This window comes from Tachypleus tridentatus, chromosome 3 (genome assembly GCF_004210375.1).
Source record: "Tachypleus tridentatus isolate NWPU-2018 chromosome 3, ASM421037v1, whole genome shotgun sequence".
Taxonomy (NCBI): Eukaryota; Metazoa; Arthropoda; class Merostomata; order Xiphosura; family Limulidae; genus Tachypleus; species Tachypleus tridentatus.
Window position 1 is genome coordinate 39,025,537 of NC_134827.1, and position 72,089 is coordinate 39,097,625.

Below are 72,089 nucleotides of genomic sequence, written 5' to 3' on the forward strand. Positions count from 1 at the left end.
TTGTCTTTAAAAGAAAAGTTCTAAATTACTTGAGTTTCATCACGATCACTGTGCGACTGAATTTTAAAAGTAAACGATAAAAACTGCATCTTTTGGCTCGTTAAAGACAAAACTAGATGTTTCGGTAGACGAATTTCGGTAACACGGTTACTATCCGCGTGCAATATTTAGAAGGGCAAATAATGCCCTACATACGTGACATTTATCAGGTTAATCATTCCTCTGTATATATACAATCTAAAAAATATTTGAAATTTTATATATTTATATAAACAGAGAAAAATACAGTAAACAGAACAAAAGATGTTTTAAACAAAACAGATAACACTGTCTAATGGAACCAATCATAAACTAAATGAAAACAACTGACAAATTACAAATACTACGGCTGATTAATAATGGCCAACACTGCTAGTGTCAACACTACCTTTCCAAACAAATCTTTGATTATTTCCTGTGAACACAAATTTATGATATTAAATGAAGAGACAAATTACAATAAAAAATTAAGCTTTGAAATACACACATCAACACACATTTCTAACTGCTATTATTTTCAAAATATAAAATATACACGTTATATACCATCTTTAATTGTTTAAAAACTTACCCCTTCAAGTTCCCCCAAACACGACAAAGCAGCTTGAACAACATTCATTAAAAAAATACAGCCAATCACGATCAACCTGCTTCTTTCGTTCATTATATAATCCAGAAGTAGGGGTCAAAAAACTGAAATGTTACAAAATAGTCATAAGTTTACAAATGTTAGAATTAACAAACAATCTGTGGGAATAAACATATACATACTGTTTGAGGTTTAAATTATAACAATACTCTTGATTGTTTATAAATGTAACTGTTAGATGTTTAAATTAATAACAATACTCTCGTTTGTTTACGTTTATAATTACTGGAGTTTTACATTGGTAACAATATTCTTGACTCTTAACGTCTATAATTATTTTACATCTCTAACAATATTCTTTATTGTTGATATGAATAACTGTTGGAGGTTTAAAATTATAACAATACTTTTGTTTATCTACGTCTATAATTATTGAAGTTTTACATTTTTAACAATATTCTTGAATGTTGATGCCTATAACTGTTGGAAGTATGAAATTAACAACAGTAATCTTGTTTGGTTACGTCTATAATGATTGTAGGTTTTACATTTGTAACAATACTCTTTATTGTTTATGTGTATTGTGTTGGAGGTATTAAACTATAACAATATTCTTAATTCTTTATGTTTGTAACAGTTGAATGTTTATATTAACAATAATTATCTGGATTGTTTATGTCTATAATTATTGGAGGTTTTATATTTATACCAACACTTTTCACTGTTTATGTTTATAAGTGTTGGAGGTTTCCAACTACAACAATACTTTTGATTGTTTATGTTTCTAACTGTTGGATGTTTAAATTAACAACAATACTTTTGACTGTTTATTTACCATGTGCGTTGTAAGAAGGCAAAGATTTTCCAGGAATCTAAAGATGAGAATCATGTTGTGAATAAGGCCCGGCATGGCCAAGTGGGTTATGGCGTTCGAGTCGTAATCCGACGGTCGCGAGTTCGAACCCCCGTCACATCAAACATGCTCGCTCTTTCAGCCGTGGAGGCGTTATAATGTGACGGTCAATCCAACTATTTGTTGGTAAAAGAGTAGCCCAAGAGTTGGCGGTGGGTGGTGATGACTAGCTGCCTTCCCTCTTGTCTTAAACTGCTAAATTAGGGACGGCTAGCGCAGATAACCCTCGAGTAGCTCTGCACGAAATTCAGAACAAACAAACAATCATATAGAGATCAGGTGTTAACCAGACTGGATCTTCATATAGAGATGAAAAATTAACCGAATATTCAAATCAGAAATATAACACCATCTTGATAGCAAGATCTCTTTTTACATATTTTCTAGCCTAAGAGCATTAGATATAATGTATCCAATTGGATAAATTATATCAAAAATGTGAAATATTTTCTGAATTTTCAGTTATCCAGAAATTACTTGACGGCATATCTTCAGCTGTGAAATGTGAGAGTATTCCAAAACAGCTACGCGTGTTACCCACAATAACACTAGTACTCACTGGTTCCAAACGAATCAATTTATTGGTTTGATCTCAAGGGAAACCCACAATATTGGACATTAGATTCCTCTTTCATTCAAACAGACTATGGTTTATCAATTATTATGGAGTGAGCTTTGCAGACAAAGCGTGATTATAATTAACTATATTTGCAACGAAACGGTAGTTCAAGCTCAACCCATTTCTAAACATTAATTCGGGGTCTTAGAGTTTTTCGAAAAGAGAAGTGTATAACAGTATTGTAACCACACAACATCCATTGCTGACGACAAGTTTCGTACAATACCAGAGGTCACAGAATAGAACTAAGACTACTATTATCGTATTATATCCACGTTTCGCTAGCAAAGAAGTTTATACACAATAACAATAACAGATATTATTCTAAAAATGACTTATACACATGGCGTTTCGCTCGGACCAGTGCAATGTTTCTCGTATCCCAACCACTCAGATGAACTTTGATAATAGACTTTGTAGTCACTGTATAGTTGAAATATCATTGTACAGTGTTTTTCTGGAAAAGTATAATAGACAGATCAAAGGTTGTAGTATTAAAAATACAGTAACCTCAATATTATAGTTTTATGACAAGTCTCATAGATTACAGTTAACTGATTGTTGCAAAAAGAGTTAGGTTAAGAATGCATCATCAACATTTTACTCAAAGGATAGGAAACAATGTAGGCGTTATAATATCCAGTAAACTGTTCACACCACATCACGAAAAGCCAGTAGCGCCTGTTTATTTGCATTATGTTGTGTGTAATGATTTAGTCTTAAGCAATTAGAATTTTCCAAAAACAAGCATTTTGTGGTAGGTGCAGCACGTTTGAAATTATAACAATTCTATTCAATAAATTTGTGCAGATATTCCTGAGTAATTGACTGCCATCTATCTTTGAGTACATCAAAAACATCATTTATAGATTTAATTCAGCCCATAAATTTTTCGGTCAGATTGATACCATGTGATTGACCTGGCCATTCTATAACCTCCATTCTCTTATAGCCCGGCATGGCCAGCTCGGTTAAAGCGTTCGATTTGTCATCTGAGGGTCGCGGGTTTGAATCCCCGTCACACCAAACATGCTCGCCCTTTCAGCCGTGGGAGCGTTATAATGTTTTGATTAATCCCACTATTCATTGGTAAAAGAGTAGCTCAAGAGTTGGCGGTGGGTGGTGATGACTAGCTGTCTTCCTTCTAGTCTTACACTGCTAAATTAGGGACGACTAGCACAGATAATCCTCGTGTATCATTGCGCGAAATTTAAAAACAAACAAACCATTCTCTTACTTCTAATACATGTTTTAACGACTCCACAGTTGCAGAGAAACTTGTTTGCTAATTTTATAGGTTAATTGGAATAAGAAGAACTAATAAACTACAGCATGTGCACAAAAAATTCGTGAGAAAATGTAACTAAAATTATGAAAAGTTCACTACTCACAAAAACCAGTGTTATAAATAAGAGTTGAGATTATATTTGGAGAGACCTTGTGGAGTGCTTTCTGAAAACATAGCTTTACATATTTTTCTGTTATCCAATAAAACATATAACAAATCAACAAGACTTTCTGGGGGGAGCTTTTTGTACTCCTTCCGATTGTAAATGTACAAAAAGTCCATAAAAGCTGTTAAACGGTAAATGTGAAACTTCAAATTTATATATATATCTTTCCAGATACCCAACAAACTTCATGTTATGTTTGATGGTAATCTATCAATATGGAGAGAAGTAGTGGTAAAAATGCAAAAACAACCATAAAAACAGCAAAACGAAAGAGTTGTATGTACCCCCTCATGGACCTAATGAACCTTCATACCAATTTCGCTGAAGATCCACATACACTCTCCAAAGTAGTTAGTTACAGGGACGTACAACAGACAGGAGTATTAAATGGTTAGGCCCAGCATGGTCAGATGGGTTAAGGCGTTCGATTGGTAATCTGAGGGTCGCGGGTTTGAATCCCCGTCGCACCAAACATGTTCGCCCTTTCAGGCGTGGGGGCGTTATAGCGTGACGGTCAATCCCACTATTTGTTGGTAAAAGAGTAGCCCAAGAGTTAGTGGTGGGCGATGATCACTAGCTGCCTTTTCTCTAGTCTTACACTGCTAAATTAGGGACGGCTAGCGCAGACAGCCCTCGAGTAGCTTTGCGAGAAATTAAAAAAAAAAGCAATTAAATGTTTAAATATAAAGTATTATATTAACAGTGACGTCTAATGTTGAAACTTCAAACACTTCAATAACGAATATTAAAGTGAAAAACAAAACAAAATATTTGTAAAATATCTCCTAAAGCAGTAAAATATTCATGGATAAAACTCTCATTAAACGAAACCAAGCTTGAGAAAAGAATAAAATTCCGATAAAACTGTTTGAGGTGTTTGATAACTTCACTTTACACCTATGCTTTCATTTAAACACATATATAGGTTAACGTAAATATATACTATTATGATGTATAAAAACTTCTCATGTAATTAACCTCAACTTGAAGATGGAATAAAACTACAATATTATTGTGTTTGTATTGTTATTTTATAACCATATTTTACTTTGCTGCTTCTGATTTATAATAATAATAAATAAAATAAACGAATACAATGCAGGTGGCACTCAGGTAATCGTTAGATTGTGTTAAAAATACATTGATGCTTTTTAGTCCTGGTGTTGAAATTAAATAAAACTCGTATGTATATAAACTTTTGACAACATTATATTTATTTAAGACCTGTTTTTACTAATGCTGTAAAGGTTGTGTTAAATTTAAGATTTTATTCTTTTGTGGACTCTGTTTTATTTAGGAAAGTAACCGAAAATTTATGAAACATGTCAAGTGTATTACCAGGATTTGAAATTCTTCATCATCAAGTGTCTTCCAGTTTGACAAGTAAAGAAGATGCCTTAGTTTCTGTAATTCATTGGATTCTAATTAGCGATGGGATGAAATGTCATGGTATAGGAGATGAGGTAACAACTTAATTTTCATGTTTATTTTAAATCGAAATTAACTACAAGCAGAATACTTTACCACAGTCTTTATTTAGTTTATGTGACTGGTATTACTATTACTAGACTTCATTGAAATCTGCTGTTAATTGTGGTCTGTGAAATATACTTGCAGATATACAAGTAACTAAATTTCACAAACTTAGAACAGCTCTTTGCTGATTACAACTTCTTTTGAAGAATTATAAACAGCAAAACACAACAGAATTTTACTCACTATGTTGTTCAATTATAATTTTATTTGAAGTTTCAAGCTATACATTATGATTTGGAACAGCTCATTCTAATAATGAAATTCAGTATTTCAATGGGTGCAAACAAGTAATGAAAAAATATATGTATGCATGTCAGTTTATTTTAATTGTTAAGGTAAATGCTATTGCAAATGATGTTGAGCTTTCTGTAGAGTTTCTTCTTGATTGTAGAAGTGGTTGTATTCAACATGATCTCCTAACCACTTCAGAAAATTAATATGATTTGAAACTGTTAACTTCTCTCAAACAGTTTTCTTAATTAATGCCATATAATTCGTTGAGAAAAAAACAAAAATCTGATGTCCTAGTTGTCGTTATCCATTGTGTTGTGGTCTAACACATTAACACTGGTCTCTGATTCATGGAAGTACTGAATGTATTTATTTCTTTTCCTTCCATGGGTTGAATTGTCAAGTAATTTAACTTTCATGAGTAACATCTGATGTTAATTTTTCTTTCTTTGTTAATACTTTTGTTTTGGTTTGTCAGCTTCTGGTGTTAACCAGTTAGCTTTTAGCTTAACATGTAAATTAAAGAAATATTGCACGTTACACTGTTTATTCCAGTATCATTGTTTGTAGGGTTAGCTCAATTTAGGTGACATATTTTCTTTATTGAAACATACTTGTATAGACACATGATATTCTGAGACATCTACTTATTATACCGTATCTTCAGTGTTTGACTTCATGAGAAACTCATGACTAGTGCTACTGATATCCTATCTGTTGAATGCTGTAACCTTTCTAGCTCAGAATGTCCACAGAGGAAGTCTAATAATGTTGGTCATTATTAGTCATTTGTTTATGTCTTCTTTTTTTATATAAAAATAAATACCCTTCATTTAGGTTTGAATTTTCATTTAAAGAATACATTTCGATTCTTCAGGATTTTCTTACTATAATAGTGTTTACAGAAAACACTGACTAAGTCAGTCAGATACCGTGTTCATCAAATATCTATATTACCTGACAGTACATAACTAAAAACTTACAAAAATAATCTCATACTCATAATATGACATTTACACAACTCTCAAGTAGTTGATCTTGGAAAGAGTGAGATTCTTTGATGACAGGTAAGCACGAGGCAGTCATCTGTGTGTCTGGAGGGGGCTCCATAACCCCTCAACTTGAGTTTTTAATTGATTAAAAAATATTTTTGACATAGTTGCATCAGATGCATGAGATTTATGTATCACAGTATGTAAATGTAACAGTCTCATGCTGAGTGCGTGACATTTGACAGGTCTGCATTTTGTTCTTATCAGAAATAGACAATTGCATTATTTGATTGGCTGAGTTTAGGTAGGAATCATAATTGTTTTCACATTGAACGTTGAGTTGGGTGTAGCCCTGTGGTTGGTGTGCTGAATGGAGGATCCATAGTTAGCATCACATTGTCACAGAATAACACTATACATCTTGGGAAAATGGATCCATAATAAAAGTACTCTATAATTGCCACTAATCAAATAAAGTAATCTAAGAATTGATGGTGCATGTTGTTAACTAGTGGTCAGATTGAACTAGTGAAATAAACAATCTAAGAATTGATGGTACATGTTAACTAGTGGTCAGATCCAACTAATGAAATAAAGTAATCTAAGAATTGATGGTGCATGTTGTTAACTAGTGGCCAGATCCAACTAATGAAATAAAGTAATCTAAGAATTCATGGTGCATGTTGTTAACTAGTGGTCAGATCCAACTAATGAAATAAAGTAATCTAAGAATTGATGGTGCATGTTGTTAACTAGTGGTCAGATCCAACTAATGAAATAAAGTAATCTAAGAATTGATGGTGCATGTTGTTAACTAGTGGTCAGATCCAACTAATGAAATAAAGTAATCTAAGAATTGATGGTGCATGTTGTTAACTAGTGGTCAGATCCAACTAATGAAATAAAGTAATCTAAGAATTGATGGTGCATGTTGTTAACTAGTGGTCAGATCCAACTAATGAAATAAAGTAATCTAAGAATTGATGGTGCATGTTGTTAACTAGTGGTCAGATCCAACTAATGAAATAAAGTAATCTAAGAATTGATGGTGCATGTTGTTAACTAGTGGTCAGATCCAACTAATGAAATAAAGTAATCTAAGAATTGATGGTGCATGTTGTTAACTAGTGGTCAGATCCAACTAATGAAATAAAGTAATCTAAGAATTGATGGTGCATGTTGTTAACTAGTGGTCAGATCCAACTAATGAAATAAAGTAATCTAAGAATTGATGGTGCATGTTGTTAACTAGTGGTCAGATCCAACTAATGAAATAAAGTAATCTAAGAATTGATGGTGCATGTTGTTAACTAGTGGTCAGATCCAACTAATGAAATAAAGTAATCTAAGAATTGATGGTGCATGTTGTTAACTAGTGGTCAGATCCAACTAATGAAATAAAGTAATCTAAGAATTGATGGTGCATGTTGTTAACTAGTGGTCAGATCCAACTAATGAAATAAAGTAATCTAAGAATTGATGGTGCATGTTGTTAACTAGTGGTCAGATCCAACTAATGAAATAAAGTAATCTAAGAATTGATGGTGCATGTTGTTAACTAGTGGTCAGATCCAACTAATGAAATAAAGTAATCTAAGAATTGATGGTGCATGTTGTTAACTAGTGGTCAGATCCAACTAATGAAATAAAGTAATCTAAGAATTGATGGTGCATGTTGTTAACTAGTGGTCAGATCCAACTAATGAAATAAAGTAATCTAAGAATTGATGGTGCATGTTGTTAACTAGTGGTCAGATCCAACTAATGAAATAAAGTAATCTAAGAATTGATGGTGCATGTTGTTAACTAGTGGTCAGATCCAACTAATGAAATAAAGTAATCTAAGAATTGATGGTGCATGTTGTTAACTAGTGGTCAGATCCAACTAATGAAATAAAGTAATCTAAGAATTGATGGTGCATGTTGTTAACTAGTGGTCAGATCCAACAAATGAAATAAAGTAATCTAAGAATTGATGGTGCATGTTGTTAACTAGTGGTCAGATCCAACAAATGAAATAAAGTAATCTAAGAATTGATGGTGCATGTTGTTAACTAGTGGTCAGATCCAACAAATGAAATAAAGTAATCTAAGAATTGATGGTGCATGTTGTTAACTAGTGGTCAGATCCAACTAATGAAATAAAGTAATCTAAGAATTGATGGTGCATGTTGTTAACTAGTGGTCAGATCCAACTAATGAAATAAAGTAATCTAAGAATTGATGGTGCATGTTGTTAACTAGTGGTCAGATCCAACTAATGAAATAAAGTAATCTAAGAATTGATGGTGCATGTTGTTAACTAGTGGTCAGATCCAACAAATGAAATAAAGTAATCTAAGAATTGATGGTGCATGTTGTTAACTAGTGGTCAGATCCAACAAATGAAATAAAGTAATCTAAGAATTGATGGTGCATGTTGTTAACTAGTGGTCAGATCCAACTAATGAAATAAAGTAATCTAAGAATTGATGGTGCATGTTGTTAACTAGTGGTCAGATCCAACAAATGAAATAAAGTAATCTAAGAATTGATGGTGCATGTTGTTAACTAGTGGTCAGATCCAACAAATGAAATAAAGTAATCTAAGAATTGATGGTGCATGTTGTTAACTAGTGGTCAGATCGAACTAGTGAAATAAACAATCTAAGAATTGATGGTGCATGTTGTTAACTAGTGGTCAGATCCAACTAATGAAATAGAGTAATCTAAGAATTGATGGTGCATGTTGTTAACTAGTGGTCAGATCCAACTAATGAAATAAAGTAATCTAAGAACTCATGGTACGTGTTGTTAACTAGTGGTCAGATCCAGCAAATGAAATAAAGTAATCTAAGAATTGATGGTGCATGTTGTTAACTAGTGGCCAGATCCAACTAATGAAATAAAGTAATCTAAGAATTCATGGTGCATGTTGCTAACTAGTGGTCAGATCCAACTAATGAAATAAAGTAATCTAAGAATTAATGGTGCATGTTGCTAACTAGTGGTCAGATCCAACTAATGAAATAAAGTAATCTAAGAATTGATGGTGCATGTTGTTAACTAGTGGTCAGATCCAACTAATGAAATAAAGTAATCTAAGGATTCATGGTGCATGTTGCTAACTAGTGGTCAGATCCAACTAATGAAATAAAGTAATCTAAGAATTAATGGTGCATGTTGCTAACTAGTGGTCAGATCCAACTAATGAAATAAAGTAATCTAAGAATTGATGGTGCATGTTGTTAACTAGTGGTCAGATCCAACTAATGAAATAAAGTAATCTAAGAACTCATGGTATGTGTTGTTAACTAGTGGTCAGTATTATAAGAATGTTTCTTGTTATATAATATACTTGTTGAGCATTTACATTACCAATGGCCAACTATGTTGTAAGAATGGTTCCTGATAAATAATATACACTTCAATAAACATATCTCTTGCCATAGAATTTCCACAGGATGAAGATGTTCATTTTCATGGTTACTCTAAGACAAGTATAACCATTTCCATGGTTGTTGAAACAAATTGGAGATAAATAAATCCTTAATATACTCAATGTTCCATCAAGGGTTAGATATCTACAGCTGTGTGAATTTTTACTGTAGGTTGTTTTAGTAATGATTTCTAATCTCCAGCATGCCCTTCTGCCCCTTAAATTCAAGTAGTAATTGTCCTGATTATCCTGTGATAACGATGGTCGTTTTCATTACTAACTTGTCACCATAGTATCCATATATTTGGTGACAGATTATTGATTCTACAATGACATTTAAAATAAGAATAAAAATGATTTGTGGTTGACTGTATATGCTGTCTAGACAGTAATTTTAAAATAATAACTCTGTTATATCTATGGTAGATGATGTTATGATAAAAATAATAAAATGGATATTATTTTAAATATATGGTTGAGCTGCAAATTGTGGTTAATATGTACAGTAGATCTAATTTTGTCTGTTATAAATAAATAAATTTAAACATGCTGTTAAATTTGCTACACAGAATGTTTTGTTAATCCATAGTGGCCAAGTCATGAAGATAATGTATCGGAACTCTTACCACCGAACTGGAACAGTAACCAAGAAGTGTATTTACTAAGATACAGGAATAAGTCCAGACTGGGATCTTTTTTGTTGAAGGTTATTAAGGTTGGTCCTTCGATTCTGATAAACCTTGTGGTAAGTTTGTTTGTACATTTTCAAGCTATTTCTTTACTATGTGAATATATCTCAATGGTTTAAATTCTGTGTGTAATTGGAGATACAACATATTGAAAGATATCATGATACTGTATTTTGAACATTGCATTCAGTTGCAGGTGAAAGTTCACTTGAGATTCCATCATAAACTGGTGTCCAAAATGGTAAATTTATTTTCATTGTTTTCTTTACATATGAAGCTTCAAAATCAAAGGATAAAATAGTATAGTATCTAGTGAATAATATATTACATATTTAAATGTGGAATTAAAGCTACAAAGTAACACACCAAGGGAGGGAATATGATAAGATAAAAAGGAAGAAAGTGAGTTGTGTCACTTAGAAATGTTACTGTTGAAGTATCTATAACACTACAATTCTGGAAACTGGTGAGTAGCACTCCAGCATATATGACTGTATGCTAGGTATTGTAGAATTTCAGTTTCTTTTGTCACAGAATCTCAGAAATCAAGATATGTTGATTCCTGTTAGGTATGGAACCTTTCAACTCCATGGCAAGATTGGTTTTTCTTTTTGGGTTCTTTACATATTTATTTTCTAAAAATATGTTCGGGTTCCACCTCTCACCACATCCCAGTTATTTGTTACTGTATGAGCTATGTGGCATAGCTAGCGACGACAAGGGGGTACATCGGTCCCCCTTCACGGCATAGGGGGTGGGAGGATGCCAAATTGATGTTACATAATTAGGAATTATGGCTTACATTTTGTCACAAGGGGGTGCGAAAAATGACTTCGTTTCCGGGCACTGAAAACCCTAGCTACACAACTGTATGTGGTGATTCATGTTTTTCTCAAAGTTGTAAAAACAATAATGAACTCAGAGTAAAATAAGTTTTGTTTAGATTGAAAAGTTATAAAAATATTTTCTATCTTGAATACAAACACCCATCTTAGGACACCTAACATGACCATATGATGAGAGTTTCTTGAATACAAACACCCCATCTTAGGACACCTAACATGACCATAAGGTGAGAGTTTCTTGAATACAAACACCCCATCTTAGGACACCTAACATGACCATGAGATGAGAGTTCCTTGAATACAAACACCCCATCTTAGAACACCTAACATGACCATAAGGTGAGAGTTTCTTGAATACAAACACCCCATCTTAGGACACCTAACATGACCATGAGGTGAGAGTTCCTTGAATACAAACACCCCATCTTAGGACACCTAACATGACCATGAGGTGAGAGTTCCTTGAATACAAACAACCCATCTTAGGACACCTAACATGACCATGAGATGAGAGTTCCTTGAATACAAACACCCCATCTTAGGACACCTAACATGACCATGAGGTGAGAGTTCCTTGAATACAAACACCCCATCTTAGGACACCTAACATGACCATGAGATGAGAGTTCCTTGAATACAAACACCCCATCTTAGGACACCTAACATGACCATGAGATGAGAGTTCCTTGAATACAAACACCCCATCTTAGGACACCTAACATGACCATGAGATGAGAGTTTCTTGAATACAAACACCCCATCTTAGGACACCTAACATGACCATAAGGTGAGAGTTTCTTGAATACAAACACCCCATCTTAGGACACCTAACATGACCATAAGGTGAGAGTTTCTTGAATACAAACACCCCATCTTAGGACACCTAACATGACCATAAGGTGAGAGTTTCTTGAATACAAACACCCCATCTTAGGACACCTAACATGACCATAAGGTGAGAGTTTCTTGAATACAAACACCCCATCTTAGGACACCTAACATGACCATAAGGTGAGAGTTTCTTGAATACAAACACCCCATCTTAGGACACCTAACATGACCATAAGGTGAGAGTTTCTTGAATACAAACACCCCATCTTAGGACACCTAACATGACCATAAGGTGAGAGTTTCTTGAATACAAACACCCCATCTTAGGACACCTGACATGACCATGAGATGAGAGTTTCTTGAATACAAACACCCCATCTTAGGACACCTAACATGACCATAAGGTGAGAGTTTTTTGAATACAAACACCCCATCTTAGGACACCTAACATGACCATAAGGTGAGAGTTCCTTGAATACAAACACCCCATCTTAGGACACCTAACATGACCATAAGGTGAGAGTTCCTTGAATACAAACACCCCATCTTAGGACACCTAACATGACCATAAGGTGAGAGTTCCTTGAATACAAACACCCCATCTTAGGACACCTAACATGACCATAAGGTGAGAGTTCCTTGAATACAAACACCCCATCTTAGGACACCTAACATGACCATAAGGTGAGAGTTCCTTGAATACAAACACCCCATCTTAGGACACCTAACATGACCATGAGATGAGAGTTCCTTGAATTAAACACCCATCTTAGGACACCTAACATGACCATGAGATGAGAGTTCCTTGAATACAAACACCCCATCTTAGGATATTTAACATGACCATGAGATGAGAGTTCCTTATTAACCAAACCCCCTCAGAATAGGATTTCATGGGTACTATTTTCTGTGTTCCATCTTCCATTATATTTTTGTTCCTTTGTATAGAAATTCTTATATCAGGTCATTCCATAAGTAATGTCTGAAAATTTAATAAGAAAGCACATCATCATTTATGTCTTTGTAGAAGGCTTTAATGACTACAATATGTAGTAAGATGTGCATACAAACGTTCAGACAAATAAAAGAAACTAACTCAACTCCACTTTTTCACATCATTAATCAAATAAACCCTCATGAAGATGGATGTGTCTGAGGAGCACATTAGGCATGTAAGGCTTTTTGAGTTTTAAAAAAGGCAATAGTGTGGTAAAAACTAGACAAAACATTCAAGATGTTTATGGTGCAGAGTCTCTTAATGAAAGAAAATGTGGAAGGTGGTTTCAGATGTTCAGATTAAGTGACTACAGCTTAAATGATGCGACACGTTCAGGTCATCCTGTCGAGTTTAATGATGATTTTCTGCTGGCTGCACTTGATGAATATTGTGCTGTACCAGTTGAAGAACTAGCACAGAAACTCAACTCAACAGTTCACCATCATCTGCAACAGCTTGTGAAGGTGTCAAAACTCGGAAAATGGGTCCCCCATGATTTGACAGAAGCCAACCTTAGAACAAGAGTAGACATTTGCACTTCTCTGCATTCTCGTGAACGTAACTCATCTTTTTTGGGCAGGTTAGTGACTGAAGATGAAAAATGGACATATTATAAAAATGTTAAGTGCTGCAGACAATGGCTCAGTGCAGGTAAACTGGTTAAAGCGCAGCCTAAAATGGACTGCCACCCTAGGAAAGTCTTGTTAAGCATTTGTGGAATATTGTTGGTGTGATCCACTTTGAGTTGTTGGCACTCAATGTAATGATTACATCAGACTTCTATTGTCAACAGTTAGAGCACTTGAATGTTGCACTGAGAGAAAAGAGGCCTGCTTTGATCAATCATAAGTGTTGTGTTACACCAGGATAATGTACGGTCCAATACAGCAAGGATCACATCTGTAAATATTGAAGAGCTAAACTGGGAAAAACTTCCACATCCACCTTATTTTTCATGTGGTTACTGTGTGATAGGTCACTGACTTCAAAATAATGGTATGTATGCAACATGGGTCCAAGTGGATACTGTGCGATGGGTCACTGACTTCAAAACAATGGTACGTATGCAACATGGGTTCAAGTGGATACTATGTGATAGGTCACTGACTTCAAAGTAATGGTATGTATGCAACATGGGTTCAAGTGGATACTGTGTGATTGGTCACTGACTCCAAAATAATATGTATGCAACATGGGTTCAAGTGGATACTGTGTGATTGGTCACTGACTCCAAAATAATATGTATGCAAAATGGATTCATATGGTTACTGTGTGATTGGTCACTGACTTCAAAATAATGGTACGTATGCAACATGGGTTCAAGTGGATACTGTGTGATGGGTCACTGACTTCAAAATAATAGTATGTATGCAACATGGGTTCAAATGGATACTGTGTGATTGGTCACTGACTTCAAAATAATGGTATGTATGCAACATGGATTCATGTGGTTACTGTGTGATAAGTCACTGACTTCAAAATAATGGTACGTATGCAACATGGGTTCAAGTGGATACTGTATGATTGGTCACTGACTTCAAAATAATGGTACACATGCAACATGGATTCATGCGGCTACTGTGTGATAAGTCACTGACTCCAAAATAATGGTATGTATGCAACATGGGTACAAGTGGATACTGTGTGATTGGTCACTGACTTCAAAATAGTGGTACGTATGCAACATGGATTCATGTGGTTACTGTGTGATAAGTCACTGACTTCAAAATAATGGTATGTATGCAACATGGGTTCAAGTGGATACTGTGTGATTGGTCACTGACTTCAAAATAATGGTATGTATGCAACATGGGTTCAAGTGGATACTGTGTGATTAGTCACTGACTCCAAAATAATATGTATGCAACATGGATTCATATGGTTACTGTGTGATTGGTCACTGACTTCAAAATAATGGTACGTATGAAACATGGGTTCAAGTGGATATTGTGTGATTAGTCACTGACTCCAAAATAATATGTATGCAACATGGATTCATGTGGTTACTGTGTGATAAGTCACTGACTTCAAAATAATGGTATGTATGCAACATGGGTTCAAGTGTACCAAACAGTAATGTACCTTAGAGTACATTATTTATATATATGTATCAAACAGTAGTACACCCTAGAGTACATTATATATGTACCAAACAGTAATGTACCCTAGAGTACATTACATGTATATATACTGAACAGTAATGCACCTCAGAGTATATTCTGTTTTCCAAACACTAACATACCATAAAGTACATTTTATATATACTTACCAAACAGTAATGTACCTTAGAGTACAAGTATTTCTTATATATGTCAAAAGGTAATGTACTCTTTAGTAGATGTAGAGTACTTGTATTTCACATATATGTCAAAAGGTAACATATCCTACAAGTATTTTACTGTTTATCATATTGTAATATACCCTAGAATATTATGTACATATTTTAGTGTGTCATGAGACTGTATTATGTAACATAAAGCAGAATGTTCTCTACATAAATAACTGTGGTATGTCCCAGATAAGGATATTTAACTGTATAACAGACTGAGGTGTGTTCTGTGGTAAAGGTATTTAACTGTATACCACATTTTGATGTGTTCTAAGGTAATTGTTTTGAATTTCGCGCAAAGCTACTCAAGGGCTATCTGTGCATGTTCTAAGATAAAGATATTTAACTGTATACCACATTGTGGTGTGTTCTAAGATATTTAACTGTATACCACACTGTGGTCTGTTCTAAGATATTTAACTGTATACCACACTGTGTTATGTTCTAAGATATTTAACTGTATACCACATTCTGGTATGTTCTAAGATATTTAACTGTATACCACACTGTGGTCTGTTCTAAGATAGTTAACTGTATACCACACTGTGTTATGTTCTAAGATATTTAACTGTATACCACATTCTGGTATGTTCTAAGATATTTAACTATACCACATTCTGGTGTGTTCTAAGATATTTAACTGTATACCACATTCTGGTGTGTTCTAAGATATTTAACTGTATACCACATTCTGGTGTGTTCTAAGATATTTAACTGTATACCACATTCTGGTGTGTTCTAAGATATTTAACTGTATACCACATTCTGGTGTGTTCTAAGATATTTAACTGTATACCACACTGTGGCATGTTCTAAGATATTTAAATGTATACCACATTCTTGTGTGTTCTAAGATATTTAACTGTATACCACATTCTGGTGTGTTCTAAGATATTTAACTGTATACCACACTGTGGTGTGTTCTAAGATATTTAACTGTATACCACACTGTGGTGTGTTCTAAGATATTTAACTGTATACCACACTGTGGTGTGTTCTAAGATATTTAACTGTATACCACACTGTGGTCTGTTCTAAGATATTTAACTGTATACCACACTGTGGTCTGTTCTAAGATATTTAACTGTATACCACATTCTGGCGTGTTCTAAGATATTTAACTGTATACCACACTGTGGTATATTCTAAGATATTTAACTGTATACCACATTCTGGTGTGTTCTAAGATATTTAACTGTATACCACATTCTGGTGTGTTCTAAGATATTTAACTGTATACCACATTCTGGTGTGTTCTAAGATATTTAACTGTATACCACACTGTGGTATGTTCTAAGATATTTAACTGTATACCACACTGTGGTATGTTCTAAGATATTTAACTGTATACCACACTGTGGTATGTTCTAAGATATTTAACTGTATACCACACTGTGGTATGTTCTAAGATATTTAACTGTATACCACATTCTGGTGTGTTCTAAGATATTTAACTGTATACCACATTCTGGTGTGTTCTAAGATATTTAACTGTATACCACATTCTGGTGTGTTCTAAGATATTTAACTGTATACCACATTCTGGTGTGTTCTAAGATATTTAACTGTATACCACATTCTGGTGTGTTCTAAGATATTTAACTGTATACCACATTCTGGTGTGTTCTAATATATTTAACTGTATACCACATTCTGGTGTGTTCTAAGATATTTAACTGTATACCACACTGTGGCATGTTCTAAGATATTTAAATGTATACCACATTCTTGTGTGTTCTAAGATATTTAACTGTATACCACATTCTGGTGTGTTCTAAGATATTTAACTGTATACCACATTCTGGTGTGTTCTAAGATATTTAACTGTATACCACACTGTGGTATATTCTAAGATATTTAACTGTATACCACATTCTGGTGTGTTCTAAGATATTTAACTGTATACCACATTCTGGTGTGTTCTAAGATATTTAACTGTATACCACATTCTGGTGTGTTCTAAGATATTTAACTGTATACCACACTGTGGTGTGTTCTAAGATATTTAACTGTATACCACACTGTGGTATGTTCTAAGATATTTAACTGTATACCACACTGTGGTGTGTTCTAAGATATTTAACTGTATACCACACTGTGGTGTGTTCTAAGATATTTAACTGTATACCACACTGTGGTGTGTTCTAAGATATTTAACTGTATACCACATTCTGGTGTGTTCTAAGATATTTAACTGTATACCACACTGTGGTATGCTCTAAGATATTTAACTGTATACCACATTCTGGTGTGTTATAAGATATTTAACTGTATACCACACTGTGGTATGTTCTAAGATATTTAACTGTATACCACACTGTGGTATGTTATAAGATATTTAACCGTATACCACACTGTGGTATGTTCTAAGATATTTAACCGTATACCACACTGTGGTATGTTATAAGATATTTAACCGTATACCACACTGTGGTATGTTCTAAGATATTTAACTGTATACCACATTCTGGTATGTTTTTTTGGTAATTATACCTTTTTATTAAAGATAGTGACTTTCAGTTTTTAATAGATTAAAAAACAGGCTTTGTGTCCAAACAAGTGAAGTACATTTCTCCAGCACTGATGACAGTTTATGGATTTCTTTAACCAATTTGTACCCTGTGCTGGTCTGAAAATAAAACAATTCAAAACTGTAGTTCCATTCTGTTCTATTTGTATCTAACAAAACAAAAATTTGCTTCATTAGATAGGTTTTGAAGTCATACATAGTGTATTTTAACAAGCAAGTAAAGTATGGTTGTTAATAAATTGCACAATAATCTGTTTTAGAACATGGAAAAGGAAAAAGCTGGCGGGATTTTGGTTAAAACTGACGATTATGTGACTGATTCTTTCAGGGATTTTAAGAGGTATCTAAAACATTTTGAGATATCTTGTACAAGACTGGAACTATGTTGTAAACATTTTAATACCTTACTAATGAAATGTTGCTGAGATGAAATATATAGTAAGCAGATACACAATACAGTTCAAAGTAAGTTAGAGTGAAGCCTTTACAGACAATAATGGACCAAAACCAAATTTAAATGGAAACATTTCATAAGTACATTAAAGTAAAGATGACAGCGAATCAGATGTAGTAAAGATGACAGCCAATCAGATGTTAAAACTAGGTTTGTTATTGTTCCAGTAGTGTAGGTTTTAGACTATGATATATACATATCTTTACTGAAGAAAGTTCATATCTCTACAATGTGTTATTGTAGACTTTAAATTATATAGAAAGCCCAGTTTATATTCATGTAAAATTGTTGTGTTTGTGTAAGAAAATCAGCTTCCAGTGTTCTTCAGTATCTCAGTGTACATTAATTGAGTGATGTAGTTTACCTATATATGTAATTATCTAAAGTCAGTGTTTATTTTACCTGGTATCACAAGTCTACTGAATATAACATTAACAGAGTACCTATATATGTAATTATCTAAAGTCAGTGTTTATTTAACCCAGTGTGACAAGTCTACTGAATATACTGATATAACATTAACAGTTGTATGGTCTAATAAATTCAGTGGTTGTAACCTGTACAACCAAACATACGTTGCTAGGTTACATCCAATTAATAATTGTTTTATTGTGATCTCATATCGTACATATGTTGCTAGGTTACATCCAATTAATAATTGTTCTATTGTGATCTCATATCGTACACACTCCGTGTGTACACTCAAATCTTTTAAACTGATTGATTACTCGTGACCCCCTTAAATTGGAATTAAAAATTTTTATATAAGATTTTGACGATAGTTTTATATCTTCATCTTACATCCAGAATGAAACCTTTTAAGAAATAGAAATGTTCAATTACTGATTCTTTTTAACTTCAAACGTCTTAGATCATGATGTAATCTATGTCTGTTTATCACTTCAAACGTCTTAGATCATGATGTAATCTGTCTGTTTATCACTTCATGAACTGTTTTTGATATTTTGTTAATAACATTAGTTATTTCCTATATAACTGTTATATCAGTGTATGATTGTTTAAAGTGAATAACATTAGTTATTTCCTATATAACTGTTATATCAGTGTACGATTGTTTAAAGTGAATAACTTTAGTTATTTCCTATATAACTGTTATATCAGTGTTATATGATTGTTTAAAGTGAATAACTTTAGTTATTTCCTATATAACTGTTATATCAGTGTTATATGATTGTTTAAAGTGAATAACATTAGTTATTTCCTATATAACTGTTATATCAGTGTATGATTGTTTAAAGTGAATAACTTTAGTTATTTCCTATATAACTGTTATATCAGTGTTATATGATTGTTTAAAGTGAATAACTTTAGTTATTTCCTATATAACTGTTATATAAGTGTTATATGATTGTTTAAAGTGAATAACATTAGTTATCTCCTATATAACTGTTATATCAGTGTATGATTGTTTAAAGTGAATAACTTTAGTTATTTCCTATATAACTGTTATATCAGTGTTATATGATTGTTTAAAGTGAATAACATTAGTTATTTCCTATATAACTGTTATATCAGTGTTATATGATTGTTTAAAGTGAATAACATTAGTTATTTCCTATATAACTGTTATATCAGTGTATGATTGTTTAAAGTGAATAACATTAGTTATTTCCTATAAAACTGTTATATCAGTGTTATATGATTGTTTAAAGTGAATAACATTAGTTATTTCCTATATAACTGTTATATCAGTGTTATATGATTGTTTAAAGTGAATAACATTAGTTATTTCCTATATAACTGTTATATCAGTGTTATATGATTGTTTAAAGTGAATAACATTAGTTATTTCCTATATAACTGTTATATCAGTGTTATATGATTGTTTAAAGTGAATAACATTAGTTATCTCCTATATAACTGTTATATCAGTGTTATATGATTGTTTAAAGTGAATAACATTAGTTATCTCCTATATAACTGTTATATCAGTGTTATATGATTGTTTAAAGTGAATAACATTAGTTATTTCCTATATAACTGTTATATCAGTGTATGATTGTTTAAAGTGAATAACATTAGTTATTTCCTATATAACTGTTATATCAGTGTTATATGATTGTTTAAAGTGAATAACATTAGTTATTTCCTATATAACTGTTATATCAGTGTTATATGATTGTTTAAAGTGAATAACTTTAGTTATTTCCTATATAACTGTTATATCAGTGTTATATGATTGTTTAAAGTGAATAACATTAGTTATTTCCTATATAACTGTTATATCAGTGTTATATGATTGTTTAAAGTGAATAACATTAGTTATTTCCTATATAACTGTTATATCAGTGTTATATGATTGTTTAAAGTGAATAACATTAGTTATCTCCTATATAACTGTTATATCAGTGTTATATGATTGTTTAAAGTGAATAACATTAGTTATTTCCTATATAACTGTTATATCAGTGTTATATGATTGTTTAAAGTGAATAACATTAGTTATTTCCTATATAACTGTTATATCAGTGTATGATTGTTTAAAGTGAATAACATTAGTTATTTCCTATAAAACTGTTATATCAGTGTTATATGATTGTTTAAAGTGAATAACATTAGTTATTTCCTATATAACTGTTATATCAGTGTTATATGATTGTTTAAAGTGAATAACATTAGTTTTTTCCTATATAACTGTTATATCAGTGTATGATTGTTTAAAGTGAATAACATTAGTTATTTCCTGTATAACTGTTATATCAGTGTTATATGATTGTTTAAAGTGAATAACATTAGTTATTTCCTGTATAACTGTTATATCAGTGTTATATGATTGTTTAAAGTGAATAACATTAGTTATTTCCTGTATAACTGTTATATCAGTGTTATATGATTGTTTAAAGTGAATAACATTAGTTATTTCCTATATAACTGTTATATCAGTGTATGATTGTTTAAAGTGAATAACATTAGTTATTTCCTGTATAACTGTTATATCAGTGTTATATGATTGTTTAAAGTGAATAACATTAGTTATTTCCTATATAACTGTTATATCAGTGTTATATGATTGTTTAAAGTGAATAACATTAGTTATTTCCTATATAACTGTTATATCAGTGTATGATTGTTTAAAGTGAATAACATTAGTTATTTCCTATATAACTGTTATGTCAGTGTTATATGATTGTTTAAAGTGAATGACATTAGTTATTTCCTATATAACTGTTATATCAGTGTTATATGATTGTTTAAAGTGAATAACATTAGTTATTTCCTATATAACTGTTATATCAGTGTATGATTGTTTAAAGTGAATAACATTAGTTATTTCCTATATAACTGTTATATCAGTGTTATATGATTGTTTAAAGTGAATAACATTAGTTATCTCCTATATAACTGTTATATCAGTGTATGATTGTTTAAAGTGAATAACATTAGTTATTTCCTATATAACTGTTATATCAGTGTTATATGATTGTTTAAAGTGAATAACATTAGTTATTTCCTATATAACTGTTATATCAGTGTTATATGATTGTTTAAAGTGAATAACATTAGTTATTTCCTATATAACTGTTATATCAGTGTATGATTGTTTAAAGTGAATAACATTAGTTATTTCCTATAAAACTGTTATATCAGTGTTATATGATTGTTTAAAGTGAATAACATTAGTTATTTCCTATAAAACTGTTATATCAGTGTTATATGATTGTTTAAAGTGAATAACTTTAGTTATTTCCTATATAACTGTTATATCAGTGTTATATGATTGTTTAAAGTGAATAACATTAGTTATTTCCTATATAACTGTTATATCAGTGTTATATGATTGTTTAAAGTGAATAACATTAGTTATTTCCTATATAACTGTTATATCAGTGTTATATGATTGTTTAAAGTGAATAACTTTAGTTATTTCCTATATAACTGTTATATCAGTGTTATATGATTGTTTAAAGTGAATAACATTAGTTATTTCCTATATAACTGTTATATCAGTGTTATATGATTGTTTAAAGTGAATAACATTAGTTATTTCCTATATAACTGTTATATCAGTGTATGATTGTTTAAAGTGAATAACATTAGTTATTTCCTATAAAACTGTTATATCAGTGTTATATGATTGTTTAAAGTGAATAACATTAGTTATTTCCTATAAAACTGTTATATCAGTGTTATATGATTGTTTAAAGTGAATAACTTTAGTTATTTCCTATATAACTGTTATATCAGTGTTATATGATTGTTTAAAGTGAATAACATTAGTTATTTCCTATATAACTGTTATATCAGTGTTATATGATTGTTTAAAGTGAATAACTTTAGTTATTTCCTATATAACTGTTATATCAGTGTTATATGATTGTTTAAAGTGAATAACATTAGTTATTTCCTATATAACTGTTATATCAGTGTTATATGATTGTTTAAAGTGAATAACATTAGTTATTTCCTATATAACTGTTATATCAGTGTTATATGATTGTTTAAAGTGAATAACATTAGTTATTTCCTATATAACTGTTATATCAGTGTTATATGATTGTTTAAAGTGAATAACATTAGTTATTTTCTATATAACTGTTATATCAGTGTTATATGATTGTTTAAAGTGAATAACATTAGTTATTTCCTATATAACTGTTATATCAGTGTTATATGATTGTTTAAAGTGAATAACATTAGTTATTTCCTATATAACTGTTATATCAGTGTTATATGATTGTTTAAAGTGAATAACATTAGTTATTTCCTATATAACTGTTATATCAGTGTTATATGATTGTTTAAAGTGAATAACATTAGTTATTTCCTATATAACTGTTATATCAGTGTTATATGATTGTTTAAAGTGAATAACATTAGTTATTTCCTATATAACTGTTATATCAGTGTTATATGATTGTTTAAAGTGAATAACATTAGTTATTTCCTATATAACTGTTATATCAGTGTATGATTGTTTAAAGTGAATAACATTAGTTATTTCCTATATAACTGTTATATCAGTGTTATATGATTGTTTAAAGTGAATAACATTAGTTATTTCCTATATAACTGTTATATCAGTGTTATATGATTGTTTAAAGTGAATAACATTAGTTATTTCCTATATAACTGTTATATCAGTGTTATATGATTGTTTAAAGTGAATAACATTAGTTATTTCCTATATAACTGTTATATCAGTGTTATATGATTGTTTAAAGTGAATAACTTTAGTTATTTCCTATATAACTGTTATATCAGTGTTATATGATTGTTTAAAGTGAATAACATTAGTTATTTCCTATATAACTGTTATATCAGTGTATGATTGTTTAAAGTGAATAACATTAGTTATTTCCTATAAAACCGTTATATCAGTGTTATATGATTGTTTAAAGTGAATAACATTAGTTATTTCCTATATAACTGTTATATCAGTGTTATATGATTGTTTAAAGTGAATAACATTAGTTATTTCCTATATAACTGTTATATCAGTGTATGATTGTTTAAAGTGAATAACATTAGTTATTTCCTATAAAACTGTTATATCAGTGTTATATGATTGTTTAAAGTGAATAACATTAGTTATTTCCTATATAACTGTTATATCAGTGTTATATGATTGTTTAAAGTGAATAACATTAGTTATTTCCTATATAACTGTTATATCAGTGTTATATGATTGTTTAAAGTGAATAACATTAGTTATTTCCTATATAACTGTTATATCAGTGTTATATGATTGTTTAAAGTGAATAACATTAGTTATTTCCTATATAACTGTTATATCAGTGTTATATGATTGTTTAAAGTGAATAACATTAGTTATTTTCTATATAACTGTTATATCAGTGTTATATGATTGTTTAAAGTGAATAACATTAGTTATTTCCTATATAACTGTTATATCAGTGTTATATGATTGTTTAAAGTGAATAACATTAGTTATTTCCTATATAACTGTTATATCAGTGTTATATGATTGTTTAAAGTGAATAACATTAGTTATTTCCTATATAACTGTTATATCAGTGTTATATGATTGTTTAAAGTGAATAACATTAGTTATTTCCTATATAACTGTTATATCAGTGTTATATGATTGTTTAAAGTGAATAACATTAGTTATTTCCTATATAACTGTTATATCAGTGTTATATGATTGTTTAAAGTGAATAACATTAGTTATTTCCTATATAACTGTTATATCAGTGTTATATGATTGTTTAAAGTGAATAACATTAGTTATTTCCTATATAACTGTTATATCAGTGTTATATGATTGTTTAAAGTGAATAACATTAGTTATTTCCTATATAACTGTTATATCAGTGTTATATGATTGTTTAAAGTGAATAACATTAGTTATTTCCTATATAACTGTTATATCAGTGTATGATTGTTTAAAGTGAATAACATTAGTTATTTACTATAAAACTGTTATATCAGTGTTATATGATTGTTTAAAGTGAATAACATTAGTTATTTCCTATATAACTGTTATATCAGTGTATGATTGTTTAAAGTGAATAACATTAGTTATTTCCTATATAACTGTTATATCAGTGTTGTATGATTGTTTAAAGTGAATAACATTAGTTATTTCCTATATAACTGTTATATCAGTGTTATACGATTGTTGTAAGTGAATAACATTAGTTATTTCCTATATAACTGTTATATCAGTGTTATACGATTGTTGTAAGTGAATAACATTAGTTATTTCCTATATAACTGTTATATCAGTGTTATACGATTGTTTAAAGTGAATAACATTAGTTATTTCCTATATAACTGTTATATCAGTGTTATATGATTGTTTAAAGTGAATAACATTAGTTATTTCCTATATAACTGTTATATCAGTGTTATACGATTGTTGTAAGTGAGTAACTTTAGTTTTATTTCTTGATTATTGTAATATTCAGGAAAGAAATACATGTGTAGATTAAGGGTGAATCACACTGTGTTTTTATTTCTCTATAAAGTGAAAAGTACTTATCTTGTATTCCTACTTACCTAAGACATCAGATGTATTTATTCAGAAAGTGAGACGTACATCATTGTTTTGACGAGGTGCTATAATTTTGTTAGTGCATTTAAAGACGTCGACAAACTTGTAGACAGCTTTAAAGAGGAAGTAATGCGTGAAGTGAATAAACCGACAACAGCAGCATCGACCAGTGATGAAAAGAAGTGTGACAAAAAGGTAAACAAATCCAAACTTGAAAATGAAGACCCACTTCGTGTTCCAGGCACGGAACGCCAGCCACTAACCGATTGGTAAACCTTTTGTTTGTGTGTTTTGATATTAAGGGATATGTTATTAAAGGAAAGTCTGTGGGTTGTATGCAAATTGAAACTGTTCAGAGTGAAGAGCTCCAGGTCTCTTTGTATTTCTATGTTAAACTTCTCATAGTTAAATTGTGTGGATGGTAATAAGAATGAAAGGATTATTTTATGGTTTAATACGTGTGCTTGAAGGTAATAATTTGTTGAATAGCTACATTGAGAATTATGTTGGTGTTGGAAGATACACAGAGGCAAAACTCAGTTGATCTAATGTTCCAATACAAATCACAATAGCTTGCATGTGGGTTTTTTTTTCCATGTTCCTCTTAAATTTTTCATTACAAAGATGTATGAAAATTATTAATTTTATTTTTCTCAAGTCACTGTGTGGTTGGTTTTCATTCCATACTAGAAGCCATTAGGTGGGCCAGTTTACAATAACCAAATGTCTTAACTGAAACATTATTTATGCATTTAGCAAAATATCTTTTGAAACTTGAAATCTGTAGCAGACAAATATTATTCATGTCTGGTCTGTTGGTTTGAAATGTTTTGTCAGCTTTTGACGTTGACTGGCATAAGTTTTGAAGATAAACTGTGAGAGGTTTGAGTTTTATTTTACATATAGTTAACCTGCAAATTGGTTAACTGTAATGTTAAAACCACTTTGTTCTTTACTCATCTGAAACAGCTGTGAATAAATTTCAAAGTTAAAAGAAAGATTATCTTCTAGTGTAAAAAGTTTTATAATGATTCCTACCTTTCAGCAGTGTATTCAGAGAGAAGCTTGTACAGAATGTTGCCACTTGGACTGAGACAAAGTGACTCATCTTTGATCAAGTTTTATTGTTTTATTTAGCCAAGTTCTTTATTCCTTTCCATTAAAGATTTAAAACTTCATCTGTTGATAGCTGGTACATTGATGACTGGCTATTGTTGGTGTAGCAACACTGATGGCTGGTTATTGTTGGTTTAACAACACCAATGGCTGGCTATTGTTGATGTAGTAACACTGATGGCTGGTTATTGTTGGTGTAACAACACCAATGGCTGGCTATTGTTGATGTAGTAACACCGATGGCTGGCTATTGTTGGTGTAGCAACAACCGATGGCTGGCTATTGTTGGTGTAGCAACACCGATGGCTGGCTATTGTTGGTGTAGCAACACCGATGGCTGGCTATTGTTGGTGTAGCAACACCGATGGCTGGCTATTGTTGGTGTAGCAACACCGATGGCTGGCTATTGTTGGTGTAGCAACACCGATGGCTGGCTATTGTTGGTGTAGCGACAACCGATGGCTGGCTATTGTTGGTGTAGCGACACCGATGGCTTACAGATTTTGTAAGGCTCAACTGTAGTTAAATAATAAAATAAAGCTGTTTTGGCATTTATTTAAATAAGTTTTTATTTAAATGGTCTGTATGGTTTTATACAAGCAGCTGACATCATGCATGTCTTTGCCATAAGTTGGTTAATGTGATTCGCTATAACAAAAAAGTAAGCTTGGTCTTCACAAGTTTCCATTTAATTTTCTTCCTTACAGGATGACAGATCGAGATCCCTTTGGAGTGGGAAGAGGTGATTTAGACCCCTTTGGAGGGGTGCTGGTGGTGGAATGCTGATGGATCCTAGCCGCTTCAGAACACCAGGTGGTCCTTTGGACCACCACCCATAAGTTCAGGATTTCCTGGAAGATTGCCAAGGTTTGTAATTATAATGAATCAATTTAAATCAGTTTTCAGTTCCTTATGTTCTAATAATGTGACTAGACAGTAAACAAGTATATAATGAAGGAACTGAACATGGATCAGTGTCTTCCTATTGGGTAGGTGTTTTGAAACTAACAATTATAAAAGTAAGGGTACAATATACAGCATTGAGTTTACTGTAAAGCTATAGCTAATCCTAGATGGGTATTTTGAAACTGTAACAGTTATAAAACAAAAGTGCAACCTTCACAGTATTGAGTTGACTGTGGAGTTTGAACTAACAATTATAGATTTTGTAACGATGACAAAACCTATTTGTAGAGAAAATTATATTTGTAAAAAATGGCTGGTATGGGTAGAGAAAGCACTTTGTAAAGGAGCCAACAATGTTTTGACCTTCTTCGCTCATTGTCAAGTTAATTTTTTTTACATATATAATTATAGATTTAAATCAAGCAGCCTGGCATGGCAGGGTTGTTAGGGCACTTAACTTGCACTCTGAGGGTTGTGGGTTCGAGTCCTTGTCCCGTCAATGATGCTCGAACTTTCAGCTGTGGGGGTGTTACAATGTAATAAGTAGTCAAACTATTCATCAGTAAAAAAGAGTGACCCAAAACATGGTGGTGGGTAGTGGTGACTAGCTAGTTGCTCAACCTTTAGTCTTTCACTGCTAAATTGGGGGTAGCTAATGCAGGTAGCCCTTATGTAACTTTGAGTGAAACTGAAAAAGAAAGAAATCAGGCAGATTGCCATATGAAACACTAAAAACCTTGTCATGTTAGGTTTAAATCCATGTTGTGAACACCAGGATTCCAAAAGTATTTGACGTATTTCTGTATTGTAAAAATTACCATAACACTCTCCACCTTATACTTGCATGCATCAATAGATTCTATACAAGCTACAGTTTCTTGACATATGTTAGACTTTTTGTTGGCATTCGTGCTTTTAATGTTGCTATGATGTTCTTTCCAATGATTATCTCCGTTGTTAGTTATACACACTGATTCACACATCTTTTAGATGTTCTTCAATGTCATTCTGACATGGATGGATAGAGGATTCTTGGTCAAAAGTTCCCTCACACTTTGTTGTTGTCCTCTTCTCACTTCTGTATTAGATTGTTCACGAGTCAGATTTTTAGATTGTACCAACTCAATATCTTGTTCATATGAGATTTTGGTTTGTCATTTTATGTTAAGTTCTTCACCCATCTTCTTGGGCTTTGCAATTCTAGAGGTTTTGAATACACTCACTTTCTTATCTGTCAGACATATCCTCTGATGTGGGTTTGATGGTTTTAAACTAGAGTAGCATTTGCTGTGGATTGTGATATTGTTATCTTTAGTGTTTTCCATATTCTATTACGTTCAGAGGAGATTGTAGTTGTGCCATGTGCAGGTTGGGAGTTCATGCCCTTGCAACCATACCACTGTATTCTTGTATTCCTATTTGGACAGAGATGACTTGTATCAACAAGCTGGGTGAGAGTTGCTCACCTTCTTGCTGTAGTTTTGTTATGGTTCACATCTTATTCTCAGTTGATATTTTGTTGGTTGGTTCTGTTGCTTGATGAATTCTGCATCGTTTTCTAATTCTTTACTTGGTCCCAGGTTCGACTTCTGCAATGGTGAATACTTTGAGTCCATTGAGGTAAGAAATCCTGTGGCTACCTTCCTTGTCCTCTTTATCAAACTATAACAAAAGTCACTTGGTGTCACTGTCCATCCTAGACTGGTCTGTTTCCCCCATGTTGTCCATTCCTCTTGTCTGTCTCAGAGGAATCATACTTCATTATCTTTGCTCCATCTGTAATGCTTTTTGTCACCTTCAGTTTTATGGCTGGTTGGTATGTAGTTCTCTGTTAGTGAAACTGGCTTTTCTTGAACAGCTAAAATGTTATTCTTACAGATGTTCCTGTTTGGAAGTCTATCAGAATTACTGATCTTTCTTTTAGCATTGTGGATTTTGTCCTACTCCAATTCTTTTATGTCTTATCTCATTTTTGTATATCACAGTAATGACACAGGTCTGCAGTGGTTTTATTGTTTTGATATTTTTACACTGTTTCCTGTATGTTAAATTAACATCCATTTCTTCCCGTCAAGTACAGATTTTTCACAAAATATCATGCGCACTTTTACATTTTCATTCAAATCAGATCATATTTCGTTATACTTAAAATAGTATAACCACTGGCTGTATATTTCTCTGGACCAATCACGACATGAGAATCGTAGCGATCATTCTAGAACCTATGAGAAACTCATCACTAGTATATGAACAATTAACAGGTGTCATTTGTGGATAGTATTTGTGTGTGCATCCACTTTGACGTTAGTTTTCTTTTCAACGTTATTTGTCTCTATGGCAACAAGAGGTAATGTAAGTGAACCAAACATTATATATCTGTGGTAAATTGGTAAGTTTTTTTCTTCCTGATTTGTAAAAAATCTGTACATGATTTTAAAAAATGAATATTATTTTCAAAGTTGAATTATAAAAAATCCATTATTAAAACCAAAACAACTTTTATGATGTTTAACTTCGCATGCCTGTTTAATCAGTCTTGAAGACTACAAAGTGTTTTTTACTTTTGCTACAGAACTTGTACACTGTTGTTTTCCCTATTGTTTATTCGGTTCTTTTCCAGACATGGTCCTCTGTATGACTTGAGTCTTGTCTTCAGTTTCTTTTCCAGACATGGTCCTCTGTATGACTTGAGTCTTGTCTTCAGTTTCTTTTCCAGACATGGTCCTCTGTATGACTTGAGTCTTGTCTTCAGTTTCTTTTCCAGACATGGTCCTCTGTATGACTTGAGTCTTGTCTTCAGTTTCTTTTCCAGACATGGTCCTCTGTATGACTTGAGTCTTGTCTTCAGTTTCTTTTCCAGACATGGTCCTCTGTATGACTTGAGTCTTGTCTTCAGTTTCTTTTCCAGACATGGTCCTCTGTATGACTTGAGTCTTGTCTTCAGTTTCTTTTCCAGACATGGTCCTCTGTATGACTTGAGTCTTGTCTTCAGTTTCTTTTCCAGACATGGTCCTCTGTATGACTTGAGTCTTGTCTTCAGTTTCTTTTCCAGACATGGTCCTCTGTATGACTTGAGTCTTGTCTTCAGTTTCTTTTCCAGACATGGTCCTCTGTATGACTTGAGTCTTGTCTTCAGTTTCTTTTCCAGACATGGTCCTCTGTATGACTTGAGTCTTGTCTTCAGTTTCTTTTCCAGACATGGTCCTCTGTATGACTTGAGTCTTGTCTTCAGTTTCTTTTCCAGACATGGTCCTCTGTATGACTTGAGTCTTGTCTTCAGTTTCTTTTCCAGACATGGTCCTCTGTATGACTTGAGTCTTGTCTTCAGTTTCTTTTCCAGACATGGTCCTCTGTATGACTTGAGTCTTGTCTTCAGTTTCTTTTCCAGACATGGTCCTCTGTATGACTTGAGTCTTGTCTTCAGTTTCTTTTCCAGACATGGTCCTCTGTATGACTTGAGTCTTGTCTTCAGTTTCTTTTCCAGACATGGTCCTCTGTATGACTTGAGTCTTGTCTTCAGTTTCTTTTCCAGACATGGTCCTCTGTATGACTTGAGTCTTGTCTTCAGTTTCTTTTCCAGACATGGTCCTCTGTATGACTTGAGTCTTGTCTTCAGTTTCTTTTCCAGACATGGTCCTCTGTATGACTTGAGTCTTGTCTTCAGTTTCTTTTCCAGACATGGTCCTCTGTATGACTTGAGTCTTGTCTTCAGTTTCTTTTCCAGACATGGTCCTCTGTATGACTTGAGTCTTGTCTTCAGTTTCTTTTCCAGACATGGTCCTCTGTATGACTTGAGTCTTGTCTTCAGTTTCTACCTTCACAACTAGTCCACTCAGTTCTCTTTTTTCTGAAGATATGTTTAACTTTGTTACTAACATTGAGGTGACAACTTTCACACATCAACACGTTTTTGTTTTATTTATACGTACATGAGATTTCTTATCGACTTCAGTTTCTTTCTGTTTCTGCTACTTTTGTATGAATGAAATCTTTCCAAAAAAAACAATATCAGTTTTTGATACCTTTTGTCGATATCCATGGACTAAAAACAAAAGCAAGTTCAGACCAAACTTGAGCACCTCAGTTTTGAGCAGTATTGTAACACACAAGGTGTATTTAGTAGAATGGACAATGTTGTTATAGCTCCCAACCATCCAGAGACATTGTCATTAAAGCAAAGTCTGCAACAGCTGCAGAACTATTACAATAAGTGTCATAAGATGATATAAACTAGTCCTTACACAAAGGCTTTTTCTGCTTACTGTTTGTACATGTTCAATGTTGTTTTACCAGTATGTTTGTTACTCTGAACTAATTAAAACGACGTAATTCCAAAATAATTTTTTAAAATTTATTTATTAAATACACAAAACACAGTCATAAATGAGCAATCTATAGCAGTAATAAATAATAATAGTTATAATGATAGACAGCTTAGAGACATTGGTCAGGCCTAGTAGTCGCAAATGATAACGGGCTCTGTCTACAATCATTACGCTTAGTCATTTGAAATAGTTGCATTTCTCTGCTGTAGTCTTACACTGCAAAGTTAGGGACGGCTAGTGCAGATAGCCCTCGAGTAGCTTTGCCCGAAATTCAAAAAACAAACAAACTTATGACAGGAAAGCAAAGCTTATATTGTAGCTGTTAATACTTCCACAATAAGTCATGTGGAAGTAGAAAAATAGATAATTTCTCAATTGTAAAACATTTTAAATAAAATATCAGGAAGGTAAATAGTTATGGTACTTTATGGAACTATTAGTAACATTACTATTTGTACTCAGGAAGAACCTGACTTCAAGATAACACAGATAATAAAAGTGCTCATACAGCACTAAATTCTGATGTGGTATTATCTTCTTTTAACCATATTAACTATTATCTTGCAGTGCTGCCCTCTACATGTAAACATTTTCTTTATGCCTGCTGTGAGCCCCCCTATTGAAATGAATTTCTTATAGCATGTCTCTCATGCAGATCATCAACCAACAGCATGATGTGCTCACCTTACATGTGATGCCTTCCACACACCTTCTGCACTGTCACTTTAAAATATCTGTTGGTAGATCTGTGTCTATATGAAGAGCATTGATCTGTGTATACAGGAAGGTATTGTTAGGTTGGTATTTACAGGAAGAGTATTGTTAGGTTTGTATTTACAGGAAGAGTATTGTTAGGTTTGTATTTACAGGAAGAGTATTGTTAGGTTTGTATTTACAGGAAGAGTATTGTTAGGTTTGTATTTACAGGAAGGTATTGTCAGGTTTGTATTTACAGGAAGGTATTGTTAGGTTTGCATTTACAGGAAGGTATTGTTAGGTTTGCATTTACAGGAAGGTATTGTTAGGTTTGCATTTACAGGAAGGTATTGTTAGGTTTGCATTCACAGGAAGGTATTGTTAGGTTTGCATTCACAGGAAGGTATTGTTAGGTTTGCATTCACAGGAAGGGTATTGTTAGGTTTGCATTCACAGGAAGGGTACTGTTAGGTTTGCATTTACAGGAAGGGTACTGTTAGGTTTGCATTTACAGGAAGGGTACTGTTAGGTTTGCATTTACAGGAAGGGTACTGTTAGGTTTGCATTTAGGAAGGGGTGCTGTTAGGTTTGCATTTACAGGAAGGGTGCTGTTAGGTTTGCATTTACAGGAAGGGTGCTGTTAGGTTTGCATTTACAGGAAGGGTGCTGTTGGGTTTGCATTTACAGGAAGGGGTGCTGTTAGGTTTGCATTTACAGGAAGGGTGCTGTTAGGTTTGCATTTACAGGAAGGGTGCTGTTAGGTTTGCATTTACAGGAAGGGTGCTGTTAGGTTTGCATTTACAGGAAGGGTGCTGTTAGGTTTGCATTTACAGGAAGGGTGCTGTTAGGTTTGCATTTACAGGAAGGGTGCTGTTAGGTTTGCATTTACAGGAAGGGGTGCTGTTAGGTTTGCATTTACAGGAAGAGTATTGTTAGGTTTGCATTTACAGGAAGAGTATTGTTAGGTTTGCATTTACAGGAAGGTATTGTCAGGTTTGCATTTACAGGAAGGTATTGTCAGGTTTGTATTTACAGGAAGGTATTGTCAGGTTTGTATTTACAGGAAGGTATTGTCAGGTTTGTATTTACAGGAAGGTATTGTTAGGTTTGCATTTACAGGAAGGTATTGTTAGGTTTGTATTTACAGGAAGGTATTGTTAGGTTTGCATTCACAGGAAGGTATTGTTAGGTTTGCATTCACAGGAAGGTATTGTTAGGTTTGCATTCACAGGAAGGGGTACTGTTAGGTTTGCATTTACAGGAAGGGGTACTATTAGGTTTGCATTTACAGGAAGGGTACTGTTAGGTTTGCATTTACAGGAAGGGTACTGTTAGGTTTGCATTTACAGGAAGGGTACTATTAGGTTTGCATTTACAGGAAGGGTGCTGTTAGGTTTGCATTTACAGGAAGGGTGCTGTTAGGGTTTGCATTTACAGGAAGGGTGCTGTTAGGTTTACATTTACAGGAAGGGTGCTGTTAGGTTTGCATTTACAGGAAGGGTGCTGTTGGGTTTGCATTTACAGGAAGGGTGCTGTTGGGTTTGCATTTACAGGAAGGGTGCTGTTAGGTTTGCATTTACAGGAAGGGGTGCTGTTAGGTTTGCATTTACAGGAAGGGTGCTGTTAGGTTTGCATTTACAGGAAGGGTGCTGTTAGGTTTGCATTTACAGGAAGGGTGCTGTTAGGTTTGCATTTACAGGAAGGGTGCTGTTAGGTTTGCATTTACAGGAAGGGGTGCTGTTAGGTTTGCATTTACAGGAAGGGTGCTGTTAGGTTTGCATTTACAGGAAGGGTGCTGTTAGGTTTGCATTTACAGGAAGGGTGCTGTTAGGTTTGCATTTACAGGAAGGGTGCTGTTAGGTTTGCATTTACAGGAAGGGTGCTGTTAGGTTTGCATTTACAGGAAGAGTATTGTTAGGTTTGCATTTACAGGAAGAGTATTGTTAGGTTTGCATTTACAGGAAGAGTATTGTTAGGTTTGCATTTACAGGAAGGTATTGTCAGGTTTGCATTTACAGGAAGGTATTGTCAGGTTTGTATTTACAGGAAGGTATTGTCAGGTTTGTATTTACAGGAAGGTATTGTTAGGTTTGCATTTACAGGAAGGTATTGTTAGGTTTGCATTTACAGGAAGGTATTGTTAGGTTTGCATTCACAGGAAGGTATTGTTAGGTTTGCATTCACAGGAAGGTATTGTTAGGTTTGCATTCACAGGAAGGGTACTGTTAGGTTTGCATTTACAGGAAGGGTACTGTTAGGTTTGCATTTACAGGAAGGGTACTGTTAGGTTTGCATTTACAGGAAGGGTACTGTTAGGTTTGCATTTACAGGAAGGGTGCTGTTAGGTTTGCATTTACAGGAAGGGTGCTGTTAGGTTTGCATTTACAGGAAGGGTGCTGTTAGGTTTGCATTTACAGGAAGGGGTGCTGTTAGGTTTGCATTTACAGGAAGGGTGCTGTTAGGTTTACATTTACAGGAAGGGGTGCTGTTAGGTTTGCATTTACAGGAAGGGGTGCTATTAGGTTTGCATTTACAGGAAGGTATTGTCAGGTTTGTATTGACAGGAAGGTATTATCAGGTTTGCATACACAGGAAGGTATTGTTAGGTTTGCATTCACAGGAAGGGTACTGTTAGGTTTGCATTCACAGGAAGGGTACTGTTAGGTTTGCATTCACAGGAAGGGTACTGTTAGGTTTGCATTCACAGGAAGGGTACTGTTAGGTTTGCATTTACAGGAAGGGTGCTGTTAGGTTTGCATTTACAGGAAGGGTGCTGTTAGGTTTGCATTTACAGGAAGGGTGCTGTTAGGTTTGCATTTACAGGAAGGGTGCTGTTAGGTTTGCATTTACAGGAAGGGTGCTGTTAGGTTTGCATTTACAGGAAGGTATTGTCAGGTTTGTATTGACAGGAAGGTATTGTCAGGTTTGCATACACAGGAAGGTATTGTTAGGTTTGCATTCACAGGAAGGGTACTGTTAGGTTTGCATTCACAGGAAGGGTGCTGTTAGGTTTGCATTTACAGGAAGGGTGCTGTTAGGTTTGCATTTACAGGAAGGGTGCTGTTAGGTTTGCATTTACAGGAAGGGTGCTGTTAGGTTTGCATTTACAGGAAGGGTGCTGTTAGGTTTGCATTTACAGGAAGGGTGCTGTTAGGTTTGCATTTACAGGAAGGGTGCTGTTAGGTTTGCATTTACAGGAAGGGTGCTGTTAGGTTTGCATTTACAGGAAGGGTGCTGTTAGGTTTGCACCCACAGGAAGGGTGCTGTTAGGTTTGCATTTACAGGAAGGGTGCTGTTAGGTTTGCATTTACAGGAAGGGTGCTGTTAGGTTTGCATTTACAGGAAGGGTGCTGTTAGGTTTGCATTTACAGGAAGGGTGCTGTTAGGTTTGCATTTACAGGAAGGGTGCTGTTAGGTTTGTATTTAGAAGAAGACTATGACAGATCTGTGTTTACAGGAAAGATATTCATAGATCCCAATGGAATTCTTCCATTGGTTAAGACAGGATATTGTTGAATAGCTTTCACAAAATTCGTAAAATTTTCTCTGGGTTTTTATTCACTTGAAGATACACACAAAGGTATAAGTCCTTGTGTTTTTATTCTGTACAACCATAGAATGTGTGAACTAATCACTGTCTTGCTGATACTTACGTGACAGTTCTGACCAGTTACATATATATTAACGTCACTGATAACCTGATCATAAAGCATTCTGTCAATTGTGCGTGGTAGATGTGCTCACATGTGTAATGGTACATAATATCCGAACATGAGGAAACCCATGTTATTTTCCTTGTGGCCTTGAAATGTTTAAAATGTTTTGATACCATGGCTTAAAGCATTTTCATTCATTACATTAGATTTTGTTCATTTAAAGGAAAAATTGTGGAATATTATTTTTTATTCAGGACCCAAGTAATATTTATATTAATTATAAATATTCTGATCAGGTGGTAAAATCCTGCTGGTAATCACTACCAGGACTTATTCCTTAAGTCAGTACTAGTACAGGGCTTAATCTTTAGGACATTAATAGTACCAGGACTTATTCCTTAAGTCAGTACTGGTACCAGGACTTATTCCTTAAGTCAGTACTGGTACCAGGACTTATTCCTTAAGTCAGTACTGGTACCAGGACTTATTCTTTAAGTCAGTACTGGTACCAGGACTTATTCTTTAAGGCAGTACTGGTACCAGGACTTATTCCTTAAGTCAGTACTGGTACCAGGACTTATTCTTTAAGGCAGTACTGGTACCAGGACTTATTCTTTAAGGCAGTACTGGTACCAGGACTTATTCCTTAAGGCAGTACTGGTACCAGGACTTATTCTTTAAGGCAGTACTGGTACCAGGACTTATTCCTTAAGGCAGTACTGGTACCAGGACTTATTCTTTAAGTCAGTACTAGTACAGGGCTTAATCTTTAGGACATTAATAGTACAAGGGCTTATTCTTTAGGACATTAATAGTACCAGGACTTATTCTTTAAGTCAGTACTAGTACAGGGCTTAATCTTTAGGACATTAATAGTACCAGGACTTATTCCTTAAGTCAGTACTGGTACCAGGACTTATTCCTTAAGTCAGTACTGGTACCAGGACTTATTCTTTAAGTCAGTACTGGTACCAGGACTTATTCTTTAAGGCAGTACTGGTACCAGGACTTATTCTTTAAGGCAGTACTGGTACCAGGACTTATTCTTTAAGGCAGTACTGGTACCAGGACTTATTCTTTAAGGCAGTACTGGTACCAGGACTTATTCCTTAAGTCAGTACTGGTACAGGGCTTAATCTTTAGCACATTAATAGTACCAGGACTTATTCTTTAAGGCAGTACTGGTACCAGGACTTATTCTTTAAGTCAGTACTAGTACAGGGCTTAATCTTTAGGACATTAATAGTACCAGGACTTATTCTTTAAGTCAGTACTAGTACAGGGCTTAATCTTTAGGGACATTAATAGTACCAGGACTTATTCCTTAGAGTCAGTACTGGTACCAGGACTTATTCTTTAAGTCAGTACTGGTACCAGGACTTATTCTTTAAGTCAGTACTGGTACCAGGACTTATTCTTTAAGTCAGTACTGGTACCAGGACTTATTCTTTAAGTCAGTACTGGTACCAGGACTTATTCTTTAAGTCAGTACTGGTACCAGGACTTATTCCTTAAGGCAGTACTGGTACCAGGACTTATTCCTTAAGGCAGTACTGGTACCAGGACTTATTCCTTAAGGCAGTACTGGTACCAGGACTTATTCCTTAAGGCAGTACTGGTACCAGGACTTATTCCTTAAGTCAGTACTGGTACCAGGACTTATTCTTTAAGGCAGTACTGGTACCAGGACTTATTCTTTAAGTCAGTACTAGTACAGGGCTTAATCTTTAGGACATTAATAGTACCAGGACTTATTCTTTAAGTCAGTACTAGTACAGGGCTTAATCTTTAGGACATTAATAGTACCAGGACTTATTCCTTAAGTCAGTACTGGTACCAGGACTTATTCTTTAAGTCAGTACTGGTACCAGGACTTATTCTTTAAGTCAGTACTGGTACCAGGACTTATTCTTTAAGTCAGTACTGGTACCAGGACTTATTCTTTAAGTCAGTACTAGTACCAGGACTTATTCTTTAAGTCAGTACTGGTACCAGGACTTATTCTTTAAGTCAGTACTAGTACAGGGCTTAATCTTTAGGACATTAATAGTACCAGGACTTATTCTTTAAGTCAGTACTAGTACAGGGCTTAATCTTTAGGACATTAATAGTACCAGGACTTATTCCTTAAGTCAGTACTAGTACAGGGCTTAATCTTTAGGACATTAATAGTACCAGGACTTATTCCTTAAGTCAGTACTGGTACCAGGACTTATTCTTTAAGTCAGTACTGGTACCAGGACTTATTCTTTAAGTCAGTACTGGTACCAGGACTTATTCTTTAAGTCAGTACTGGTACCAGGACTTATTCTTTAAGTCAGTACTGGTACCAGGACTTATTCTTTAAGTCAGTACTGGTACCAGGACTTATTCTTTAAGTCAGTACTAGTACAGGGCTTAATCTTTAGGACATTAATAGGTACCAGGACTTATTCTTTAAGTCAGTACTAGTACAGGGCTTAATCTTTAGGACATTAATAGTACCAGGACTTATTCTTTAAGTCAGTACTAGTACAGGGCTTAATCTTTAGACATTAATAGTACCAGGACTTATTCCTTAAGTCAGTACTGGTACCAGGACTTATTCTTTAAGTCAGTACTGGTACCAGGACTTATTCTTTAAGTCAGTACTGGTACCAGGACTTATTCTTTAAGTCAGTACTGGTACCAGGACTTATTCTTTAAGTCAGTACTGGTACCAGGACTTATTCTTTAAGTCAGTACTGGTACCAGGACTTATTCTTTAAGTCAGTACTGGTACCAGGACTTATTCTTTAAGTCAGTACTGGTACCAGGACTTATTCTTTAAGTCAGTACTAGTACAGGGCTTAATCTTTAGGACATTAATAGTACCAGGACTTATTCTTTAAGTCAGTACTAGTACAGGGGCTTAATCTTTAGGACATTAATAGTACCAGGACTTATTCTTTAAGTCAGTACTAGTACAGGGCTTAATCTTTAGGACATTAATAGTACCAGGACTTATTCTTTAAGTCAGTACTAGTACAGGGCTTAATCTTTAGGACATTAATAGTACCAGGACTTATTCCTTAAGTCAGTACTGGTACCAGGACTTATTCTTTAAGGCAGTACTGGTACCAGGACTTATTCTTTAAGTCAGTACTAGTACAGGGCTTAATCTTTAGGACATTAATAGTACCAGGACTTATTCTTTAAGGCAGTACTAGTACCAGGACTTATTCTTTAAGTCAGTACTAGTACAGGGCTTAATCTTTAGGACATTAATAGTACCAGGACTTATTCCTTAAGTCAGTACTGGTACCAGGACTTATTCTTTAAGTCAGTACTGGTACCAGGACTTATTCTTTAAGTCAGTACTGGTACCAGGACTTATTCTTTAAGGCAGTACTGGTACCAGGACTTATTCCTTAAGTCAGTACTGGTACCAGGACTTATTCCTTAAGGCAGTACTAGTACCAGGACTCATTCTTTAAGTCAGTACTAGTACAGGGCTTAATTTTTAGGAAATTAATAGTACCAGGACTTATTCTTTAAGGCAGTACTAGTACCAGGACTTATTCTTTAAGTCAGTACTAGTACAGGGCTTAATCTTTAGGACATTAATAGTACCAGGACTTATTCCTTAAGTCAGTACTAGTACAGGGCTTAATCTTTAGGACATTAATAGTACCAGGACTTATTCTTTAAGTCAGTACTAGTACAGGGCTTAATCTTTAGGACATTAATAGTACCAGGACTTATTCTTTAAGTCAGTACTAGTACAGGGCTTAATCTTTAGGACATTAATAGTACCAGGACTTATTCTTTAAGTCAGTACTAGTACAGGGCTTAATCTTTAGGACATTAATAGTACAAGGACTTATTCCTTAAGTCAGTACTGGTACAGGGCTTAATCTTTAAGGCAGTACTGGTACATGGCTTAATCTTTAGGACATTAATAGTACAAGGACTTATTCCTTAAGTCAGTACTAGTACAGGGCTTAATCTTTAGGACATTAATAGTACAAGGACTTATTCCTTAAGTCAGTACTGGTACCAGGACTTATTCGAGTTGGTTTTTTGTTCATCAGAAAGCATTTTTTGTGGATACAAGTTTTTTTATTTGGACGTATATTTGTTTTCCGTGATTGGTTCTATATCACAGCTGAGAATCTGTGTTTAAATTTTTGAGACTTACGTCCACAATTATGACTAGTTTTGAGTGTACATTAGGCATTTGTGTGTTTGGCATCATTTAACTATCAAATACTAATGTCTTGGAAGATGACATTGAAAAGTACTAATATCTAGTTTTGCAGTCATAAAATTATATTAAGTTACGATTTACTTTGCCTGGAGGTATTTTAGGAATACAATAGTTGATTTGGTCTGTGCTGTTTTATACTCTGTCAGTAGTGTTGGCCTTATTTGTTTTGTTGCTGTGAAATAAAGCAATAATTAGTCATCGGGAACCTACTATAACCATGTTTAATACTGAATGTGTTAAGGACTTGGTAAACTAGTTTTGAGAACTCTGTACAGATAACTCATGTTTTATAACTTTCATTATCAAGAGATACATGCATTACATTTCTGTAAAAGAAAGCATCGGAATGTGTTTTTTCTTTGTGTTTTTGTAAAGCTTTTATAATATTTTGGTGTACAGATGTGCAGTGCCACCTGGTGCTAGGTTTGACCACTATGGACCTGCAGCTCCAGATCCAGACAGATTCAGCAGGTTTGTGATTATTTTATGTATTAGTTGCACACAATGAGGTATTTTTCATAATTTTCTTTAAGTGTTTACAAAGGGGAGGGAGGGAGGTACTATATTTATTGAGGGTGTTTGTAATCCTTCTAAAATGTTATGGCTTTTAATGTACTTAAGCTATCTTATTGTCTCCATTATGTAGTGTGGACAACTCTGCATGGTACAAGTAACTAAACAGTTACTTTTAGTCCACGGGGATTGGTGCGTCTTTAAAGGCATGTAAAAATTAAAGAATAGGTTAACTGAAAGAGGTGTGTCCATATATAAACTGCACCACATATACATGAGATAAAAGACACACCTTTAAATATAAGACATTCCTCCATTTCTACCACTAATTGTACAAAAATATAATTATTGATGTAATAATTATATCATTGTCTGCATAGTTAGCAAAATATGCAGTTCATACACTGGAGAAACAAGCCACCAGCTTTTTGATTGACCACTAGAGCATCTAAACCATTATAAACCGGTCAGTAAAGAGACACCCCTACACAAACATTTTGCTATCAGCAAGTTTTATTCTGGGACTTCTTTGTGCTCCAACAAATATTCACAAAATAGAATGATTTAAAAGGACATTAATTTACAATCTGGGGACTCTACAACCATCTGGTTTCTATAACCTCTTCTTCCCTATAGATTCTCATTTTTTTTCTGTGTTATGTTTCAGTTTCAATGTTAATCTGTGTTATATTTTCTTGACTTCTGATATTCCGCATACAGAGATGTCATGTTTATGTATAACGTGTAATGTTACAGAGAAATCTCCGGTCTGACTTAAAAACACTCTGCAAGTATACCTTTAATTGCAACTGTACAATGTTACGAATGTCATCATTTCACAATATAAAAACTTGGTGATTGTTTGACTTGTTCTTTGTTGCCTGCACACTTAATTATATAGTTCTTATTTTAAAAACTTGTAGTGACTAGGAACTGGGTTATCTTTCAAAATTCTGTGTTTGTGTGTTTTCTTATAGCAAAGCCATATTGAGCTATCTGCTGAGCCTACCGAGGGGATTCGAACCCCTCATTTTAGTATTGTAAATCTGTATACGTACAGCCGTACTAGTGGGGGGCTTAAAGTTCTGTAGTCAGTAGGAACTGGGGTATCTTTCAAAGCCTATACTCAGTAGGGGGGACCAAATATGAAATATTTAAATTAGGTTTTAGATTTATGGAAAAGTGAGCAACAGTTGAAAGATTTATAATAACTCGATCTATTCACTGTTTATTTATTCATTAGTTAAGTAAGAATACTCTTAATTGGTAAAATGTTTTGTTCTTACTAGGCCTGACCCAGATAATCTTCCTCCTCCTGGCTATGAAGACATGTTTTTCTGAAATATCTTTTTCTGCTAGCTGATTGGATGAAAGATGATGATGTCATGGAATGATACACAATTATTATGTTTAAAACTGTGCACTCTGTAAATGGTCTGTGATAAAATGATTAAAGTTACTTACATCAAAACGGAACATTTACAAATTTCTGTATGTTTTACAATTGATGTCATGAGAAAAATAAAGCAACAAAACAGGTTTGATAATTTGTGTGAATTAAATATTTTACAAAAAACATATTTTACTTGTCAGTCATAATGTGACTCAAACAACCCATCTACACATCACACTTTGTAATAATATGTTGTGTAACACAATTATAAGTAAGTGTCACACACACAACCCATCTACAGATCACACTTTGTAATAATATGTTGTGTAATACAATTATCAGTAAGTGTCACACAAACAACCCATCTACAGATCACACTTTGTAATAATATGTTGTGTAATACAATTATCAGTAAGTGTCACACAAACTATCCATCTACAGATCACACTTTGTAATAATATGTTGTGTAATACAGTTATCAGTAAGTGTCACACACACAACCCATCTACAGATCACACTTTGTAATAATATGTTGTGTAACACAATTATCAGTAAGTGTCACACACACAACCCATCTACACATCACACTTTGTAATAATATGTTGTGTAACACAATTATAAGTAAGTGTCACACACACAACCCATCTACAGATCACACTTTGTAATACAAACATCCCATCTACACATCACACTTTGTAATAATATGTTGTGTAACACAATTATCAGTAAGTGTCACACAAACTACCCATCTACACATCACACTTTGTAATAATATGTTGTGTAATACAGTTATCAGTAAGTGTCACACACACAACCCATCTACACATCACACTTTGTAATAATATGTTGTGTAAAACAATTATCAGTAAGTGTCACACAAACAACCCATCTACACATCACACTTTGTAATAATATGTTGTGTAATACAGTTATCAGTAAGTGTCACACAAACAACCCATCTACACATCACACTTTGTAATAATATGTTGTGTAATACAGTTATCAGTAAGTGTCACACAAACAACCCATCTACACATCACACTTTGTAATAATATGTTGTGTAACACAATTATCAGTAAGTGTCACACACACAACCCATCTACACATCACACTTTGTAATAATATGTTGTGTAACACAATTATAAGTAAGTGTCACACACACAACCCATCTACAGATCACACTTTGTAATAATATGTTGTGTAATACAATTATCAGTAAGTGTCACACACACAACCCATCTACAGATCACACTTTGTAATACAAACATCCCATCTACACATCACACTTTGTAATAATATGTTTGTGTAACACAATTATCAGTAAGTGTCACACACAACCCATCTACAGATCACACTTTGTAATAATATGTTGTGTAATACAATTATCAGTAAGTGTCACACAAACTACCCATCTACAGATCACACTTTTGTAATAATATGTTGTGTAATACAATTATCAGTAAGTGTCACACAAACTACCCATCTACAGATCACACTTTGTAATATGTTCTGTAATACCATTATCAGTAAGTGTCACACAAACATCCCATCTACACATCACACTTTGTAATAATATGTTGTGTAACACAATTATCAGTAAGTGTCACACAAATATCCCATCTGCACATCACACTTTGTAATAATATGTTGTGTAATACAGTTATCAGTAAGTGTCACACACACAACCCATCTACAGATCACACTTTGTAATAATATGTTGTGTAACACAATTATCAGTAAGTGTCACACACACAACCCATCTACACATCACACTTTGTAATAATATGTTGTGTAAAACAATTATCAGTAAGTGTCACACAAACAACCCATCTACACATCACACTTTGTAATAATATGTTGTGTAATACAGTTATCAGTAAGTGTCACACAAACAACCCATCTACACATCACACTTTGTAATAATATGTTGTGTAATACAGTTATCAGTAAGTGTCACACAAACAACCCATCTACACATCACACTTTGTAATAATATGTTGTGTAACACAATTATCAGTAAGTGTCACACACACAACCCATCTACACATCACACTTTGTAATAATATGTTGTGTAACACAATTATAAGTAAGTGTCACACACACACCCATCTACAGATCACACTTTGTAATAATATGTTGTGTAATACAATTATCAGTAAGTGTCACACACACAACCCATCTACAGATCACACTTTGTAATACAAACATCCCATCTACACATCACACTTTGTAATAATATGTTGTGTAACACAATTATCAGTAAGTGTCACACACAAACCATCTACAGATCACACTTTGTAATAATATGTTGTGTAATACAATTATCAGTAAGTGTCACACAAACTACCCATCTACAGATCACACTTTGTAATAATATGTTGTGTAATACAATTATCAGTAAGTGTCACACAAACTACCCATCTACAGATCACACTTTGTAATATGTTCTGTAATACCATTATCAGTAAGTGTCACACAAACATCCCATCTACACATCACACTTTGTAATAATATGTTGTGTAACACAATTATCAGTAAGTGTCACACAAATATCCCATCTGCACATCACACTTTGTAATAATATGTTGTGTAATACAGTTATCAGTAAGTGTCACACACACAACCCATCTACAGATCACACTTTGTAATAATATGTTGTGTAACACAATTATCAGTAAGTGTCACACACACAACCCATCTACACATCACACTTTGTAATAATATGTTGTGTAAAACAATTATCAGTAAGTGTCACACAAACAACCCATCTACACATCACACTTTGTAATAATATGTTGTGTAATACAGTTATCAGTAAGTGTCACACAAACAACCCATCTACACATCACACTTTGTAATAATATGTTGTGTAACACAATTATCAGTAAGTGTCACACACACAACCCATCTACACATCACACTTTGTAATAATATGTTGTGTAACACAATTATCAGTAAGTGTCACACACACAACCCATCTACAGATCACACTTTGTAATAATATGTTGTGTAACACAATTATCAGTAAGTGTCACACACACAACCCATCTACAGATCACACTTTGTAATAATATGTTGTGTAATACAATTATCAGTAAGTGTCACACAAACAACCCATCTACAGATCACACTTTGTAATAATATGTTGTGTAATACAATTATCAGTAAGTGTCACACAAACTATCCATCTACAGATCACACTTTGTAATAATATGTTGTGTAATACAGTTATCAGTAAGTGTCACACACACAACCCATCTACAGATCACACTTTGTAATAATATGTTGTGTAACACAATTATCAGTAAGTGTCACACACACAACCCATCTACACATCACACTTTGTAATAATATGTTGTGTAATACAGTTATCAGTAAGTGTCACACACACAACCCATCTACAGATCACACTTTGTAATAATATGTTGTGTAACACAATTATCAGTAAGTGTCACACACACAACCCATCTACACATCACACTTTGTAATAATATGTTGTGTAAAACAATTATCAGTAAGTGTCACACAAACAACCCATCTACACATCACACTTTGTAATAATATGTTGTGTAACACAATTATCAGTAAGTGTCACACACACAACCCATCTACACATCACACTTTGTAATAATATGTTGTGTAACACAATTATAAGTAAGTGTCACACACACAACCCATCTACAGATCACACTTTGTAATAATATGTTGTGTAATACAATTATCAGTAAGTGTCACACACACAACCCATCTACAGATCACACTTTGTAATACAAACATCCCATCTACACATCACACTTTGTAATAATATGTTGTGTAACACAATTATCAGTAAGTGTCACACACACAACCCATCTACAGATCACACTTTGTAATAATATGTTGTGTAATACAATTATCAGTAAGTGTCACACAAACTACCCATCTACAGATCACACTTTGTAATAATATGTTGTGTAATACAATTATCAGTAAGTGTCACACAAACTACCCATCTACAGATCACACTTTGTAATATGTTCTGTAATACCATTATCAGTAAGTGTCACACAAACATCCCATCTACACATCACACTTTGTAATAATATGTTGTGTAACACAATTATCAGTAAGTGTCACACAAATATCCCATCTACACATCACACTTTAATAATATGTTGTGTAATACAATTATCAGTAAGTGTCACACAAACAACCCATCTACACATCACACTTTGTAATAATATGTTGTGTAATACAATTATCAGTAAGTGTCACACAAACAACCTATCTACACATCACACTTTGTAATATGTTCTGTAATACAATTATCAGTAAGTGTCACACAAACTATCCATGTACAGAACACACTTTGTAATAATATGTTGTGTAATACCATTATCAGTAAGTGTCACACAAACTATCCATCTACAGATCATACTTTGTAATAATATGTTGTGTAATACAATTATCAGTAAGTGTCACACAAACAACCCATCTACACATCACACTTTGTAATAATATGTTGTGTAATACAATTATCAGTAAGTGTCACACAAACAACCCATCTACACATCACACTTTGTAATAATATGTTGTGTAATACAATTATCAGTAAGTGTCACACAAACAACCCATCTACACATCACACTTTGTAATAATATGTTGTGTAATACAATTATCAGTAAGTGTCACACACACAACCCATCTACACATCACACTTTGTAATAATATGTTGTGTAATACAATTATCAGTAAGTGTCACACAAACAACCTATCTACACATCACACTTTGTAATAATATGTTGTGTAATACAATTATCAGTAAGTGTCACACACACAACCCATCTACAGATCACACTTTGTAATAATATGTTGTGTAATACAAACATCCCATCTACACATCACACTTTGTAATAATATGTTGTGTAATACAAACATCCCATCTACACATCACACTTTGTAATAATATGTTGTGTAACACAATTATCAGTAAGTGTCACACAAACTACCCATCTACAGATCACACTTTGTAATATGTTCTGTAATACCATTATCAGTAAGTGTCACACAAACATCCCATCTACACATCACACTTTGTAATAATATGTTGTGTAACACAATTATCAGTAAGTGTCACACAAATATCCCATCTACACATCACACTTTGTAATAATATGTTGTGTAATACAATTATCAGTAAGTGTCACACAAACAACCCATCTACACATCACACTTTGTAATAATATGTTGTGTAATACAATTATCAGTAAGTGTCACACAAACAACCTATCTACACATCACACTTTGTAATATGTTCTGTAATACAATTATCAGTAAGTGTCACACAACCTATCCATGTACAGAACACACTTTGTAATAATATGTTGTGTAATACCATTATCAGTAAGTGTCACACAAACTATCCATCTACAGATCACACTTTGTAATAATATGTTGTGTAATACAATTATCAGTAAGTGTCACACAAACAACCCATCTACACATCACACTTTGTAATAATATGTTGTGTAATACAATTATCAGTAAGTGTCACACAAACAACCCATCTACACATCACACTTTGTAATAATATGTTGTGTAATACAATTATCAGTAAGTGTCACACAAACAACCTATCTACACATCACACTTTGTAATAATATGTAGTGTAATACAATTATCAGTAAGTGTCACACAAACAACTTATCTACACATCACACTTTGTAATATGTTCTGTAATACAATTATCAGTAAGTGTCACACAAACTATCCATCTACATCACACTTTGTAATAATATGTTGTGTAATACAATTATCAGTAAGTGTCACACAAACATCCCATCTACACATCATACTTTGTAATAATATGTTGTGTAATACAATTATCAGTAAGTGTCACACAAACAACCTATCTACACATCACACTTTGTAATATGTTCTGTAATACCATTATCAGTAAGTGTCACACAAACTATCCATGTACAGAACACAATATGTAATAATATGTTGTGTAACACAGTTATCAGAAGTGTCACACAAACTACCCATCAACAGATCACACTTTCAATAATATGTTGTGTAATACAATTATCAGTAAGTGTCACACAGCTACCCAGCTACGGATGCTTTAATATACAATTATATACTGTAATTCATTTATCCATAGTTCACAAAAATAAATTTAGATAAAGAGACCTAGAATATGGTCTTATATCAAGAAATGAGAAATATACGGTTTGAAATTCAGTCGGTTTTTTTCTTATGATAAAACATTATTACTGAACAGAGCTGGCTTTTTTGGAGGCGTATGAGTAACCATGATAAACAATGTGAAACCTGTGTCTTTCAGAAAGACATCATATCTTCTAACCACTCTTGGGAAACCTTTGATGAAACCAAAAATAAAGTATATTAACATGAAAGTTTGAGAAAGATTCAAAACCTATTATGAAGTAAACTCATTACATTTGGAGTTAGTAACATAATGTAGCACTAAGAGCTACCAGGTAACTTTCATACGAAGTCCAATAGATAGAAACACTAGAACAGAGTAAGAAGTCGAGTGGAAAGAAATAACAGAAATGGGTAGGAAGTTACTACAGGAAGTAGTGTACAAAGTAACAAGTAGGAAGTAAAGGAGGGTGAAATAACAGAACTAAGTAGAAAGTTACTACAGGAAGATGGATAGGAAGGCATAGCTGAACAGAGGAAGTTACTACAGGAAGTAAGATAGGAAGAAACAGCATAACATAGGAAGTTACTAGTGTAAGTGAGGTAGAAAGGAACAGCATAACCAAGTAGGAAGTTACTAGAGTAAGTGTGGTAAAAAGGAACAGCATAACCAAGTAGGAAGTTACTACAGGAAGTGGAGTAGGAAGAAACAGCATAATCAAGTAGGAAGTTACTACAGGAAGTGGGGTAGGAAGAAACACGCGAGTGAAACTTATTATCCTACTTAATCCAGTGACATCTGAGCAAGTAATAACTAGTTATTCAAAGATTTTAAAGTGTACCTCTGTTAGTCAACTGTTCAGAACCTGAAATAATCATACCTACTTATTAGGAATAATAATAAAAATATTACTTTGCACTGTTGATTTAGAACGGTCTAATGTGTTAGTGGAAGGTTGCACAACACTAAAATCCGGGGTTCGGTCGTGAACCCCGACCTGGTGCAAAAAATAATTTTCTGGTGGTTTGTTAATATTGATTTATTCAAAGATAGTCACTTGTTTATCTCAATTTCCGTTTAATGGATTCGAGATCTTCGGACAAGGGATATTTCCTCATAACTATTCATAGTTTAGAACTGATTACTAAAGCTAGCAGATAACACCCACCGTTCGTTCTGAGGCTGCTATTATCTAGATATATAGTGAAACTTGACTGTCACTCTAATAATGTGTTTTGTTTTCCACAAAGAGACGCGTGCCATTTATCCTTGGGTTCACAGCCTGTAAAAAAGATTTGTTTGTTTGTTATAATTATGGTTGTGCATATCGCTTCATTTCTTTCTTTCTATCGTTTCAAAGTTATTGTATTTTTCTTTGGAATTAGTTTTTTTATTAATATTGGTGTGCAGTTCTGGCCAGGCATTTCTTTGCTAAGTGTTGAGTTTTTATAAGAATTGTTATTGTGAATAAATTGTTTTTCGTTATTGAACCTTGAATGTATCTACGCGGTTATTTCATTTAGACAGTTCAAATTAACTACTATACTATAGTCAGCCCACTTTTTATATTAATATTAAAATTTTGTGAATGATCATTTTAAAGTCAGGAAACAATTTAAACAAACTTTACATGTAGAGTTCTATCGGCGTCATGTTATTTCTTTGTTTTCCGAGATCTAGAAATGACTTAAATCCATGAGGTGGTTGAATTTCATTAGATGTTAATGGTATTACGGTACACATTTAGGTATTCATGTTAATGATTCGCTGCTTTTTGAATGAGTTTCACTTTCTTCTTATACTCATTTATGACACTCTACACGTCTAATAATTTTGTTACGTGAAGTATCTTTCATTAATACATTTACAATCCGGTTTACATTGCTTGCATTTCATTAGGGTTTAGTAAACGTATATACACGAATTTCGAGAAAAAACTTCAGTTGCATACTCTAGACAACTGACTGTGCTGCCATCTTTTAGAAACTTTTATATGTTCGGGAGAGATAAATTTCTTCGATAATACGTGATAAGCTACAATTCGTAATCATCCCATATATGTAAACATACAGAAGCGTGTAATGCAACAAATATACAACTTCCATTTGTTATATGAAGTGAAATACAGTTAAGTTTTGGGGTAAAAGTTACTACCACGAGCGCACAAACGAATACGATGAGTACGTTCGAGATTAGCTCACGGTGAAAATCAGGTCTCTCACATCACGTAATTTGTCAAATATTGATCGCACGTAGCGTTCGACTTTTATTTTACAAAATGTCCTTAAGTTACTCCTTTCCAACTTATCAAATAATCAGAAAAGATGGTTAAGCAAAGGGTAAGAAAGACTAGGTAATATACAGACAAGATACGAGAATGTTAAGCCTAAAGTTAAGTTTCTTTATAATATTGCAATTTCCGCTCGAAATTCGAACGTGTCTCCTCAGATAAGAGATTACATTGTAAGTTTATATCACTTATTGTCTTTTAGGCTACCTTTGCAACCTATATATATATATAGATAGTTAAATGTCTAAAAATTAAAAATAACATTTAATAATGGAAAATACAAGAGATAAAGAAATTCAGTCTCAACCTGTCCCCATTCAGTGGCTCAGCGGAACGTTTGAGGCAAGTTTTGATATCCCTGGTGGAAAAGCAGAGCTTTGTTCTTGTCATCCGCCCTGGTTAGGGCGAGATTGTTTGTTTAGTTAAAGGTGTGTAATAGTAGTAACAGGTGATTTTCTACTTCTCCCACGCTTGCTTTCAATCTGCTGTAGTTATTACAGTATACAACATCACGTATCCAAGGATTGGATTCACAGTCCGGCGCGCTAAGCAATTGGCCACGCCCGGCCGTCAGGATTTGGAGTCCATTGTTAGAGTGTTGAAAGTAGACTCGCCCGAGATATACCTTCAGAGATTTCTGTAACCTACAGGCATAATGATATATAAAAATAGCACACCGATACCAAGCAATGTCGTTTTTGTTTAATGTTACTCCAAATTATCTTACTGTTGTCTTGGTTTCACAGCTTACGAGAAGGAATTATTTACATGGGTGTCGATAATTTTATAATAACTTTATATCAGAGTTTTGTGCAAAGCTACACAAAGTCTGTAAGCGCTTAACCGTCTCTAATTTCGAACTGACGGACTAGGGAACAGCTAGTGAAAAGCATCCAACAAAAGTTGTATCTGACAAGAGGGATTTGATCGCAATTTTCATATCGTACCTGAAGTGCGAAGAGTGATTTGTAGATAACGGGAAGTAAGCCATGAATCCTCAGATCCACGCTATCTACTAGGCAACGCCCACTCCAAATCATTTGTTGTTGAGCCCAAAGCTAAGCAATCGACCATCAGTGGTTTGTTTTGAGTTTTGCGCAAAGCTACAGGAGGGCTATTTGCGATAGCCGTCCCTAATTAAGCAGTGTAAGATTAGAGGAAGACAGCTAATTATCACCACCCACCACCAACTCTTGGGCTACTCTTTTACCAACGAACAGCAATACTGACCGTAAAATCATAACGCCCCCACGGCTGAAAGGATGAGCGTGTTTGGTAGAACGGCGATTCGAATCTGCGACCCTCAGATTACGATCAGCGCTCTCTCCATCACGAGTGTCAGAACCTAATTTTGAGAATAGTAAGTTTCAGCCTTTCTGGTGACCCACCAGAGGGCTTCAAAAAGATAAACATATATGGACTAAAGAGTTGAAAACAACCTTTATTTAAACATAGAAAGTTTCTATGTACACCCAAGACATTTTATTAGAAGCATTTCATGCTTACAACACGTGTATGGATAACAGAAATTAGTAAAATCTCGGCTTTAGACTCTAACAGAGTACCTAATTAGACGCTTCTTTCTTTATCGGACAAACAAATCCCTAGCGGAATTCTCGTTAAACATCATTTCTTAATACATAACAATATTCAAGACTTTCCCAACGGGAAACACGAGAGATAAAGTTTTACGTATATAATACAGGAGCAGAGTTACGTAAGGACCAAATCTAACATAATGACATTTTACAAACATATCGTCACGTCTCTTATGATGTGCACAAAATTAAAGAAACCGAAAGATTATATTAAAACCTTTCAACTGTTGCTGAAACAAACTGATTACATTCAATTAACCATGGTTGCTAATGCCTGCTCTGAAAACCACCTTCTTCCATTGTCCATAATGGATAATTACAAGTAGCTTAAGTTAACTTAATTACTTCCCAAAGAATAAAAACGCTGATTTTACGATATTACATAAGGAGCGTTCCGAAATTCACCATTATTACAGTAAATTAGCTGAATTATTCAAAATAAGGCTTAGCCAACTTCGAATGTAACAGACATGCCGTTTGATTCAGGTATAAACATGTTAAAACTTTTCTAATGTTTGAGGCCATACGATTTTCCAAATCATTTTTCTTGTACAGATAAATCTTTACTACCTGGTTGGTTTATTCTGTGCTTGTTACTCTTATTACACACTTAAAGCACTCACGGTAACGTTGTTTTTTTGTTTGTTTTTTACAAATCAGCAACTATCATTGTCTGAAATAACATTTAGCATAGCTATTCCATATATACAAGAGTTTATACATTTTCCAACTACGATGGGTTAATTAACACTAATCATACAGAAACAGGGGTGTAGAATAATATGAAACTGTACAACAATGTCCAGCTAATGATATATACAAAAGTGATCCCCTTTAACAAAGACACTATCTTACAAGACTCAGAAACAGGAATACTGCTCCGTTCTCACCTAACTATATATTACCTATTAATACACAAAAAAACACTTGGCCATTTTAATAATGGAATATTCGTAAGAAACATCTTCACTATAAAAAAAAACACAAAAAAAACATTCATCATAAGTCTATAAAACAAGTTCGTGTTTTATTCACGTGAAAAGCCTTATCGCATGTCACATCACATTAACATGTATAAAACAACATGAACATCCTCTCTCTGTGTATTACTCAGTCCGACCAACGTTAACATGAACGGCAGCATCTTTCCTGGAAGTTCCAATAATTCGTATTGCAGTCGTTACTTCTTGTTAGCATAACACAATGGGCCTGCTCATGTCGACGTTTTAGCTAGGCCAAACATGGCGTCTAGAATTGCAGCTTTTGTATGTAACGGAGTATCAACTCTGTTACTTCGTGTAAACTGGACTTTTGTCCGTTATTTTCTTTTAAAATTAATAGTAATTAATAAGAAAGTAATAAGATAAGAAAAGCAAAAAAAAAAAAACAACAACAAATGAAAAAGTTATCGTTTGTTTCTAATTGTTTTTCAATATAGAATTTCTTTAAATACTAGAACCGTTGGCCCTAGATACTGTGAGCATAATAGACAATATGACGTCACTATCTGTTTTATTATATATACATGTTGCACGGTCGGCTATGAGAAATCAATAGATGTCAATTATTAGAGATACACATTTCACTGAAAACTGAAAGAAACAGGCGTGAGCAAACTGGTACACACACAAATATCACTGTAAGCTATATGAAACCGATAAGTTTCAGTAAACTATTATAAGTCATGTAAAGGTAGGTTAATTAAAAATAAAACCATTAACTGTTTTATTGTTAAGCGGAAACCCACAAAACATACTGTCTGATCTGTGTTCGAATGTAACAGGGGTTAATATTCTAAATCAGAATACATGTGACAATACAAGACGAAATACCGACATAAGACGAATTAAAAGTATCGTAGTTAGTACCAGGAAGATATTGAAGAAACACACGTAAAGAAGTTCCACAATAAATATCCACATTTGGATTTCTTAGAGGGATGGGACATGTTATAACCCAACTCAGTTCATCAGTGTTGGTGAACTGTTTGATACAAAGACAAGATGTCATCAGTAAATCAGTGTTGATGAACTGTTTGATACAAAGACAAGATGTCATCAGTAAATCAGTGTTGATGAACTGTTTGATACAAAGACAAGATGTCACTAGTACATCAGTGTTGGTGAACTGTTTGATACAAAGACAAGATGTTATCAGTACATCAGTGTTGGTGAACTGTTTGATACAAAGACAAGATGTCATCAGTACATCAGTGTTGGTGAACTGTTTGATACAAAGACAAGATGTCATCAGTACATCAGTGTTGATGAACTGTTTGATACAAAGACAAGATGTCACTAGTACATCAGTGTTGGTGAACTGTTTGATACAAAGACAAGATGTTATCAGTACATCAGTGTTGGTGAACTGTTTGATACAAAGACAAGATGTCATCAGTACATCAGTGTTGGTGAACTGTTTGATACAAAGACAAGATGTCATCAGTACATCAGTGTTGATGAACTGTTTGATACAAAGACAAGATGTCATCAGTACATCAGTGTTGATGAACTGTTTGATACAAAGACAAGATGTCATCAGTACATCAGTGTTGATGAACTGTTTGATACAAAGACAAGATGTCATCAGTACATCAGTGTTGATGAACTGTTTGATACAAAGACAAGATGTCACCAGTACATCAGTGTTGGTGAACTGTTTGATACAAAGACAAGATGTCATCAGTACATCAGTGTTGGTGAACTGTTTGATACAAAGACAAGATGTCATCAGTAAATCAGTGTTGATGAACTGTTTGATACATAGACAAGATGTCATCAGTACATCAGTGTTGATGAACTGTTTGATACAAAGACAAGATGTCATCAGTACATCAGTGTTGGTGAACTGTTTGATACAAAGACAAGATGTCATCAGTACATCAGTGTTGGTGAACTGTTTGATACAAAGACAAAATGTCATCAGTACATCAGTGTTGGTGAACTGTTTGATACAAAGACAAGATGTCATCAGTACATCAGTGTTGGTGAACTGTTTGATACAAAGACAAGATGTCATCAGTACATCAGTGTTGGTGAACTGTTTGATACAAAGACAAGATGTCATCAGTAAATCAGTGTTGATGAACTGTTTGATACAAGGACAAGATGTCATCAGTACATCAGTGTTGGTGAACTGTTTGATACAAAGACAAGATGTCATCAGTAAATCAGTGTTGATGAACTGTTTGATACAAAGACAAGATGTCACCAGTAAATCAGTGTTGATGAACTGTTTGATACAAAGACAAGATGTCACCAGTAAATCAGTGTTGATGAACTGTTTGATACAAAGACAAGATGTCACCAGTAAATCAGTGTTGATGAACTGTTTGATACAAAGACAAGATGTCACCAGTAAATCAGTGTTGATGAACTGTTTGATACAAAGACAAAATGTCATCAGTAAATCAGTGTTGATGAACTGTTTGATACAAAAACAAAATGTCATCAGTAAATCAGTGTTGATGAACTGTTTGATACAAAGACAAAGAATGCGTTTAATAAGATATAAGAATATACACAATGAAATGTTGAAATGGTGAGTTTAACTGTTCCAAGAGTCTACATAACTTAAACGTAAGTACCAAAAGTAATGAAGTTGCGTGCCAAGACAAGCAACTGTTTACCCTGGGCAACTATATTTTATGAACCTTTGATAAAAATTCTTGGATGAGGAATTGCAAGATTCTTTTATAGTAGTTGCTGATTTTGGAAAGTTGTTTCCTGGTATTTAACTTAACTGGACTGCTCTGTGATCAATTTCCTACAGAATTACGTTTCTCTCTTTCTATTACTAATAACATGAGAAGACACCCATGAAGCCCTCTAAGGTCTCAAAGGTGAACCACATCAATTAATGCACAAACAAAATATCAAGCCAGGTGTCATGCATTACAGTAAACAGTATGCAAAAGAGAATGTTAACAAACATAATGTTAACCATCACAATTAAAGTGTATGTATGAAGTTTAAGTGGTTAACAACTGAAAACTCTAGTCTATTGTTCTTAATTATGGTGGTTAACTTATGAAGAAGGTTATTGTGACAATAAACTGGATTATTTTTATTGAGTTGGACAAAAATAATATAGATTAAAATGGTGTGCTTCACTTTCATATCCTCTGTTTATACTTATGTTGTGGATAACCAGCTGGGATGCAACTGTCCAGGTAACATAGTAAAGTAGTAAATCCTATGTCATAACAAACAGTGCAACATTTCTCACAGCTCTCCTGAATTTTGAACTAATAGACTAGATGGAAGGCAGCTAGTTCACAGCACCCACCAACAAATACTCTAAATAAAATAGTTGGATATAATGCAGTCCTGTAATCCAATCACAGTCTTAATAGTGTAAAGTATAATTCTACTCTGATGGTGGAGCATTCACGTCAAGCACCTTCCAATCAACAGTCTCCCATGCTAACCACAAGCCATGCAAGCTCCAGAAACATCAAGGTGACATGAAACTTGCACATCATCTTACATTTGATGTAACCAACAGTTACAAACTGCTTAAATAATACATTTTCAATCTAATAACAACAAAAAAAGTAAGGTGTGCATTCTGATACCCAGCTAAGTGATTTTCATGTTCTAAACTATTTAATACTTAGATGATGCAAAATTATTAAATAATTTATACCTCGAACAATTAGAGGCAAATGTTAACTCCTTCTTACATAGGAGTTTTAAGAGTTGGTAACATTTGTTTTCTATAACCACGTCAGAGTCACTTCAAAAATGGTCTAAGTTAAGAGAGCATTCCAAGACTTATAAAAGTCCCATCTTGTTCTTCCATACTTTATTGATTTAGCAATACTTTGCTAAGCCTAACTTTCCTTTATGCACGAAATCCCCATCTTGTTTTTTTTTTATACATCACTGATTTAGCAATACCAAGCTAAGCCTAATTTCCCTTCACCTGCTAAAGTCCCATTTTGTTCTTTCACAAATCACTGATTTAGTGATACTTAGCTAAGCCTAACTTCCCTTCATCTGCTAAACCTAGGATGTTTCATCTGAGTAACTAAACACTAGTTCTGACTTCTTTCTTTTAACCTATGATCCTTAGTTAATCAGATTTATTTCACCAAATCTATATTCACTTGCACATTTAAATCTAAGTAGCCTAAATCTATTTCTGACTATTTTGCTGATCCATTTCAGTCAAGCTGACCAACCACATTGACCATCATAACCACAAGCTGACTCTTATACCTAATTTTACAAGTTCTTCACAGTAATATCTTAATCTTGTTCATATCTTTTATTTTTTTCACTCTCTCTGTAATGTCTTCACGTTCATCGTATCTTCCTTTCCGAGCTGCTGACTTTGCAATATATTCTTTTGCAAGTTGCTTTCTCTGGCTTGACCTTGTTAATCTAATATTCCTTTGGTTGTTCAATCTGTCCAACACATCTTAAACTAGATATTTTTATTCTGAGCTGCTGGAAACTAAATTATACAGCCAGGTAGTTTGAAACTACTGTAACATCATTCTGTCCATGTCCAGTTTTCACCTTAGTGGCTGAAATGCTAATCTGTCCATGGTTGGTCCACTGTCTTTGACTGCTGCCAAACTCAGTCGCTTACACTTAGCACGGCGGTTCTTGAACCAGAACTGGATGTTTTTTGGCTCAAGCTTGGGAAACTTCTGGCGGTAAGGCATGACATTCAACTCGTGAGTGAAACGTACTATCATACTATGTGAAGGGTGAGTGTTGATAGAAAACCACTGTTCCAACCTGGGTACCTCTGTCACTGGGTCAATGAAAGTGCGATTTCTTTTCCTTCTCTCTTCCATATTGTAAGGAGATACAGAAGCAGAGGGTGTCATCTGATGGCTTGGTCCAGATGAAGTAGTGTCTCTATTTTCAAAGTCTTGATGAGATAAACTTTCTCTTGGAGTTTTATTCCTTTCTGACTTCTCCCAACTTTCACTGGTTATCATTGTAACATCTATATCCTGGTCTTCATCACCTGAAACACAGGAGTCTATTGAATTATCTGTAATATCTTCAGGAAGCTCTTCCTTGACTTCTGCCTGTTCCATTCTTTTATGGTGGGATGGTGAAACATTGGAGCTATGGTCACCACTGTTATTGTTTGTGTCAGTGATCTCTTGTCGTACAGATTGACCAATGCTATTATTCATATCCACAAGATCTCGCTGTACTGACTGACCACTAGCGCTGTTTGTATCTGTGGTCTCTCGGCCTTTTGACAAATCCAATGTGTGATCAATGTTATCAGGATTTTCCTTGTCTGAGCCTTGTAAGTCCATTTTGAAACCGTTTTTTGGGCTACAAAAGTCAATCTTACGTTGTTTAGAGCAGTCTACACTGTTCTTGTAGTACCCGTCACTAGTACTGTTATCTGCTTCATGAGGGTTGCTGTCTTCACAGTAGTCACCACTTGGGCTACGAGAACCGTTAGGGTCTACAAAGTACCTTTGTTCTGCCCTCTTGTAGGCAGCACGTGCATTTTTAAACCAGTAAACAACGTTATTGATATCTAGAGGCTTACGCCCTCTTCGGGATTCCAATGCGTTTAGTTCCTTAACATACTGTTGGATTTGGTGTCGTGAAGGGTGTTGGTTTTCAGCAAACCATCTTTGTAATTTTGGCAGTTCCAACTCGGGGTCGAAAGACGTTCTGATACGGGTCCTTCCTTGAGGTGGACTGGTGAAAACAACCCCATGTCCATGCACATGATGGTGTTTGTTGGATATGACTGCAGCTCCATCTATTGGCAACTGATCTAAATGATTAATCCTGGTTTGTTGTTGTTGATGCATGTTTTGCTTGTGGAGCAACGCCACCTGTCGGCAATGCTGGAAAACCTGTTGCAAGTACCAATGGTCAAACTTCTTTCTTGTTTCCTCGGATATGTCACATTCAAGTCGACCTTTAGATAGGGCTAACAGGATGGACTATGAATAGAAATAGGAAATCAAATAAATTCCTATAAACAAATCCAACAGGTTCAATCAGTGAGAGAGGGCACGAACAATAAATTTGCACACTAAACAACAGTAAGAATAAACAATAAACAATAAAACCACAACCAATAAAATTATTTGTCCTGGCATTTTTTTCTAAAATAATGTTAACTGTTATTATTACTATTTGTTAAGGAAAAAAGAAACAAATTTAGATCTGAACAAAGTAAAGTACAATATGATTTTCACATAAATTTAGATCTGAACAAAGTAGAGTACAAAATTATTTTCACATAAATTTACATCTGAACAAAGTAGAGTACAAAATGATTTTCACATAAATTTAGATCTGAACAAAGTAGAGTACAAAATGATTTTCACATAAATTTAGATCTGAACAAAGTAGAGTACAAAATGATTTTCACATAAATTTAGATCTGAACAAAGTAGAGTACAAAATGATTTTCACATAAATTTAGATCTGAACAAAGTAGAGTACAAAATGATTTTCACATACAATGTAAATCAGTAATTATAAAAGTATGAAAAAGAACACTTGATGCTTCCACTATTCATCTTATTCATTTTGTAATCTAACAAGTAACTACTTTCTCGACTGAATAATTGTGGAAAATTAATTGTAATGGTATGACAGATATCTCAACTAATTAACTTGTTTGCTCCAATGCTACCTTTTATATCCAGAAAGAATGTTAATACACTCCCTTAGCAAGGAAGGGACACGCCACACTCCTCCCTCAGCAAGGAAGGGACACGCCACACTCCTCCCTCAGCAAGGAAGGGACACGCCACACTCCTCCCCGTCAGCAAGGAATGGACATGCCACACTCCTCCCTCAGCAAGGAATGGACACGCCACACTCCTCCCTCAGCAAGGAATGGACACGCCACACTCCTCCCTCAGCAAGGAATGGACACGCCACACTCCTCCCTCTGCACGGAATGGACACGCCACACTCCTCCCTCTGCAAGGAAGGAGCACGCCACACTCCTCCCTCAGCAAGGAAGGGACACGCCACACTCCTCCCTCAGCAAGGAAGGGATATGCCACACTCTTTCAGCAAGGAAGAGATACACTATATGGTCAGTTTATTTGTGTGCATGCATGTTTTCTTATAGCAAAGCCACATTGGGCTATCTGCTGAGCCCACCAAGGGGAATCGAACCCTTGATTTTAGGGTTGTAAATCTGAAAACTTACCGCTGTACCAGTAGTGGACTGGTTGGATTGTACAAACTCAAATCAAATGTTAAATAATAAATGTTACAGAATGTCTTAACCTTTATATTAACAGTTAATATTACATGAAACGTCAACAGCATTTCAAATAAAGAAAGAAATATTCAGAAATGATTTAAAAAGTATTGAGCAGAAAATGATTTCATTTAAGAAGTTCCAATCCACAATATACGAAAATGATCTGATCTAAAATGGACTTAAAACTTAGTAGAGGAACTTTAATCTCAAATACATTATTTACAACAACAGCTGTGTCATATGAAGCTAACAAGTCTTGCATATAAAGCACAGCTAACAAGTCTTGAGACTTACTTAATATTACTGACTTTCATTCAAAGCTATTTGAAGAACATCAGAGTTAACTGTGATAGAGTAGGAAAAGGCCAGCTAGTCATCACATCCTCAGTTAACACTCTTGTCAAAGATGGTAGTTAGGTTTGACTGTCATTGTTAGACCAGATCCACTGGTCTAGCGATTTTTTATTTCCAATAATTGGATGTGAATTATACTCCTATGAATGCTATAACACAATAAAAAGTAAAACTACAGTACTGTATCGTGTCACAAAAACTTAGGTAACTGTTTGCAACTACAGTGAAAAAAAATATTAAGAATTGGAGTGAACAGACACCAAGGACTAAACATGTAGTTACTCACACAGTCTTCACCTTGTGCACGAGGTTTGTTAAGAGACCTATAGTCTTCCTTACACATGACCACATAAATGTAAAACTGTTTTCTACTTCTGAGCCAGAATTTGGAAATAATCAATATGGTTGCTCATAACTGCCTTTTAGAAAACCGACATGTTCCATAATTAGTTGCATATAAGAACCAAACACTTCTTTTCTTTCCAGCAAGCTCAAAACTAAGTTTATGAAACTAAAGCAGTTTTAATTTACAGCAGGTAGATACTACTCTCAGCCGAACTTTTCTCAAATCAAAGTTAGTTACTACATGATGGTCAGGACTTGATTCAAAGGTTAGTATACCAGACAATTCAGATTTGAGGGATCTGGATTCAAGAAACATTACTGAAACAAGCTTCAGCTATGGTGGATTACAACAGTGATATTCATTTCCAGAATTTGGTTAGAAGCAACCCTTGTGGTGACAAGTGCTACCAACTAGTCGTCTTTTCCTCTGTTCAGCAGTTCAAAACTAAAGATGGCTACACTTGAGCCCAAGTGGTCTCTCACATCTCCATTTAACCCATTCTATGGATGAGCACATGATGACCCAGAATCTTATTTAACAGTTTTCACGTAACCTACCCATCCTATGACAAGAAGGATAACACTGAATGAAACAGCATTATCACTTTTACCTACTCAAGTTTTAATTGGTTATATTCAGATAATTCACTGAACTGCACACAAAAACAATTATATGAATACAACGTGGACAATGGTTTAATATATCACTCTGTGTTTGTTTTGCTGAAGGTACATAAAAGAATTCCACAAAGGCCAAACAGACTTAATTAAGTAACGAATGGTAACGTATAAAGTAGATATGGTATGATCCGAAGTGTGCGTTACTTAAAACAAAACATAGTAACATAACTTTGGCTTCACATAAAACTAGAACGTCAAAACAAAACATAGTAACATAACTTTGGCCTCACATAAAACTAGAACGTTAAAACAAAACATAGTAATATAACTTTGGCCTCACATAAAACTAGAACGTTAAAACAAAACATAGTAACATAACTTTGGCTTCACATAAAACTAGAACGTCAAAACAAAACATAGTAATATAACTTTGGCTTCACATAAAACTAGAACGTCAAAACAAAACATAGTAATATAACTTTGGCTTCACATAAAACTAGAACGTTAAAACAAAACATAGTAACATAACTTTGGCTTCACATAAAACTAGAACGTTAAAACAAAACATAGTAATATAACTTTGGCTTCACATAAAACTAGAACGTCAAAACAAAACATAGTAATATAACTTTGGCTTCACATAAAACTAGAACGTTAAAACAAAACATAGTAATATAACTTTGGCTTCACATAAAACTAGAACGTTAAAACAAAACATAGTAATATAACTTTGGCTTCACATAAAACTAGAACGTTAAAACAAAACATAGTAATATAACTTTGGCTTCACATAAAACTAGAACGTTAAAACAAAACATAGTAATATAACTTTGGCTTCACATAAAACTAGAACGTTCAAAACAAAACATAGTAATATAACTTTGGCTTCACATAAAACTAGAACGTTAAAACAAAACATAGTAATATAACTTTGGCTTCACATAAAACTAGAACGTTAAAACAAAACATAGTAATATAACTTTGGCTTCACATAAAACTAGAACGTCAAAACAAAACATAGTAATATAACTTTGGCTTCACATAAAACTAGAACGTTAAAACAAAACATAGTAATATAACTTTGGCTTCACATAAAACTAGAACGTTAAAACAAAACATAGTAATATAACTTTGGCTTCACATAAAACTAGAACGTTAAAACAAAACATAGTAATATAACTTTGGCTTCACATAAAACTAGAACGTTAAAACAAAACATAGTAATATAACTTTGGCTTCACATAAAACTAGAACGTTAAAACAAAACATAGTAATATAACTTTGGCTTCACATAAAACTAGAACGTTAAAACAAAACATAGTAATATAACTTTGGCTTCACATAAAACTAGAACGTTAAAACAAAACATAGTAATATAACTTTGGCTTCACATAAAACTAGAACGTCAAAATTACTTGCTAAAACTCACTGAAAACTATGTCAATCACGTGATGAGACTACTTGAACACAGAAACGTCAAAAATCACGTGATGAGACTACTTGAACACAGAATCGTCAAAAATCACGTGATGAGTCTACTTTAACACAGAAACGTCAAAAATCACGTGATGAGACTACTTGAACACAGAATCGTCAAAAATCACGTGATGAGTCTACTTGAACACAGAAACGTCAAAAAATCACGTGATGAGACTACTTGAACACAGAAACGTCAAAAAATCACGTGATGAGACTACTTGAACACAGAAACGTCAAAAAAATCACGTGATGAGTCTACTTGAACACAGAAACGTCAAAAATCACGTGATGAGTCTACTTGAACACAGAAACGTCAAAAAATCACGTGATGAGTCTACTTGAACACAGAAACGTCAAAAAATCACGTGATGAGACTACTTGAACACAGAAACGTCAAAAATCACGTGATGAGTCTACTTGAACACAGAAACGTCAAAAAATCACGTGATGAGTCTACTTGAACACAGAAACGTCAAAAAATCACGTGATGAGACTACTTGAACACAGAAACGTCAAAAATCACGTGATGAGACTACTTGAACACAGAATCGTCAAAAATCACGTGATGAGTCTACTTGAACACAGAAACGTCAAAAAATCACGTGATGAGACTACTTGAACACAGAATCGTCAAAAATCACGTGATGAGACTACTTGAACACAGAAACGTCAAAAAATCACGTGATGAGTCTACTTGAACACAGAAACGTCAAAAAAATCACGTGATGAGACTACTTGAACACAGAAACGTCAAAATCACGTGATGAGACTACTTGAATACAGAAACGTCAAAATCACGTGATGAGCCTACTTGAACACAGAAACGTCAAAAAATCACGTGATGAGTCTACTTGAACACAGAAACGTCAAAAAAATCACGTGATGAGACTACTTGAACACAGAAACGTCAAAAATCACGTGATGAGTCTACTTGAACACAGAAACGTCAAAAATCACGTGATGAGTCTACTTGAACACAGAAACGTCAAAAAATCACGTGATGAGACTACTTGAACACAGAAACGTCAAAATCACGTGATGAGACTACTTGAACACAGAATCGTCAAAAATCACGTGATGAGTCTACTTGAACACAGAAACGTCAAAAAATCACGTGATGAGACTACTTGAACACAGAATCGTCAAAAATCACGTGATGAGTCTACTTGAACACAGAAACGTCAAAAAATCACGTGATGAGACTACTTGAACACAGAAACGTCAAAAATCACGTGATGAGTCTACTTGAACACAGAAACGTCAAAAAATCACGTGATGAGACTACTTGAACACAGAAACGTCAAAAAAATCACGTGATGAGACTACTTGAACACAGAAACGTCAAAATCACGTGATGAGTCTACTTGAACACAGAAACGTCAAAAAATCACGTGATGAGTCTACTTGAACACAGAAACGTCAAAAAATCACGTGATGAGACTACTTGAACACAGAAACGTCAAAAATCACGTGATGAGCCTACTTGAACACAGAAACGTCAAAAAATCACGTGATGAGTCTACTTGAACACAGAAACGTCAAAAAATCACGTGATGAGACTACTTGAACACAGAAACGTCAAAAAAATCACGTGATGAGACTACTTGAACACAGAAACGTCAAAAAATCACGTGATGAGTCTACTTGAACACAGAAACGTCAAAAATCACGTGATGAGTCCACTTGAACACAGAAACGTCAAAAATCACGTGATGAGTCCACTTGAACACAGAAACGTCAAAAATCACGTGATGAGTCTACTTGAACACAGAAACGTCAAAAATCACGTGATGAGTCTACTTGAATACAAAAACGTCAAAAATCACGTGTTGAGACTACTTGAATACAAAAACGTCAAAAATCACGTGATGAGACTACTTAAAAACAAAAACGTCAAAAATCACGTGATGACACTAATTGTAAACACAATAAAAAATCACGTGATAAGACTAAAAACAAAAACGTCAGAAATCACGTGATGACACTAATTGAAAACACAATAAAAATCACGTGATGAGACTAAAACTAAAAACGTCAAAATCACGTGATGAGACTACTTGAACACAAAAACGTCAAAATCACGTGATGAGACTGCTTAAAAACAAAAACGTCAAAATCACGTGATGGGACTGCTTAAAACCAAAAACGTCAAAAATCACGTGATGAGACTGCTTAAAAACAAAAACGTCAAAAATCACGTGATGAGACTAATTAAAACCAAAAACGTCAACAATCACGTGATAAGACTAAAAACACAACGTCAAAAATCGCGATGACACTAAAAACAAAAGCGTCAAAAATCACGTGATGAGACTCAAGAAAAAAGTACAAAAACCACGACTCGAAACTTACTAAAAATATGAACATGTATAATAAAGTCAACAAAGAACTGTAAACACGTTTGGCTAAATTCACAGAGTGGTGTTTGTTAAAACAGGGGATTGTTTCAGATAAACCAGAACCTTATTAAAATAAGGCGCGCAATATCAACACCGAGTTGCTTTAAAGCGTACATATTACACAGTTATTCTAAACTTGCTGTATTGGACTTTTAATTAATTCTTTAAGTAACATCGGCGGGATAAACAAGTAATATTAAACATATACAGTGGTCACTTACGTTAGGCCAATGAAAATTTGGTTTAATTACTTTTAGCAAATGGAAAAGGACATACAAAGTACAAGAGTGGTCTGCCGTTGTTGAGATGTTAATGGATATCGGAGATAAGCCGGCCCCACTGTGACAGGCTCGTGCAGAGAAAGCCTCGCCACACCGGATTTCGTGGCGGTTTGTACATCAAAGCGATTCGGGAAACACTTTATTAACTTCCTTGTGAAGGGCGCTGAATCTTTGATGTACCTAGACGCACCACATGAAACGTTCCGCTAGCTACACCTGCCACAGAAACTACCATTGTTACCAGCTGAATAAAGCCAACTAATGAAGATTACATGACAGTAACTGCAGCCAACGGGTTGGTCACAAACACGAACTATCGTCTAGATTAACAACACCAATATATCCGTGTAGATACAGAAGGATCCGCTAATGATATTAAAATCCGTAATCACACCGAAAAGCGGCAGGATTCCCACATGCGATAAGAATATCTTGATCAAATGAAGTTCGGAAACATGCGATGTTTTCATCTACCATTCCTCTTATCGGTGTACGTTGTAATGAGATGACTCGTACTCATTGTAGGTACACCACTGTTAAAACTGTGCAAGTTGCAATATCTATACATCTAATTATCCATAATGAGCACGTGACACACATTTTACACGAATACACAGTGTACGCTGAAAGTTTTAACGGTAAATATTTAGAATAGCCATATCTCAACTAAAGACAACGTTTTAAGTACAAAAAACCAACAATATTACATATCTTTTTCTGGTGTTTCTAAACTGGTTTCCTACGGTTGTTTTCCACCACATTCAAAAATACCTTCATTCATTACTTATCAATGAACGCAGAGATATTTCAGACACCAGGAGGACTTGGAACAAATCAGTTCAAACATGTCACGACTCAATACATTTATCCAAAACTAACTTCATCATCATAGAATAAGAAACCCATAACAATATGTACACTGGTTAATATTCCGATTTCAATCTAGGTTTAACTCTTCCTACTACATCACTGATTACCATTACTGTAAAATCAAATCATTCAAAAACCTATCATCATTTATCCAAACTCTTAACGCTTCCTAGAGTCTTAGCAGAAAGCAACACTGATGTTTAACATGGATGTATCTGTCACACGATGGTGCTGGCTACCATGTGATGACGTGGCGCTGTTTATGTAAGGAATGAGCACATTTTCTGGCAGTAATCAGAACTATAACACTAAGTAACACAAGTTATGTTCCTGGATAGTATGTGTTATTTCTTAATTACTTATGATGTAAAAGTACAGACTTTGTTTTTGTGACCTGGATAATGAAATTTACAAATTAACCTATTTTATATGTAAAAACGGGCAAATTTACACATTTTCGTTTACATAAGGTCTGATTAAAACAACATATGAATCAAGATTTACATGTATTTATACTAAAGTTATACAAAAATGTTTAGAAGTGAGTAGTTTTTCGAGATTTGCGACTGTAATGTAAACCATTTTCACGAATCAGCCCCCAAATATAGTCATCCATCATGTTTTTGTTATACACTCCCAGGTCACAAAAGCAAAGTTTGAATAGACAATTAGGTCTTTTCCATTTACTTTAGGCATAAGGAATCGGGATATAACACTTTCTGTTTAGGAACAAGAAAAAGTAAACATTTTGTTACATAGTGTAATGTCACTCGTGCTTCTTACCAAGAAATGATACATGTCAGATGGACCATAAACTCTTTCACAAATATCTTCAAGTCCACTCAAAATAAGAGTCCTCTTATTTAGTTCTTCAGATGGTTAAAACAAAACAAAATAGTTCAAATTGATTAAACTGGGATTAAACTGTTTGAACTGATCAAGACATAAATATGGTTTTCTTTGACTCAAACTGTTGCTGGACGTGGCATTTGGTATGTTATGGAGGATTATGATGCTGACAATGATATGGTTTTTCTCACACAGATTCCATCAGTACAACATTGGTAAGGTTATACTCCATCAGATTAGACTGGTGCAAGAAGATCTATACATCTATGGCCCTTTTCAACAAGATTCAAACAGTACAACATTGCTCTGGTCAATCTCTATAAACCAATATAAACAGCACAACACCAATATGATCCCTATCAACAAACTTCTTTCAACACAAACAGTACAATATTGGTCTGGTCAATCTCTGTAACATTCCACCAATATAAACAGCACAACACCAATATGATCACTATCAACAAACTTCTTTCAACACAAACAGTACAATATTGGTCTGGTCAATCTCTGTAACATTCCACCAATATAAACAGCACAACACCAATATGATCCCTATCAACAAACTTCTCTCAACACAAACAGTACAATATTGGTCTGGTCAATCTCTGTAACATTCCACCAATATAAACAGCACAACACCAATATGATCCCTATCAACAAACTTCTTTCAACACAAACAGTACAATATTGGTCTGGTCAATCTCTGTAACATTCCACCAATATAAACAGCACAACACCAATATGATCCCTTATCAACAAACTTCTCTCAACACAAACAGTACAATATTGGTCTGGTCAATCTCTGTAACATTCCACCAATATAAACAGCACAACACCAATATGATCCCTATCAACAAACTTCTTTCAACACAAACAGTACAATATTGGTCTGGTCAATCTCTGTAACATTCCACCAATATAAACAGTACAACACCAATATGATCCCTTATCAACAAACTTCTCTCAACACAAACAGTACAATATTGGTCTGGTCAATCTCTGTAACATTCCACCAATATAAACAGTACAACACCAATATGATCCCTTATCAACAAACTTCTCTCAACACAAACAGTACAATATTGGTCTGGTCAATCTCTGTAACATTCCACCAATATAAACAGCACAACACCAATATGATCCCTATCAACAAACTTCTTTCAACATAAACAGTACAATATTGGTCTGGTCAATCTCTGTAACATTCCACCAATATAAACAGTACAACACCAATATGATCCCTATCAACAAACTTCTCTCAACACAAACAGTACAACATTGGTCTGGTCAATCTCTGTAACATTCCACCAATATAAACAGTACAACACCAATATGATCCCTATCAACAAACTTCTTTCACCACAAACAGTACAATATTGGTCTGGTCAATCTCTGTAACATTCCACCAATATAAACAGCACAACACCAATATGATCCCTATCAACAAACTTCTCTCAACACAAACAGTACAATATTGGTCTGGTCAATCTCTGTAACATTCCACCAATATAAACAGCACAACACCAATATGATCCCTATCAACAAACTTCTTTCAACACAAACAGTACAATATTGGTCTGGTCAATCTCTGTAACATTCCACCAATATAAACAGCACAACACCAATATGATCCCTATCAACAAACTTCTTTCAACATAAACAGTACAATATTGGTCTGGTCAATCTCTGTAACATTCCACCAATATAAACAGTACAACACCAATATGATCCCTATCAACAAACTTCTTTCAACACAAACAGTACAATATTGGTCTGGTCAATCTCTGTAACATTCCACCAATATAAACAGTACAACACCAATATGATCCCTTATCAACAAACTTCTCTCAACACAAACAGTACAATATTGGTCTGGTCAATCTCTGTAACATTCCACCAATATAAACAGCACAACACCAATATGATCCCTATCAACAAACTTCTTTCAACACAAACAGTACAATATTGGTCTGGTCAATCTCTGTAACATTCCACCAATATAAACAGCACAACACCAATATGATCCCTATCAACAAACTTCTCTCAACACAAACAGTACAACATTGGTCTGGTCAATCTCTGTAACATTCCACCAATATAAACAGTACAACACCAATATGATCCCTATCAACAAACTTCTTTCACCACAAACAGTACAATATTGGTCTGGTCAATCTCTGTAACATTCCACCAATATAAACAGCACAACACCAATATGATCCCTATCAACAAACTTCTCTCAACACAAACAGTACAATATTGGTCTGGTCAATCTCTCTAACATTCCACCAATATAAACAGTACAACACCAATATGATCCCTATCAACAAACTTCTTTCAACACAAACAGTACAATATTGGTCTGGTCAATCTCTCTAACATTCCACCAATATAAACAGTACAACACCAATATGATCCCTATCAACAAACTTCTTTCAACACAAACAGTACAATATTGGTCTGGTCAATCTCTGCAACATTCCACCAATATAAACAGTACAACACCAATATGATCCCTATCAACAAACTTCTTTCACCACAAACAGTACAACATTGGTCTGGTCAATCTCTGTAACATTCCACCAATATAAACAGCACAACACCAATATGATCACTATCAACAAACTTCTTTCAACATAAACAGTACAATATTGGTTTGTTCAATCTCTGTAACATTCCACCAATATAAACAGTACAACACCAATATGATCCCTTATCAACAAACTTCTCTCAACACAAACAGTACAATATTGGTCTGGTCAATCTCTGTAACATTCCACCAATATAAACAGCACAACACCAATATGATCCCTATCAACAAACTTCTTTCAACACAAACAGTACAATACTGGTCTGGTCAATCTCTGTAACATTCCACCAATATAAACAGCACAACACCAATATGATCCCTATCAACAAACTTCTCTCAACACAAACAGTACAACATTGGTCTGGTCAATCTCTGTAACATTCCACCAATATAAACAGTACAACACCAATATGATCCCTATCAACAAACTTCTTTCACCACAAACAGTACAATATTGGTCTGGTCAATCTCTGTAACATTCCACCAATATAAACAGCACAACACCAATATGATCCCTATCAACAAACTTCTCTCAACACAAACAGTACAATATTGGTCTGGTCAATCTCTGTAACATTCCACCAATATAAACAGCACAACACCAATATGATCCCTATCAACAAACTTCTCTTAACACAAACAGTACAATATTGGTCTGGTCAATCTCTGTAACATTCCACCAATATAAACAGCACAACACCAATATGATCCCTATCAACAAACCTCTCTCAACACAAACAGTACAATATTGGTCTGGTCAATCTCTGCAACATTCCACCAATATAAACAGCACAACACCAATATGATCCCTATCAACAAACTTCTTTCAACACAAACAGTACAATATTGGTCTGGTCAATCTCTGTAACATTCCACCAATATAAACAGTACAACACCAATATGATCCCTATCAACAAACTTCTCTCAACACAAACAGTACAACATTGGTCTGGTCAATCTCTGTAACATTCCACCAATATAAACAGTACAACACCAATATGATCCCTATCAACAAACTTCTTTCAACATAAACAATACAATATTGGTCTGGTCAATCTCTGTAACATTCCACCAATATAAACAGCACAACACCAATATGATCCCTATCAACAAACTTCTTTCAACACAAACAGTACAATATTGGTCTGGTCAATCTCTGTAACATTCCACCAATATAAACAGCACAACACCAATATGATCCCTATCAACAAACTTCTTTCAACATAAACAGTACAACATTGGTCTGGTCAATCTCTGTAACATTCCACCAATATAAACAGCACAACACCAATATGATCCCTATCAACAAACTTCTCTCAACACAAACAGTACAATATTGGTCTGGTCAATCTCTAACATTCCACCAATATAAACAGCACAACACCAATATGATCCCTATCAACAAACTTCTTTCAACACAAACAGTACAATATTGGTCTGGTCAATCTCTGTAACATTCCACCAATATAAACAGCACAACACCAATATGATCCCTATCAACAAACTTCTTTCAACACAAACAGTACAATATTGGTCTGGTCAATCTCTGTAACATTCCACCAATATAAACAGCACAACACCAATATGATCCCTATCAACAAACTTCTCAACAGTACACAAACAGTACAATATTGGTCTGGTCAATCTCTGTAACATTCCACCAATATAAACAGCACAACACCAATATGATCCCCATCAACAAACTTCTCTCAACACAAACAGTACAATACTGGTCTGGTCAATCTCTGTAACATTCCACCA

The 72,089-nt window shown here is 34.1% G+C and overlaps 2 protein-coding genes and 1 long non-coding RNA gene across 6 annotated transcripts in view; 1 reads left to right on the forward strand and 2 right to left on the reverse strand.

Annotated features, from left to right (window-relative positions):
* Positions 1 to 877, reverse strand: part of LOC143246721 (uncharacterized) — an 8,085-nt gene extending 7,208 nt beyond the window's left edge. For 2 of the 4 annotated variants that reach the window (XR_013026109.1, XR_013026108.1), the window contains exon 1: positions 611 to 869. This is a non-coding gene — a long non-coding RNA (uncharacterized LOC143246721). Of the gene's footprint in view, positions 1 to 610 lie in introns of all 4 variants that reach the window. The other 2 variants (XR_013026110.1, XR_013026111.1) reach the window with 2 other exon arrangements.
* A 3,838-nt stretch (positions 878 to 4,715) lies between these two features.
* LOC143246722 (proteasome inhibitor PI31 subunit-like) lies at positions 4,716 to 42,424 on the forward strand. The gene is made up of 8 exons (XM_076493812.1): positions 4,716 to 4,796; positions 4,912 to 5,077; positions 10,381 to 10,536; positions 18,273 to 18,352; positions 25,526 to 25,714; positions 27,269 to 27,428; positions 40,772 to 40,843; positions 42,175 to 42,424. The coding sequence occupies exons 2-6, from the start codon at positions 4,937 to 4,939 to the stop codon at positions 27,345 to 27,347; spliced, it is 645 nt and encodes a 214-aa protein (XP_076349927.1). The 5' UTR covers positions 4,716 to 4,796; positions 4,912 to 4,936; the 3' UTR covers positions 27,348 to 27,428; positions 40,772 to 40,843; positions 42,175 to 42,424.
* Positions 42,425 to 56,852: 14,428 nt separating this feature from the next.
* LOC143246723 (uncharacterized) overlaps positions 56,853 to 72,089 on the reverse strand; it is a 24,668-nt gene continuing 9,431 nt past the window's right edge. Inside the window, exon 2 of the mRNA XM_076493813.1 lies at positions 56,853 to 59,254. Within this exon, the coding sequence (XP_076349928.1) occupies positions 57,839 to 59,254 (1,416 nt within the window). The 3' untranslated portion in view covers positions 56,853 to 57,838. The remainder of the gene's footprint in view (positions 59,255 to 72,089) is intronic.

Coding starts and splice junctions, on each gene's coding strand:
- LOC143246722 (XM_076493812.1), top strand. CDS start 4,937: ATGTCAAGTGTATTACCAGGATTTGAAATTCTTCATCATCAAGTGTCT. Junction 5,078..10,380: donor GTCATGGTATAGGAGATGAG/GTAACAACTTAA, acceptor GTTAATCCATAG/TGGCCAAGTCATGAAGATAA. Junction 25,715..27,268: donor CGCCAGCCACTAACCGATTG/GTAAACCTTTTG, acceptor TCTTCCTTACAG/GATGACAGATCGAGATCCCT.